This window comes from Cynocephalus volans, chromosome 12 (assembly GCF_027409185.1).
Source record: "Cynocephalus volans isolate mCynVol1 chromosome 12, mCynVol1.pri, whole genome shotgun sequence".
NCBI classification, from domain to species: Eukaryota; Metazoa; Chordata; class Mammalia; order Dermoptera; family Cynocephalidae; genus Cynocephalus; species Cynocephalus volans.
In genome coordinates, this window is record NC_084471.1 from 97,527,379 (window position 1) to 97,583,312 (window position 55,934).

Below are 55,934 nucleotides of genomic sequence, written 5' to 3' on the forward strand. Positions count from 1 at the left end.
TCAGCCATAAGAAAATATATAATTCTGCCATTTGCAACAACATGGATGAGTCTAGAGAAAGTGAAGTGAAATAAGCCAGACAAGAGCTGGCCCCGTGACTCACTTGGGAGAGTGCAGCACTGGTAGCACTGAGGCCGCGGGTTCGGATCCTATATAGGGAATGTAGGGATGGCCGGTGCGCTCACTGGCTGAGCGTGGTGCAGACTACACCGTGCTGAGGGTTGCGATCCCCTTACTGGTAAAAAAAAAAAAAAAAAAAAGAAAGAAGCCAGACAAGGAAAGAGAAATACTGTATGCGCTCACTTATAAGTGGATGCTAAGAAAGGAAGACAGAAAGAGAGAAGAAAGAAAAGGAAGGAAGGAAGGAAAAAGAAGGAAGGAAGGAAAGAAGAAAAGCACAACAATACATTGAACTTTCAGAAAGAGAACAAATCTAAAGACACTAGAGATGGTGGGGAGGGAGAGAAGGGATTTGGGGAGTGATAGGTTGGGTAAAGGGCATAAAGAAAAATTATGATTTGTAATAATAAATATGCTAACAATAAATAATTAAAATTTTAAAAATATGGTTTCCGCCATCATGAAGTTTACACTCTGAAAATGCCACATATTTGTTTGACCTGAACTGCATATTGAACAAGGCTTATAATATGATTGCTCAGGATAATAACCCACAGCATTAGCTTATTAGTAGAAACAAGTAGGTAGATCTGACTTAAAAAAGGAAGTAAAGAGGATGAAGCAATAAGATTGTTTATCACCATTCAGGAAAGAAAACAGCGCAAGAATCACCCTAGCCCTCAGAAACAAAAAGTATACTACTTTTCAATAGGAGGTGGATAAGTAGAATTATATTTGCAAGTGAAAAATAATTTCAAGAACAACAAGCTGAAGAGAAATCCATTAAGCTAACAGGACTAACACAGCAAACCCTTAAAACTCTACCCATTTCCTTCCTCCAGAGCATACGCACATAAAAAAATTATTACTAACTACTAACACTATTAACTGCTGAATGTACGAAGACCTTAGGGATCTCTTGAGATCACCTGGGAAGTTCAAAGTGCTCTTCTAAAATAAAATTTCTTGTGTCTACTCAGCCTCATGGAACCTAAGTTTTAACAATAAAATGATGTCAAATTTTAGAACAAATTAAGTATATTAAAATTTTGGTACTATAATTGCTATATTAATGTAATCCATAGTGATAGCTCCAACATGCATAAGTAAAAGCAACAGGAACCTGAAGAACATTATAGCAGTTTAAGAGCCTAGAAAAGTTTCAGGAAGACCAAAGAGAAATTAATCAAACATGTGGCATAAGAAGCCAGAGAATATGTAAATCAGGAGATACCCAATATGTCAAGTGACCTGGAAGGTAGAAAGAAGAAAAGGTAGAAGCAATGACAATCAAATCAACAAATGTTTTAAGACATGTATAGAATATTTGAGGTGTGCCTGTACCAAATGGTGAGGAAAATTAGAGAATTAAGCAAACAAACAAGATGAATAGCATGAAGAAATTTAAGTTAATAGATATCATAGACTGGGTTCTAATGAAGTAGGTTTCAAGAAGTTCAAAAAGAAAATGAACACAACTGTTCAATCCTTGTACTGGCCAGCGACCAAAAAAATAAATAAATAAAACCTATATTTTAGGAAAACATTTGACAAACTTTCATTAAGCCTTCAATCTATTAATCATAGTTTTTTTTACTGAAACATAATTGATTATATGTATTTGTGGGGTACAGAGTGGACTATCAGGACTTGTGTACCATATGTGATGATCAAATCAGATTGTTGGCATTCATCACTACAGAATGTTCTCCTTCTTTGTGTCCATTAACCAATTTCTCCCTAACCCCCTCCCTTCCAATAACCACAGTTCTGTTCTCTCCTGAAAGTTCAAAAGTTCAACATGTTATTGTTTGTTGTTTCTTTTCTTCTCTCTCTCTCTCTCTCTCTCTCTCTCTCTCTCTCTCTCTCTCTCTCTCTCTCTCTCTCTCTCTCTCTCTCATGAGTGGGGACATGCAGTATTTCTCTTTCTGTGCCTGGCTAATTTCACTTAACAGAATTTTCTCCAAGCTCATCCACATTGCTGCAAATGGCAGAATTTCAGTGTTTTTCATGGCTGAGTAGTATTCCATTGTGTATATATACCACAATTTCCTTATTCAGTTGTTCATTGATGGACATTTAGGTTGGTTCTGTCTCTTGGCTACTGTAAATAGAGCTGCAATAAACGTGAGAATACAGGTTTCCCTTCATCATGATGATTTCCATTTCTTTGGGTATATACCCAGCAGTGGGATTATTGGATCATATGGTAGTTCTATCTGTAGTTATTCGAGAAACCTCCATAGTGTTTTCCGTAAAGACTGTACTAATTTACAGTCCCACCAACAGTGTAGAAGGGTTCTCCTTTCTCTGGGAGCATTTGATATTTTCTGTCTTTTTTATAATAGCCTGTCTAACTGTGGTAAGGTGATATCTCAGTGTGGTTTTGATTTGCACTTCCCTGATGATTAGTGATGTTGAACACTTCTCAGGTACCTATTGGTCATTTGTATGTCTTCCTTTGAGAAATGTCTGTTCATCTCCTTTGCCCATTTTTAATCAGATTATTTGGGGTTTTTTCCTGTTAAGTTTTTTGAGTTCCTCGTATATTCTGGATATTAATACCTTGTCATATGAATAGTTCACAAATATTCTCTCTCATTCTGTTGGTTGTCTTTTCACTCTATTGATTGTTACCTTTACTGTACAGAGCTTTTTAATTCGATATAATCCCATTTGTTTGTTTTTTCTATTGTTGTCTGTGTTTTGCGAGTCTTATTCTTAAAGTCTTTGCCCAGTCCTACATCCTGAAGTGTTTCCCCTAATTCATGGTGATTTTAAAATCCCTGTCTAATAGCTCTAATGTCTGGATCATCTCTGAGTATTGTTCTGTGGATTGCTTTACCTCTTGAGAGTGGATCATTTTTCTTGCTTTTGTATGTGTGTCATAATTTTTGACTGAATGCCGGATGTAGAAAAACAGTAAAGACTGAGGTAAGTGGTATTTATGCCCTTCACTAGATGCACGTCTTCTCCTATCAGGCAAATAGTGTTGGGAGTTGAGTCAATCTGGTCAGTAGTTGAATGGGGTTTGGGTTTTGTTCTGCTCTACTTGCCTTCAGTACACCACACCTTCAAGCTTCTCCAGCCATAAGCCGCTTGTGCCTCAAGTGAGGTCTGAGGTGCCTGAGGGCGTTTCCCAGTGTTTCTGTTCTACTCTCAGCTTTCAGTGGGCCCTGCATGCCTGCTCTACAGAAGTGAGGTTTTGGGGGTAAGGAGTATCTCTCTCCATAATCTTGCTCTTCCCTCTATAGTAGTCTGGTGTTGCTTGCTAGTTCCTTGCTGCTATGCTTGTAACATTCTTTGTTCTCCTGGTATAGCCTCAAACTGAAGAAGGACTCTTATGCCTGGGCTTTGGCTATGGGGCTATCTCAGCACTCCTCCTCCCACCCCCATCTTCCCTTCTCATCCCCCTACCAAACTCTGCCTTGTACCTAAGAGGATCTTGTGTGAAGAGTTTCCTGCCTCATCCCCAGTGGTAGTAGACCTCTATTTGCAGCATTGAAGACTCCTGAACCAAAGTAATGTCCCTGCCCCTGCCCCAGAGCACATAGCTTTTGCTTTCAATGAGAGCAGAGTCCGAGAGCGCAGGGTGGGGCTATGTACCTGTTTTCATGTCCAAGGGGGAATCTCTAGTCTCCTGTCCTGTCCCCAGTTTTTCTCGTGAATACTCAGTAGATGCTCATGAAAAAGAGTCTGAGTTTCTATTCTGCTTGGCTCTGGGTCTCTAGAAGATTCTAAACTGTCTCACTGGCTAACACTTGACCTTCAAGAATCTGTTAAAATTTTGGCTGTTTACTTTTTACCCACATTTATGGCAGCTGCCTCTTTATCCTCTACTTCCCAGAAGACGAAGCATCCATGTGCCCCATCTTTCTTCAGAGAGCCTGTCCCCCTTTGATATGCAGTTCACCTGGTTATCTTGTGACCCCAGCTCTTCGTGGATTGAAGAAAATTTATGATTTGTAGATTATCTGGCTTCTTTTTCTCATTTTGGGGGTGGGAGTGAAATGCTCTTAAGGTTTCTACATCCTAAGTAGAATGATTCAAATAAGGCTGGCAAACTTGACTGCCTAAAGAGTCCAGGAAGAGAATGGACATTATGAAACCAGTCTAAGAGTAAAAGATTGAATTACGGCTAAAGAAAGAATACATGACAATTTTTTTTTTAATATCATTCATGCTAAACCAAAAAGTCTTTTGAATTCAACTAAGTTGTGATCCTTAGATAAAATGTTAGATTATGTGTCCAACTCAGGTTGAGCAGCTGTATGATACATAACTAAAGAGAACTTTAAAATGCACATTTTCAAACTAAAAGAAAATTCCTGCTGTCATTCCCAGGAATCTCGATTTACTGTGCTATTTTTAATATTTTAATAAATGTTTTGAATAAAGATATAAAAATAGTATTTCAGTTTTTTATATAAAACTAAACCAAGAGTTATTGCTAATATACTTCACATCAAGGTTCATGAAGTCTTTGACAGGTTAAAATAAAGAGGCTTAATATGCATAAAAGTAAGGTTCTAAAATTGGGCTTCATAAATCTACTTCGAATTCATAGGTGCATAGCATTGGGTGAGACCTGACTTAATAATAGAAGTTCATGTGGGAATGACTTATAATTTCTAATTGATGCAAATTCAGTGAGTCAAAGAATGACATAATTGCCAAAAAAAAAAGCTGCTTCACCTTACATTGAATCAGTTGAAGGAGCGTGCTCAGAACAAAGGAAGCCTTTAGTTCTACAGATTAGACACATGTGTAGCATCTTGTTGCTGCATTTTAAAGCGTCATTGACTTTCTGGAATTCAGAAAGAGGAAAATGGCCAGGACGGTAGAGAGCCTGGACATCATGCCCCCTGTGGAATGAATGGCTGAGTCAGAATGTTGAGTCTGGAAAGAGAAAACTTGAACGAACCGAACAGCATCTTCAAATAATTAGAAAAGAGTAGTGGAGGGAGATTTGGCCACCACAGATCGGTAGTTATTCTAAATAGTAGTGAATGAATTGGGATTAGATGAAGCTGATGTAATAAGAGTTATTTTGGTATGTAATTACTTTGGGGTAAGGTGGATTGAAATAATTTCCCCTCTGGTCAGTGAAAAAAAAAATGTAGTAATTAGAGAAATGTGATTTATGTTTGTACCATTCATTGTTGGTCAGTGCAAGATTTCTAATGTGTTTCAAAGCAAGGACAGAGCAAAATCTCTTCTAGCATAAGGCCAGGCTACTAATTTTTTAAGAATAAGAATGTTTACAGGTAGAATATTAGTTTCTCAAGTTGATGAGAGCTTTTGAAAGAAAGTTTAAATTGGTGGAATCAATTTGACTTCAGATACTCATAGAACCTAAGAGGAAAACAACTGTAGTGGGAATTTAGAACCTTTCATTATTCTCTATCCCCACCCCATCCATGAAAACATAGCTCACCACTCTCCTCCTTCCCCCAGGACAGTGAAACCAGACTTCACCTTCCTTCACAGAGAAGCGATACCTGGGTGGAGGAAAAGGGCTCTTGGTTTTTAGTAGTACACAGAAGCTACCAATTGTTCAAGACACAGTCAGAACTGGGACTGCTTTGTGATCCTAGGGAAGTAGGAGATGGGGTAAGAGCCATTATCTCTGGCAGGATAATAAGTTAAAAGAAAGCTTCAAGAGACAGACTTCTGAGCCACTGAAGCATTTTCTCATGATGATCCGTCAGGTGAAAAGTAAGATCCGTCCTCCCTGAGTCACACCGCTCTGACCAGAGTAGCAGAAACATATGTAGAAATAAAAGGAAGGGGCTGACTACACAGGGTGCAGGTATAAATCTGGTAAAAAGGCCTCCTGTTCACTGCATCTTAATGAATAAAATGAAAATGTGTAAAGAAAGAATTATTGACTATAAAATCATTATACCAAAACAGAATTATCTTCATTTCACATTAAATCTGGGAGCTAACATAAGTACAAAACTGAATTTACAACCACTAATTCAGGGAACACAGAGAATTGCTATTGCTGGTGGGAAATCTTGGTCTACTTAGCAAGCTCAGCATGTATGAGAAACAACCAGGCCTTCAAGCAAAATAAATGGCATGTCAAAGCGCAAAGCGCAGAAATACTGAAAATACAGGAAGACAGTGCAGTAGAAAACCCTTGTGCAGCAATACTTGCCCCCCAAATAATATATTCTCATTCTCTCTCTCTCTCTCTCTCTCTCTCTCTCTTTCTGTCTCCCTCACACACACACACACACACACACACACACATTTTAAATCCCAAAAATAGAAATTATGAAACCTCCCTAGAATGAGACCACAGTGGTACTCACGTGATAATGATGCTCTCCCTTTCTTCCTCTCCTCATTTCTGCCATCCTGTTTCCCACCTCTAAAAAGCTCAGTTCTACCCTGCATCCAGACTGCCTGCATGCAGCCTCCCATGACTTTACTGCCTCAGAGAGACCCACACCCAATGCCCTGGTACTGGATGCTGGGTACTCTCAGTTGCTGTTCTCTCCATCCAGGAACTTGGTGTGTGAGGAGGGGGTAAAAGCATAAAGCCCTACAAAATGAGAAGGTACCTTGAAACTGGAGAAGGTACTTTGAGATAGAAGAAGGAAGTGGGCAGGTCCAGTCTGTAATAAGAGGTATTTATTAATCAGGGTGATTTACAGACAGGAATGCTGGATGCTGTGAAGAATCATTAATCAGCAGTGAGAGCTCTGACTCTGAAGTTAGACAATGTTTATACAGCAAAGCCCCTGTTACTAAGAATAACTTCAAGGAGACATCTTTTAAAAAATAAGGTAAAAACATCATTCAACAGGTGTCTTGTGATCCATGAGGTAGGGGTCTTGTGATGTCTGTGCTCAGACCACTGATACCACCTGAAATAATAAATCACTTACTCCCTGAAACCTATGTTCCCTTTACAGTTGACCTAAGGAGAAGGAATAACTGGCCAGTGAAGCAAAAAAATAAGGTTGAGCAGGGGTTAACATGGCAAGCAGGCACAAAATGGCACTGGTTTTGTTTACCCTCTGTTTTAGTCTGTTTTGTGTTGCTATAACAGAAATACCTGAGACTGGGTAATTTATAAAGAAAAGAGGTTTATTTGGCTTACGATTCTGGGACAGCTATGTCTGGCATGGGCCTCAGGCTGCTTCTACTCATGGCAGAAAGTGGCAGGCAGTTGGCAGGTACAAGCAGATCACATGGCGAAAGAGGAAGCAAGAGAGAGAGAGAGAAGGTTCCAGGGTCTTTTTAAGCAATGAGCTCTCACAGGAACTAGTTGAGCAAGAACTCACTCATTAATCCCTCTTCCCCAGGGAGAGCATTAATCCACTCATGAGGGATCCGCCCCCAACAACACATCCAAACTGCATCACCCTCTAACATCTCCATCCCCTCAAAAGCTTTTTGTGGCCCACACAATCTTATCCACCAATCTTCCGTGATGTCCCTAGGGCCAGATGTTGGGTGGTGGCTTGTATTTTTACCCGGGACCAGCACAAGAAACAACAGTAGCATAATATGGCAATTAAGCAGAGAAAGATGCTGAGAATTGCAGTTTTCCATTTCCCAGGAAGAGAAGTAAGCCATCTAGTAAAAGTGTCTGCAAAAGAAAGATGATCTATGTGATTAATAGTTTGTTTCATATGAGAAAGCAAATCAGTTATATTAGCCTCATTTGAAGACATATAAATATAGCATCCTAGTCCAATCGAATCACAGGTTCCTTCCTTGACAGCAGTCTGCAAACCCAGCAGTCAGAGTAGTTGCAAGTCTTGGCATATGTAGCAGCCCAGGAAAGGAAGGCAATTCCCTGATGTCACTCATAAGAGTCCAGTGAGGAAGAAACTATGGGTGATGTGATAAAATGTTTCAAAGGTACTACATAAAGCAAATCTTCATAGAACAATAACACAGTTGCATTTGATCACTATGTGCCAATACCACCCTGGCTTTGGCACTTTCCCTGGTGGGCTATATCATATATTTTGGCCCTTGATGCCATTAATAGGTGCAAGTGTGTTATACACAGGGCTTCTGTTGTCACTCATAACAACAGACCCACTTCTGTTCCCTGTTTTAGAGGATATGGGGATGTCACATGGGTTAAGATAAGGCCTTCCTTTAAATAAAAAGGAGGACTAAGTGTAATGCTAGAGGTAAAAGCCATCCCCCCATGGCATAAGGATACCCAGCCACCTGGGAGGAGTATACCATTTTAATTTTCAATCTACTAAAGTTTTCCCAGGTTGGAGGTCCTGTGGCACCCACAGAACAAGCCCCTCATCCCCCCAGAGTGGCCTCAAGCCTCCCTTTTGTATTTGCACTTTTAAAGCTCTAGTGATCAGCGTATGCTCAGCCAATCAGCCATAAGCAGATGTGTTCCACATCTGGTGCAGCATTTATCAGTCTGATGGCTTCCATCAAGCAAGAAGCCCATCCCCTTCAGGGTCCCATCTGGTGACAAAGTTTGCAGGCTGGTTTTAATGATGCTGTTCATGCTCTAAATGAGACCCGCAGCTGTAGGATCATAAAGCAGATGAAAAGTCCACAGTATTTTGTGAGCCTCATCCCACTCTTGCACAACATATCCAGTGAAGTGAGCTTCTTGATCACTGTCAATTTGGGACAGGGTCCCATACATATTCTCTAATTTGGAGAGTCCCTTTATAGTGGCAGCTGACTCATCCTTGTACAGGCAAAGGCTTGCACATGTCTAGTTGTGGCGTGTGCACATGTTAAAATATATTTATGCGCTTTAGATGTCAGCAGAGGCCCAATGTAATCTACCTGCCATCTGGTGACTGGGTAGGTAGATCATCTGATTTGTCCTGGTGCATGTTTTAATGGGCATTACTGCAGTTGGCGTTGCAGACAGACCTTAACAGCAGCCTGTAAATCTGAATATTTAATTGGTAAATGAAACTTTTTTACTATCTCCCAAGTTGTCTTCAGTCCTTGATAGCCAGACTTATGATGAACTCAATCTGCCCCATCAGAGAGGGTCATCAGATCCTCTAGCAGAATGGCTCGGGCCTTGGCAAGGGCATCAGTCTCATGGTTGCTTGGCAGGGTGGCTGGGGAGTGAGCAGACACATGCCATTCAGATACCTGAACTGTTGGCCGTGTACACACTTTCTACATGTCTCTCCATAGCATGGATCCCCATAACAGTTTTCCAAACAGTTCAGTTTGCATGGTGCCACTGTGATATACATGTAGTCAAGCCTTTCCAAATAGCCCAGCTGTCAGTAACTACACTGAGCAGCATCAGCTCACGGGTCAGTACGATCCATACCACTTGTAGCTTGGCCCACTGGCTAATTGTCTTAGTTCCTTCTTTAAACCTGATAACATCAGAGTCCAACCACACAACAAAGGAATGACAGGTGGGTGGATTTCTTCATCTTCTACTATCAGTTTACCAGATATGGAGGGGGGGAGGGACTGCCTATCCCCTCCCGTACTTGTGGGATAGGTGGAGCAATGTCCATGATCTTTGGAATGGGATCTGGGTCCACATATGTGACCAGCCCCAATAAAGCATGCAGCTCCTGAGACAATGGTCTGGTGTTATATGTGTCTCTCTGCTGTAAATATGCATGGCATTTCTGAAGAGAACTTATCTGTGTGCATGCACTGTTTGGTTTTAAGAACCTGTCCTTAATCCGTCCTCCTACTGGCAGGGAGGTATGCATCTCCCCTGGCAGGTCAGTTGTTAAGCCTTCTGCTTGCTGCAAGGCAAAACATCCAAAAGTTCCTTTTCAATAAAACTATATCTGATCTCTGTACCTTTTCACAGCTGTGATCAAAATCCTAAGGGAATGCATATCCCATTTTGTCTTTACCACAGGGTCCACCCAAATCCCTCTGGGTAGAAACCAGCATCCAATTCACATCCCACCTCACTCTGGCATCAGCAATCCTAACACTTGCACCTATTTAACTGCTATCTTAGCCTTAACAAATGCTTCTTGTTGGGATATGGCCCAATCCCACCTAGTCCCCCTTTTGAGCACAGCATAAAGGGGTCTCAGAATTGGAAATAAAAGGGCACCAATAACCCAATAGTCCCATGAAAGTTTGTAAGTCTGCAGTAGATTGAATGCCACCCCAAAGCCATTGAGGCTTAATCCCCTCTGTAACTGTTGAGGGTGGGAAAAAATTCTATTATGATAACTGAAAGGTGGGGCCTTGAAGTGGTAATTAGATTGTAAGAACCATGCCCTAGTTCAGGGGCATCGTTCTGAGGGCTTTAAAAAGGAGAATACATGAAAGTCCCTCTCTGCTTACCATTCTCTCCATGTGACACCTGCATTGCTATACAGTCACCTCACCAGATGTGCTCCCTGGACTGTGGACTTCCCAGCCTCCAAAACTGTAAGCAATAAATTTCATTTTCTTACAAATTACCCAGTTCCAAGTATTTTGTTATAAGCAACGGAAATGGACTAATACAAGGTCTTTCACAGTTTGAGGAATGGGGATATCCTCTATTTTAGCGATGACTGCCTCCAGCAAAACTTTGTCTTACCGGACCAAATAACTCCCAGGAATTTTACCAATAGTGCCAGCTTCACATCTCTTGGTATTTATTTTTTCCATCCTCTTTTTTTAGCTGTGCCTATAAAGATACTGCAGCTTTGGAGAGAGACAGCAAATCATCACTCATTAGCATAATATCTTCGATATAGTGATGCAATTTGAGAGGCACATTTGTTTTCCACCTTTCTCGGTCCCTTGATACTTGGCCATGACAGATGGTAGGGCTATGTAAGTAGCCTTGGGGTAGTACCTGAAAAGTCCGTTGCCTCCTGTCCCAGGTGAAGGCAAACTGATCTTGTGATGATTCATCTAAAGGAATTCTAAAGAAGTCATTTGCTAAATCCAGCACACAGTAGTATGTCCTAAGGGAGGTAGATACCTGTTCCAGCAAAGAAGCTATGTGAGACATAGCAGCACACATGGGTGGAGTTATCTTGTTCAGTTCTTGGTAATCTACTGTCATGTGCCATGTGCCCTTGGGCCTAAGGGCCAAACAGGGCTGTTAAGTGGACTTTGTGCTGACCGTATTATTCCTGCTTTCTCTAATTTCAGATGAGCTGTAATCTCATCATGCCCTCCAGGCAGTTTGTGCTGCTTAATGGTAACTGACCAGCCCTCAAGGCTTGAGTAATTTTGCCTAGTCCCAGTTTGCATCCCCCACCCATACAGTCTGACTACTTAAATGCATTGCCTGAATTCTCCCAAGTGGTCATCAGATCCAAGCCCTGTGACACTTAAAATAAAAGGCCACAAAAATGATTACATTGTGCATTGTTGAATATACTAATTATCCTGATTTGAGCATCACATATTGCACACAGGTATTGATATTTAAAGTGATACCCTGCAGATATGTATAATCAACTTTATATAAACATCCATATATGTATTCATATATATATCCATATATATTCATATATATACACACACACACACACACATTCATATTCCAGAATTGGGGAAATACACACCAGGAAGAGACAGGGGGCAGGGGGGCGGTCACCTAATTTGTAAGTGCAGATTTGTCTGTTTAACTCTGATTGTTTGGCCCCCATATCCATCCACGGCTCGAATCTTACCTCTAAATTTAGCTAGATTGCCATAAATCAAAGTACACTTGGCCCCTGTGTCAATTAAAGTCAATACTGTCTCTTTATTACTGCAGGACCAATAAATGGTTAATTTACATGGAGCCTCCAGTCACCCTCTATGGCATGCCCCAGAGGACAATGTCGGCCCAACCCCTAATCCCTAGGGGTTGGGGGCATCCACCTCTCAAAGTTCTTCTGGAAGGAAGAGGCATTGTTAAACCTCTGGTTCTTCTGTGGTTGGTCTAAGAGGAGTAAATCATGTGTCCTTTGGGAGAGCTTTCCATAAGGTTAGAAGGACCAAATTTGGCTTCTTATCAATGTCCTCTTTTGGGGTGCCTGCTAATACCAGATCCTGCCATAATTGTTTACAGGAGACCCTTCTTAGAGTCTTTGATATTATCAACCTTTCTATTTCCTTTATGGCAAATTCTGTTTCATTTAAATCAGCAATTATCGATTCTACTGTTGAATTAGTCGGCCTACCATTGGGGCATGCTAAGACTAGAGTCCTATATCAGGCCCCAGGAGCCGATTGCAGAACTCTGTCTTTCATTCCCACTATAAACAATTTTTCATCTGGACCCCTAAAATGTGGGGCAGAGAAAGCATGTTTCATTTCTAACTCTCTTACTACATCCTGCAGTTCTTCCTAGTGGTCCATCTTAATGGGGGAGACAGCACATCCCCTTTGTTTCTCCAAGTTAATTTAAAGCCTGCCTAGACCCATTCTATCAGATTTGCCAGGTAGCCTCATTTTCTCTGGGCCCAGCAGTATCTAGCAGCAACCATATCTGGCAGGTTACTGCTGAATCCCAGGGTCTCACACAGAGCTCATGTTCAGCAAGTGTTACAAAAAATGCATGAATGGATGGCTACTCACTTTCCTGGGATTCTCAATCACTCTGCTCCACTCAAGGATTGAGATGGTCCCAGAATTATGTTGGATCTTCTGCTGCCCATGTGTCCTCAGAACTGTGGACAGATTCAGCCACAGTCCTTGGACATATGCCTTGGTTGTGAGTCTGGGCCTAAAAACCTCTTACGGGCTACTAGGAATTCTGTCCTATCTGTCCCAGAATGAATGGACTTCCTGGGTAGTAGGGAATGCCCAGTTACTGAAATTTGGAAGTATTCATTCATTCAACAAACACTTTCTGAATGCTGACTGTTGGGTGTGAGACACATGCAGCAGAAGTTGTTCTGTCAACAAAGTTGAGAAGAAGATTCACAGTGGGTGGAAAATGATGAAAACAAAGCTCTTTCCCAACGCTAAGATCCTAAGATCCTATACTTAAAAAAAAAAAGTAAAAATGGGAAAGGTGAAATAACATGATGTGAGATCAGTACATATCCAAGCAACCGGATACCATAATGAAGCAATAGATCTAACATCTACTGTCACAAAATTTATTGAAGCAATGGATGTGAGTGTCTCCTGAGAATGGTACAACAGATGTTGTTTCCCTGCCAAAACTGCATAATCTGAATCTAATCATCGGGAAATAATAGACAGGCCCCAATTGAGAGACATTCCACAAAATAACTGACCGATACTTTTTAAACATGTCAGGGTCAAAAAGCAAAATAAACACTGAGGAAAGATTAAAGAGATTAAAAAGTTTAAAGAGACAGAGAGACTTGACAACTAAATGTGAATTGTGATCCTGAAAAAGAGATGTAAAGGACAGCACAGGGACAGTTGATGAAATTTGAGTATAGACTATGGATTAGATAATAGTATTATATAAATGATGTTGGTAAATGTACTGTGCCTATGTAAGAGAATGCCCTTGTCTCTATGAAATAATTACTGAGGTATTTAAGGATAAAGGGGCATGTTGTCTGCAACTTACTCTCAAGTAGTTTAGAAAAAGAGAGAGAATGATAGAGAAATTGGGGCAAAATATAAACAATTGATGAATATGGATAGGGCATATGGAAACTCCTTGTAACTTTTCTGTAAGCATACAATTGTATCTAAATAAAAAATGTGAAATAACTGAGGGAGATTTGCTCACTGTGTAAGGGCGTTGAGGGTAAAAGAGAATTGACAAGTTAAAATGTAGATCACTCAAAACTGTTCTACCACATTGTAGGGTCTCCAACAAACTGCGTTCCTGTGTATAACAAGGATTTCTGGCAGTAAAATACCCTATTAAATTGACACAGACCTGAAGGAGTTCAAGAAGATCCAAACAAGAACTCCCAAGAGCCACTGCCAAATCTTGAGGCTAGTAGCAAAAGACACAGTTCCTTCCTGGACAAGGCTCTCTGTGACTACTTCAATCCATACCCTCAAAGTGGCTTTAGAAAACCAGTCTAGAATGTCTAGAATTTATTCTAGAAAACAAGTCTAGAAAATTAGCAAAACCTCTTCTTAAACAGATGCTCATACAAATTAGTAAAAATTAACTTTCACTGCTGAGCACCCTAGGTGGTGCTGGTCTTCAAATACCTGAGTAGAGGGTAAAGAGAGCCAACATGCATAGAGCAACTGCTGTCAGTGGCATTTGGAAACTTAGGAAACTGAGGAACAGAGAGGTCCAAGATCACACACTGAGGAAGTGGGAGAGCCAAGAAGAGAGAGCTGAGCAAGAGTCCATGTCCTATTCACTAATCAATCTGCTCCTGAGACAGTACAGTCCATGGATCCACCCACGATATTTCACAAAGTATCTCAATTTCACTGTCAACACAGCCCTGCAAGATTGGTATTATCTCCACTTTGCACATGGAGAAAACGAGACTGAGAATTCCAACACGGGTCTGTGCTACTTCAAAACTTATATCCCTATACCCATCAAGATAGCACAAATAGATTGCATTTTAAAGAACTGGGTATCATCAAATAAATGATAACCGGTGCACCCCAAACTCTAAATTAATTAAGATTAAATTATCACATGTGAACTTTAATAAGACAGCCCTCAAGGCAAAAGATGATTTTTGACTCTAAACATTGTCAGAAAACGTTTTTTTTCCCCCCTTTTTAATCCAAACATATACACATACACACCAGACCTCGCTCCTTTCCCTACTCCAGTTATTGTTATTGGTGTTTCTCTCTTTCTGTCTCTGTCTGTCTGTCCTCTCTCACCCTTCCTCCCTCTATCTCTTCCTTTTTCTATGCTTGCTCTCCTGCTCCTATTAGACCAAAAAAAAAAAAAAAAAGGTTACAAAGATTCCTGCTGCCCTCTAGTGGTCTTACTCTGGAAGTGACAGTCACGTTAGGAAAATTGTAAAACCTTTAGAATACTAACGAAATGACACACTCCTTCAGAGTTTTTGTAGACAGTGGGCTGCAGGGGAGATAAAAGTGCTTGTGATCACTTAAAAGTAGTTTAACTTCACAGGTCCTGAGCATCCATATCGGCAGAATGTAGGATAAAATATCTCCTTCTCATGGTTGTCTTGTGGGTTCAGATAACATACAAAGGGTCTTGAAACACAGTACCCTCTCAATAAAAGGAAATTATTACCTTATTTAATTTTGACAACTCTATAAGGTTAAGGAAATGGAAGCTCACATATTACTCATTTTTTTAAGTTGACTCAGCCAGCATTATGGATAGAACTAGACCCATAATACAAATTTTCAGACTCTAATTCTAGTTGTCTTCAGAATATCTCAATATCCCAAAGTAACAATTGATAATAAGGAATTTTAAGAATTTTTTTTAAAGCCTTAAAGGTATATTTTTACACACTGTCAGTGGTTGACACTAAATCTGGAAAACACTCATTCCACCAATCAGCGGTCACAGCTCTAGAACTCTTAAAAATTGCAAGAAACACACAAAGATTTATGTACAAAACATGTTCACAAGTTAATTATAATAGTACAAAGTTGAAAGCAAGCTAAATATAAAATATTTATTAACTAAACTTTGATACAAATAATGATAATTGTTTTTACTCGTTGAACCATTTCTAGGTGCCAGATGCTATTCTAATGGTTATGAACATATCAGCACTTCAGTGAGGTGGGGACTATTATTATCTCCATTATACACATGAGGAAACTGAACAACAGAGAGACTGAGTAGCTTGTCCAAGGTCACATTCAGGAAGTGAGAGAGCCATAAACTGAACTGAGGTGTCTTTCTTGAGTCCACATTCTATTCACTAATCAATATGATCCTAAGACAGTACAGTCCATGATCCACCAAGCTACGTCATTGTGTGGTAGCAGCTCTATGATGAAATATTGTGCAACCATAAAGAAATTACATATCCATGAGTATTAAGTTATATGGAGACATGATTACATACAAATGTTGAGGGAAAGAACAGTATGCAAAACTACATACAATACTGTTTCAGTTCTGGAATGTGTGCGTGTGCGTGTGCGTGTGCGTGTGTGTGTGTGTGTGTGTGTGTGTGTGTGTGTAAAACCACAGTCCAAATCTAGTGGCTTTTCTAAGGTGATGTGTTATGGGTAATTTTATTTCTTCCTTTATGCTTTTCTAGATATTCTGAACTTTTGTTAATGAGAAAGAACTGCTGTGATCATCAGAAAATTTAGATTAAAAAATATTTAGGGTGCCAAAAAAAAAAAATGCCAGAATTTCCAGAAACAGGATTTAGTTTCCCTGAACAGTTAAATATTCAATCAGGAAGTATAAATGGGAAATATTTGCAAGAAAAACAATTATCCCAAGGGTTGGGCATAGAGGAAGGATGTTCAGACTAGAAAGGGAAGTGCCTGAGAGTGTTTCATAGAACACCTGTGCCGAATTAGCTGAGCACACTGGATCTTACTTTTGGGTTATGTCTGCTGTACATCGGCAGTTTTCTGACAGTCTGAAACAGTGTCATAGAGGAACTGATGTCTTCAGAAGAGAAAATGGAGAAGAACTCTGAACCCATAGGTGCAATGTCTGATTTGGAGAGTTTCAGAGGTACTGCGGAAAAGCAACAAAAAGGTCTTCTTTCTGGCAACAACACTGAAAGGTTGTTGCTTGGTGATAGGCCATTTGGGCAGGGCCTATCAGCAGCACCAGATGAGCCTGACAGAGGTCCACCTTGAGGTGGCATTGTCCCAGCTGCCGTAAACACGTCAATTTTATCACTCGCGGTGGGAGCCTGGGACACAAGATAATGCCACTTGGCCCCAAACCCTGTACAAAGCATGCTTTTTCCTGCCTTGCTGGGAAAGTCAGGGCTGAACTGTTGAGCCTGACCCTTAATAGGCCTTTGGCATTCCCCTGAATACTGACTAGACCAGGGATTTTTTTTTTTTTTTTTAACTGGAGATTAACTTAGGTTCACTTTAAAAACCCTTATCTGGCTATTTCACAGGGACTTCAGCTTTGCAAAGAAGTAGAATTTGATTTCTCCCATCGGAAAAGCTGTTGGCTGTTGATTGTCAACAGAAGTCTCAGCACAGACGGGAGCAAAGGTTCCTGCTGAGACACACTCAAAAGAAAAGAGAATTCTGAGAACTCATTTTAGGATGAAGCTGCAAGGACAAAGGAGAAGAACCGATAACACAAACAGATGCTGTCCGTTGATCAGCAGATGCGAGAGGATTCTTCTCCCAGCTATTGCAGCTCCTGCGACGAGCAGGTGGCTCCTCAGAGGGCAGCTGCCGCTCCTGCTGCTACTCTGTGGCCTGCAGAGACCTGCGGGGAGTTCTGAGGTAGGGAGCTGCTGAGTGGGCCATCTGCCTAAGATCAACGCCCCAACAGAGCACTCACCTGGTGACAACCTTTAAATGACTCAAACCTGAGGCACTTGGGATCCAATTTCATTCAGACATTTTAACAAATAATGTTCGTAAAGAGTATTGAAAACAATCACTAAAAATTGTAGGATTTTTTCATAGTTTATAAATGCAGCATTATGGAGGCTAGAGGCATATAGTTATTTTCTTGATTCTCGATACAATTTAAGTAAAATACTGCTTCCCTAGGACAAATGATGCAAAATAAACCCAAACTGTATCATACAGATCAACTCAAGTTACAAGTATTCTAATTTACAGTTCTACATAATGAAAAATAACCTAATGTTATGAGATGGCAGTACGTATTTGAGATCTAGTAATATATTTACAAAGTTTTGGAGTTCATCATGGGATTTGACAGAGCATGGTATTATTGGTTCGGTTTGCTTTGCTTTAAATAGATTTTGAAGGCCTGTTTTTAAAACTTCTGTAAAGAGTTATTGATTAAAATCACTTAATCAGTCTTAAAAATCTGTTCTAGTTTATACACAATTAGATGACACCTTGTCATAAACAACATAAATAAAAATACCAAGTGACATGTTTTTTGAGTTCCAGTACTGACATCCTTGACATTGACTGGATTGAGTCTTATCCTTTAAGATTTCCCTTAATGAGTACTGTTTAATCAGGGAAACACCATTTCTTTGCCGAGAAAGAACTGTTTTAGAATTTAGATAATTCTAGTAGGGCTCTAAATGAGGGGACTGATAATACTTAGTGAGCTTCTATTTAAATCTCTAACTTCAGTTTAGCATGCACTAGATGTCAATAAATAATATTCCATTGGCTACCCATCAGAAAAGGATGTCTTTTTCCAACAGGAAGGACTTTCCTAGGCACATTCCTGAACACTGTCCAGCCTTTTAATCACTCCACTGTCCTGGGCAAACAAATATACTTGACTGGTAATATCGGGAAGAAAAACTGGATAGCTGCATTTGCTTTGTTCTGATTCCTCCTGGGAGTTAGCCTGATGGCAAAGAACATCAGATCTCTCTTCCTCCACTACAAGAATCATACCTGGGCAGGCCCCAGTCCAGTACTGCCTTCAACTGAGTGGGCAAGTCTGCCTTACTCTGGAATTTACTCTTCACAAGGCCACTTGCCTTCAGACCTAAAGATGTGCACCCCAACGTGGCCACATTCAGTTAGAAAAATGATATCTGATATCACATAGTACCCCATAAAAATGTATCATTACAATGTATCCATTAAAAAAATTTTTTTAAAGAAAAATGATATTTTGGCCTTCATATTTGTTCCTTTTTTTTCTCAATTTTTTTCAGAATCTGAGTAGACAAGAGGGTTGTTATTTACTGGAAGCCCCGTTAGAGAACCCAACACTACTCATCAGAAGGCTTTTCTTAAATAAAGTTCAAAGATTCAGTGTAGGTTTTAGACATTTATAAAAGAGATATTTATCAAAACTTCTATGACAGAATATGAAGGGGGAAGAAAGTAGAGGAAACAAAAAGTATAATTAAACTATAAGATTATTATTTTCTTCAAAACACTCAGTATGCAAAAACACTGTGATTTCAGTGTGTTAAAGTAAAGCAAAATTAAAATGAAGACCAGGTCTGAAAAATTCCTGAGCAAACAAAACCAGAGTCCTTAGAAATAGCCATAATCTTGTTTAAATTGCAAATATGTAAGTTTCACTCACATTTGCAAACTTAACTTGGGTCATTTATGGTAAATGCTTATATTAGACAGAAATAAAACTTAACTCCTGCCAATCATAAGCAACCACCTTACATATGATTATGTGACTAAGGACTTTCCCACAAGGTACCTAAAAAAGGCAATTTTGTAATTGTAAACCAGTCAAATAATTTCTTTATTTTGCTTCCACATTTTCCCCATACATCTTGCCTCTGACCTATTTCCATTGTGACACTAAACCTCTTTAGGTCTAGCGTTCCCTAAGTCATGAATTGCTTCTTACTCAAACTCTAAAACTGTATTGTGCCCTAGATTTTTCTTTAACAAGTGATGTAAAGAGGGTTACTTCCTCCCTGGAGTGATGAGTTTTTTCAGCTTTCAGTAATATTTATCAAACCAAATTCAATCTCTAGCACAGGTCACGGATACAGGAAGGACTGGAGCAGTTTAATGATTCTGACCGAAATTTATTTCAGCAAATATTGGTTCTGAGGAGAAGACATGGTGTTATAGACTATAGCAAATCTGCGATCACATTCACTATCTGATCTGAAAAATTAAAATAAAGATTTTTCTTTCTTTATAGGTTGCAAATAAAATTGACTTTGACTTGGCACCAGGTTCCTTTGACGATCAGTACCAAGGCTGTAGCAAACAGGTCATGGAAGAGCTAAATCAAGGGGATTATTTTCCAAAAGAAATCCATCATAATTACTCCAGGGTGTGGCAGAAAGCCCACTTAACCTGGCTGAACCAAGCGAAAGCTCTCCCCGAGGACATGACGACGACCCACGCTGTGGCTGTCTTGGTGTACACATCGAACCACAACGTTCGCTCGGACTTGGCTAGCGCCATGGCCAGCACTGCCGGGTCTCCACAGCGATATAAACATTCATTCCATTTCAAATATCTGCATTACTACCTGACCTCAGCGATCCAGATGCTAAGGAAAGAGAGTGCCACGAAAAACAACATTCTGTGTTATGAGGTGCACTATGGCATGAAGGATGTCCACCTGCAGGCCTCCCCAGGAGCCACCATTCGGTTTGGCCAATTCCTCTCCACCTCCCTCCTAAGAGAAGAGGCACAGAAATTTGCGAACCAAGCACTATTTACCATATTTACCTGCCTGGGTGCACCTGTTCAAGACTTCTCCCTCAAGGAGGAAATCCTGATCCCTCCCTATGAGTTGTTTGAAGTGGTAAATATGAGCTACCACCCAAGAGGAAATTGGCTACAGTTGCAGTCAGCCGGGAACCTGAGCACATACAACTGCCAGCTGCTAAAAGGTATTCTTGATCGAAGGTGAATCCAGTCTTATCAGAATCACAGACCACTACTCTTTCATAAAGGTTATTTTTTTCTGAATGGGCTTGGGGAGAAAAGGTCAAAAACATGGGAACTGGCCTTCAGTAATTTTGGAACTGACAGATTAGAGGAAACTCACTTTAATTCTTGGTTTCCCCTCTCTTCTGTTTCCTCAACTACCTCTAGAAAAATGAGTTTCTGCAATGGCACTGTTATTTGGGGAATTCTAGACAGAGTAAACCTCTACTGGAAAAGATAGCACATAAAATACAGCATTTTACCTTCTCCCTCAATTTTTTTTTTTTTTTTTTTTTTTTTGGTCAGGGTAATAATGTGGATAAGGATTTCTAAAAGTAAAGCAGGAGGCAAGATTTACTCATTAATTTTCCATTTATTAACCAACTTCTATTGTGATAGGAGGCCCTGGCAATACAGAATAAATAAAGCAAAATCATTATCCTGGGAGGATTTTTAGTCCGAAGAGACGTGGAATCATGAACAAATGTATGCATTCAAAAGTACTAAGTGATACACCAGAAGTTTAAGCAATGGGTTGTAGCTGCCCAATGCAGGGAGCTACTCATTCTTTCCAGGGGAAAGTGAGGAAGGCTTCAATTGTGAGGGCTTGAAGTAGGAATGAGGGCTTTCGGTGAAAGAAGAGAGGAAAGGTCATTTCAAGCAGGGAATAGCATATGCTAAATCACAGGAAATTCAAACAGCCTGGTGTTTTCAGGGAATCTTGGAAATTCTGAGTGTAGAATGTGTAGGATATAGAAAGAGGATAGAAGCAGGAAGGGGATTTACCTGGGTGGGAGAGTTCTGACGGGGCCTGATTGTAAAAGGTCTTGTATTCCATGCTAAGAATGTCAGAACTTCATGCAGTAGGTAATGAGAAGTCATTAGAAGTTTTTAAGGAATATTTTAGAAAAAGCTCTGATGATATCGTGAAAAATGAACTGAAGCAGGAGAAATTAGAGATATCACAATACAAAAAAAATTAAGCTCTTTTTTACAAAAACATGTGAATGAAGCAATTTTACCCTCGTATGTTGCCACCTGTAGTCATTTTACAGAGGGGTGGTTCTATAGCAAATGTGGTGCCCTGTTTGATTCAAAAGGAAGACTGTCCTTATCCACATGGGCCCTCACTCACATTTGTAGTTAACTGCAACCCAGCTACAGGGTCTCCCTTTGAAACATCCCTGAATCCATCTCCCCTTCATCATTATTGCTACTGTCTATAATTCAGACTCAGCATTTCTCAACAATTCAGGACTGTGATATTGCAAAGGTCTTCAAATTGGTGTCCACTCTGAGGTCTAAAGGCTGATCATCCTGGACTATTTGTAAATACACATCAGGGAGAGGTGACCTATCAATACTTTTATCTCCTCCCTCCTCTTCTTCTTGGCATGGCAGCAGTATGAGTGAAATGAGTATCTGCCCCACAGACCCAAGAAAGCAGTGTTTGGAGAAGATGAAAAACTATAGCAGAATATGAAGAAAACACACATAATGAGAGTTTGATACTACATGAGAACATTCATAGCCATATTCCAGGATTCTTTGGAACTACACTTGACTAGGACACTATTACTTCATTTGGGACATATAATTTCTCTATTAGGATGATGAGGACAGTAAAATATATTCAATGAAAAATCACAGAACATTTATGTCAAGAACTGAGTGGGAAACTGAGGGAGAGGAGTAAATAATAGAAACTATAATGTTCTGCCACTATGCAAACCTCAAAGAAAAAAATTTCAGGACACATGCCCCCGAACTAATGATCTTTGCTTTCCTGTGGTAAAATCACTTAAACACCACTTTAACTCAGTTTTGAGTTAAGGCTTAGCTGGAGTAGCTACGTATATCACTAGATTCTGGAAGTTTGGTTAGTCGTGATTAGATATTTGAAATCACAAATCACACTTAAGGAAATCAATAATCTTGTATTGCTCTGTAAGCTCTTCATGAGCAGGAACTTGACTACATAGTATTTAAGAGTGAGGCATGGAATCCAGGCAGTTTGACCCCAGATCTATCCCTGTCTGAATTCATATCCAATCTGTACCACTTATTAGCTATGTGTTCTCAGTCAAGTTGCTTAAACTCTTTAAATTTCTTCATCTACATAGTGAGCATCATAATAGAACCCCATGGGACTTTCGTGAAGATAAAATAAAATATTAAATTATTTATACATTCCCTAGCATATAATAAATAGTAAATTCATGTTAGCTGTTATCAACTTTAGTGCCCTGGTACATAGAGGTGTACAACCTATTTTTATTGAGTGAGTGAATGAATAATGGTGAATGAATGAGGCATTTGCTTTCACACCTCAGTGATCTGGGCCTTGGGTCAGATGACTGTATAACTCAGTTGGCTAAAAACAGTTCCAGTGTTTGAAGACCTAAAAAGGAAAAATAGTCTAGAAGGTTCAACCCCCAGTCAAGAGTAAGGAGCTGTAGTCACAGTGTGAATGATCTGGAATGTGGACACCTGCTATGTTAGTTTCCATAACTTAATTTTTCCTAGAAATGTATCAATTAGAAGCTTGTGCAGCCTGGGGAAAAGAGCTTGTAAGCGGCAGAATAAAAATACCACTGGTGATATTTTCTCCATAAATTGAAGTGGAGAGAGAAGAGGCAGGTCAGAGGCATCATATGATCAGCCAGGAGCTGGAACTGGAGCATCCTCCAGCCGCCACAGCTATGAAACTATCTGGCAGGGTGCAAGAGGGAGGGGAAGGAGCTCCAGCTGCAGGGATGCCTTTCTTCCTTTGTCTCAGATTTGCACAGAAGGCTGGTCCACCCTCTGATTCCACCTCAGCTACCTAAGCCTCCTCTGCCATTGGCTGGTTGTTAGCACAGTGAATTTAGTTAAGGACACAACAGCTATATAGTTGTGGATTGGCCACAATCAGTATCCACTTAAATCTTCTGATTAAAAATAAAGGTTTGATTGGCTTCAGTTCGTCACTGAGTGTTTTTTACCCTCAGTCAGTAAGCTAAGGAATGCTGAAACATTATTGAAGTTATTTCTGTTAATTGATAAGTGACATACTCTGCTTACCTCAACATCCTGGAGCAGCAATGGACAAATCTAGACTTGGACAATGGGAGGAGAAAGGTGATGTGCCTTTCTGGTCTGAGGGTGCTTCACTGAAAGGCAGTGGATTCTCTCCAGACCTGATTTTCTAGATACTGCTATTGCTCACTTCTCCCACTAACCCCAGCCTAGGGAATTTACATATGGTGTTCTGGAGCACTGATATCTAATTCCTCAAGAAACTCAAATCTTCTCATGAGACTGTCTCATCCTTTCTATTTTTTTTTTTTTCCTTCATTAGCAGAATCCACAAACTATTCTACGCTCCAAAAAGTCCCTATGAGCTGGGTGAATTATGTTTCCTCTCCTGTTCCTTCTTAATCTGACAGACATAATACTTGAAGGGCAACATGAAGGCCTTTATAATTAGCCAGCCAGGATATTGTAATTCCCCTACTGAAGAGACAGTATTAAAGAGCATTTCCCAGTCCTTCACCTTATGTCAAGATGGGTCTTGTTGACTTTTAACTCAAGTTCAAAGAGTTCCCAGGAATCTGTTAACTTCAGAGAGACAAGAGGTCAAATTGGTAGAATAATACATTTAAAGGAATGACTGGCAAAAAGAAAAATTGTTTAAGTCATTCTAAACTAACAGCCTTCCCCTCTAATTCTTCCATAACCCCTCACATGACCTATACTGGTTGCCATAGAAACAGATGTCTTTATGCCTATTGGAAGACTCAAAATATGTTAACAGAATGTTAATTAGTTACTTGCTCTTAAATGTTGCTTCTTTCAGCAAAATAATCTGTGCCAAAAATCTGTAGACACACAAATACATGTTCTGTTTTATATCACTGGAATCACAAGGAAGGAGGATTTATTTGTTAAAATGTTTGACATAATCAAAATTCTTAACATGCTTCCAGAAAAATACAGCCGTTTGTTTGTAGAAAGCCTGGTTTTACATGTAAATTTTGCTGCTTAGTAGTAGTGATAACAGGAGCAAATGGCTTAGTCTCTCTGCCTTAGTTTCTTTATATGTAAAATAGGAATTTTTTTTAAACCCTACCTTATAAGATTCTGGTGAGGAGGAAATAAATTAATGCATGTGAAAGCACTTAGAACAGCATCTGACACATGTAAGTACTCACAGCTTGTTAACTAATATTACTATTACCATTATTATTATCTATTTTATTAACTTCCTATCTCCTGTTTTCCTCTACTCTGGACATCAATTATCTAAAATTAGTGTTCCCTGTTTGTGGCATCACACTGACCTTGCAGTGCCTGTCTCAGATGAATGGTGAAAGAATGATTGATTGAATGAATCTAGGAAACCACAGGGTGTGGTGGAAAGATAACAGACTTCAGAGCTGGAAAGACCTGGGCCTATGCTAGTAGCTATGTGGCCTTGTGTGAATGACTTAATCTCTGAGCCTGTTTCTTCATGTATAAAATGGAAGCAATACTTGCCTTGTGGGAATGTTGGGATAGCACTTGGTGTCTGTCCACCCTCTCAAACACAACTGAAAAACTCTGGGAAAGCGGTTTGCACATATAAGTGGGGTAATGGTTTAATGGCACAAATGTGTGCCTCAGTGAGATTGACAGAGACAAAGGAAGAGACAGAAGAAATAATGCTTACTATATTTTAAGTGCCAACATTTTGCTAGGTAATATTCTAAAACACTAACACCTAGTTCTCTCTGCATTTTTAAAGAAAGAAGCAATAGACAGCATTAGCCTTCAAACATTAAATTAATTAGATATTAATGTCTGTGTTACCTTTTTCTGCTTTTTTTCAAGTGATTGAATATTTCTTTCTGAAGTCAGATATAATTCACAGATTCAGACTTTATAAAAGTTGCAATAATTATTTCTCCCAGACTCTAGATCATAAGGCAGAGATGACCAAAATTAGGTTATAATACACCAACAAAATATTTGTGTAGATATTTAGTTTACAAAATGCTTTCACAACCACTATCTGTTTAATTCTTACAACCACCCTGTAAATTGGATTATTGACCCTACTGTACTAATGTGAATACTGAGGCTCAGAAAGGTTAGGTGGTTTGTGTAAAAGTAGTCATACAGTTAATGCCAACTCCAATAACAGGATCAATCTCATAAGGTTGTTCTGGGGATTACATTGATTAGTGTGTATATTACTGTATATGACACATAGCAAGATCTATATGAGTGTTAATTAGAAGTGGTGGTGGTAGTAGTATTAACTGTAGTAGTGGCAGTGATAATAGTATTTCCAAAATCCCTGAGATGAGAATTTTCTCATTTTACATACAAGAAAACTGAGGCTCAATCAAAGCAATTAACACATTCAAGGTCAAACAGCTAGAGTTTCAACACCAAAGCTAGTCACCTCCCAAACCCATAATCTCTCTGTTATATTGCTGCACTGTCAATCCATGTTTTCTGATAGCAATCTTCAGTAGAACCTTATCTCATTAAAAAGTGGGAAAGGTTGGGGTTGCGGGGGTCCTTGTCATCTCTAGCCTCAATGAAGAATAAACAAAATGAAAAACATTTGAGAACCATTCTAATGATTGACCTGCTAAAGTGATGTTAATGGTCCTAAGTCTCTGTGGGGATTCAAATAACACAATTTTAACACTGACTTTGACAAAAGTTTAGAAAGATGTATGCTCTATTAATTTTTCTTGCCTACTATATTGGTGAACACTAGGGTTTTGAAAATTACTGTTGATGTATATGTATAATGAAATAGAATTTCCATAAAACTCAAAGGATTTTTTTTAATGTATGAAAATAATGGAAATATATTTCTCCCTCATCTGGTCATCCTATCAGATGATATGGGCAAATGTTGGGGCAATCAGAGTTGAATCTCTTCCTATCCCAAACATCTTTTCTACCCTAACAACCAGTAAAGACTGGTTGAAAAGGAGTTTCCAGTCTTTACGTAGACCATTTTTAGAAGGTTTCCATCTTCTGTCTCACTCTATTCCCCATTCCATTGTATTCCCAGTTAGCAGTTATACCAGACAATAATATTTTGTTTTGCAGTTTTGCTTCTATTAGCCACACCTAACTGGCTGCAAACCTTTCCCATACTTTGTGAAAGGTGTATATGTGTAGGCATCACACACACACACACACACACACACACACACACACAAAAGCAGGACTGTGTGACTACTTCTTGCCCACATTGTAATAAAAAAGATTCTGTGAATGGACATGCAATATATGGACACACAGTAGGGATTAAGGCCACAGAGTTAGCAAGTCAGACTGCCTGAGGTTGAACGCTGCTTACAGTACTTACTAGATGTGTGACATTTGGCAAGTTTCTTCACTTCTCTGTGTCACAGTATCATCAACTAAGAAATGAGAATAATGAGACTAAATGCCTCATAGGTTTGTTGTGAGGATTAAATAAATTAATATATGGCAAGATTTCAAAACAGATCCTAGCACAGCATGAGTACATCATCAATATTAGTTTTCATAATGGGAATGAAGACGATGATAATAATTAAGATGGTAATAATGCTGCTGCTGCTGCAGATAAAGACAGAAAATCAGGAGCTCTCTACCACCAACTGGCTGTGAAAATGAAGTGAATCTCTTAACTTCTTGGTGCCTGTTTCACCTTCTACAAAATAAGCAAGTTGAATTCTGTTAGAAAAGTCCAAGAGTACTTTTTTTTAAGTAGCTAACTTCAAAAGTTTTTATTAGAAATTTTCTAGATTAAATAAGTGGATCAAAGAAGAAATGAGGTAGCTTTTTTTAAAAGCAACAAAACTCTGCTACATAAACATCTCTAATTCTTGTTTTATTGTTTGTTTTTTACAGATTCCAGTGACAAGTGCATCCCTGCTCCTGTAGTTATTGCTTCTCTCTCCTTTTTGACCAGTGTCGTCATCTCTTCCAAAAATGGAGTATAAATGAATCTTATGGCTTTTTTTTTTCAATATTTAAATTAAAACTTGTTATTGGCTAGAACTGGGAATTTATTTGCCAGGAAGGATGATCCTATCATACTTCTGCTGAAACCACTGCATGGCCTCCTCTTTGCTAATCTTGTTTTTCCTTCCTGGGACCCCTTTGCCTTAATCAGGTTAGAGCGCCCTGAATACCCTTGGGGAATCACTCTGCGCACCTATCAACTGACCCAGAGCTGGCTCAGCCCACTGCTTGTGAGTTGGCCTGCAACTCAGGCCTTAGTCGATCAATGTATTTCCTCTCCATGGACTCAGATATCCATGCCGAAAAAGAAAATGACTCCATCAGAGCCTTTGAGATACGATCGGGGTACTTTTTTGAAACTGGGATTGGGGTATGATGGGAACCTCTTTTTTGAGTGGGGATTATGAAAGCGGGGTATGAGCTTATAACTGCTAGCAGCTATCTTGCAATCAGGAGAGGGGGCCCTATCTCCCTGAGAAAGGAGCTAATGCACTGAAGGAAGAGATGAGAAATGAAAAGAAACTGAATCCCAATAAGAGTGTATGAGCCTCAAGATCCAACTGTGCCTGAAGCTGAATACTCCTGAGCTTTTTCATTTCATAAATCAATAAATTGTTTTTGCTTACATAATTTAGATGTTCTGTCTCAAGTGCTGAATGTGTTTCTGACGAATACAAGGACTCTCCCTTATTTTTTTATCTAGTGATTCTAAATAGGAACAAATCAGAGAAGATCAAATTAGAAAGCAAAGGACAAATTCTTCATCAAATGGAAAAGCTTTGAGACCCAGAGACTTAACCAAGGTGTGACTTTTCTACAGAGATTTTTATCAACATTCTAGATCAAACTAGTATGGTCTCAGATGGGAAGAAACATGGACACCTAAGAAATAAAAGGGCAAGTTAATGAAAGATGTTAGTAAAATCTCATTCACTGCTAGTAATGGGATGCTGCATACATGATCCTAAGGTATTATAGAAGTTAAAATTTAAACTCATGTGTTAATTTACAGAGGACTTGATGGCAAATTTGATTTTACGCCTTCATAGCAAATTTAAGTACACTTATTAGAAAAAAGGTGGATGTGTGTGGAGGAAGAGCGAATATGGGGGGGATAACTAATTACCCAGCAAATATCAAGATATTTTGAGCTCTCTTCACGTGTAAAGTGTGAGATGCAAAGAAGTACAAGTAACTGAATTCCAGAGCTGGAAATATTCTCCGACTCTTTCTGTGGGTAGTACACAATTTAGGTGGGACATAGGGGATTATTTTACCTGATTTTCAAAGACCCTAGTATGGGGCTAAATGGGGTAAAGATGAGAATAAATTATCTGCTCTGGTCTTAATCACAAGAAAATTATGTTATTGCCCATTCATTATTCTTATTTACTTTTTGATAATCATATCAAAAAAATCTAGTGATCGTTTATGACAGTCAAGTCACTGACTTGAAATATATACCCTATGTTGGTACATAAGTGGCAATAATGCAGTTGTTTCCCAGGCCCAAAGAGTGTCTCTGTCACACTGTCTAATGATACCACCTACATTTACCTGGACTTCTCACCATAGTGACTGGAAATAAAATCACTAAGACTAGAAATCAATTTAGCATTGTTTTAATTATGCTTTAAAATGAAATATGTTTATAAACATCCTCAACATATTGTTGAATATATTTTTCAACCATATGTTCTTTTTAGTAAGTGCCATTTCAAGCAGGCTTTCTTTGATTATTTCTTTTTATTTTAATAAAGCAAAACTACAGGTAAATGGTTTGCTTGATGACTACTCTCTGCACTTATATTCTAACATACCCCATGTCTAGTGTCAAAGGATCTTAGTGGTATGAAAAGTCATAGAATTTAAATCTATTTTCTGACAGAAAGGAACACTTCTGTTGCACCCCTACTTGTCACTGACTTTCCTAAACATAGTAATATCAGTTCCCATAGTCCTTATGGCTTTTTGGAGGATCTCTATAAACTGATCTCATAGCATTGACACTTTGTTCCAACAGATCTGCTGCTGACTCTGTGGGATTGTTCACAGTTTTTAGTGCATCCTGCAACTTTTTCAAGATGTCTACTTTAGCATTTTTGGAAGGACCTGGGCCCATAGCTTTCTCAGATGTGGTGGCATCTGATTGCTCTTTGGTGTTTTCTCTATGAAAGTCACTTAGTTGAAGATTCATGATGGGGGATTTCATTAAGAGTGAAAGATAAGATGCCTCACTCCCAAAGATGTTACCATTACTCAGTACAGAGACAACGGCTGGTGTGTGGATGTTTCTTAACACTTCTTTAGCTGACTGATGCAACTCCTTTACATTGGTACTCTTCTCAACCACAGAGCATATAGCCATTGCAACCTTGGAACACAAAGGCTCCTTCTGCATTTTGCTGTGCATTTCCTCTGCTGCAGATTGCATCTCCTTAAAAATTTTGAATATTTGTTCAAAGAAATCCTTAATGTTACTATCTTCTTTCACAGCCATCAAGAGTATCTGAGTATTCATATTGCGGTTAAATAATTCAGTAAGTGTGTTTGTGAAGGAAGCAAGATCTTGAGCATGAAAGAAGAACATTTTGACAGTTTGAACCAGCCTCCCTTTATTCTTTTGAAGACATTTCTCCAATGAAGAAGTTTCAGCACTGCAAAGCAAAGTAGTAATCCTAATTAAAACTAAAATTGGCTTTGGCAACCATAAAGAGACTGAAAATATAGTCTAGACAAGCAGATAACTCCTGTCAAAAGCAAAAAGCTATATAAACTCTTAAGCAGAAACAATTCTGTGCTTTAATAAAAATAGAGTAGAATAGGAGTGAGTTGTTGAGTTTTACCACATATCAAATATTGTGTGCTGGATCCTGAATATACCAATATGCTCCTATATGGAATAACACTACTTTCAAGGACATTACCCTCAATAATCAATGTGGTGGAGAAGATTAGATAAAGCATTAAAAATTATATAGAGGGACTCTGATTCCAGTTAAGGTAGAGTAAGCAACTCCAGCTGATCTTTCCTACTAACTACAACTAAAAATCCTGGACAGAACATGTGAATTAACTGAGATAATTCTGAAAACAGCAGGCCAAGGAGATAGAGTACAGCATTTAAAAGACAATACAGCAATTAAATTCTCTGGTTTTTCATTTTGGATTTTGGTTTTTGTTTTTTTGTCTTTTCCAGCTTCATATCTATCCCACCTTGGGTTCTAGAAAAGCCTAAAACTAGAACTTATGAACAAGCCCCAACAGGAAAAGTTCTAAAAGAAGCCCTCTCTAACTTGAAAATCAGGAGCAGGGGTCCCTGCTGGGCAGATCCTTTTCAACTCAAGCACCAGCAACAAAATGGCAGCCCCTTTCCTCCCCCATCCCAGTTCCCATGAGTAGAGGCAGCCCTAAACCCTTTGGAGTGCTAGCCAAAAACAGCAGTGCCACCCACCCCTTGTCCTTACTCCCCCCTTCCCCCCTACCCCCCCCCCACACATATCATCAGCACAGAAGAGGTAAGTTCTCTGGACTCACAAGTGCCAGCCATGAAGCAAAGCCCCAACTCACCAACTGCACCGACAGGCTGTCCCTGTGAGGTGGAGCCCTTTATCTCTCTTCCCGCTTTTTATTACTCTTTCCTGGGCAGAAGCAACAGTGTACAGGGATGGTGGTAGTGCAGTTGCAGGGTCCTTTCTCTCACTGCTTTGCCCTGATGTGAGACCCAATTGCAGGAAGTGTACAATAATGGGAAGAGCTAAAACCCTTGTTTTCTAGCCAGAACACCAGGAAAGAAGACCTCTGGGAATCAAATAGTGCATGGCAGACCACAGAGAGAAGCAAACATTATAGGAAAAAAAAAAAAAAAAAACACTGATGGGATTTTCAATATATGTAGACTTAATATACATGACAACTACATCATAAAGAAAAGAGGGTAAGGAAACCCAGGTAGTTGTGAGTTTTCTTTACTTGAAGTGATAAAATATTGATTCTAAGTAGATTGTGCGAAGTATGAAAGTATACTGTCACTCTCTCTCTGCCTCCACCATCTTGCAATGTCAGACCCCTGGGTCATGGTCACCACGACCATATGGACTTTGGACTTCTCAGCCTCAGGAACCATAAGCAATAGAGGCTTCCAGTCAAGGTGGCAGAATAGACAGTTCCCAGCATCCCACCAAAACAAAAGCATAATTTGTGAAAGAAAAAAATTGGTAATTAGACTTCACCAAAATTAAGAATTTTGGCTCTTCAAAAGAAACAATTAAAGCTTCCGATTAAGGTGGTAGAATAGACGGTCCCCAGCATCACAGTCTCCCACAAATCAACCAATTTACAATTATTAAAAAGCAATGACAGCCAAACTGGGGCCACTAGAGCGCAAGGAAAGAGAAGGAGAGACTTACAGTGTGCATAAAGGCAGGAGAAGCCATGATGAGAGAAAGAAAGGATCGCTCCCAACATTTTGAGCCCTGGCCACTTCAAGGCTGGAGCTGATGAGCACATGGAGCAGGAGCTGGCAAAAGCTGCAGGTGTGCCCTTCATATGAAGTTTCTTGGAGGCAGCAGGGGAGAAGTGGGTCTTGGTGGCCCCCAAAACCACTAACAGGGTTCCTGTGGACCCTCATAGGAGTGAGGAGCCAGAACAACTGAAGAGAAGGAGTCACTCAGAGGCTGGTGAGTCATCGTAGGGGACCAGCGCATGGCCCATCCCATGGGAAGCATTTGGAGAGTGGGCAGCGGGGGAGATGTGCCCACTGGGGAGCACTGGGGTGCATCATGGACAGCTGATTCACCCTCCAGTCAGCACAGGCCCACTCAGTGGAGACTGGTCAGGAATATACAACTGCAGGAGGTGCAGTTTGCTGAAAATTCTCAGGCCCAGACTAGAGTTTCCACACAACCCAGGTGTACCATACATCGCAGGACCTGGAAGTGTTTACAAGGTCAAAAATTAAATACTGAGCTGTACATAAAGCCTTCCCCAGAGAATCAGCAGCAAAGCAGCAATTTAGCTCAACCACAGGGTTCAAGTGCTCATCCCCATAGGAAGTTCCTCCATTTTAGAAGTAAGCAAAGGACAACAAATTAGTTCCAGTGCAGAGTTTAAGTGGTGGAAAAAGCAAGTAATTCAACAGAGAATTGAAGAAAAAACAAAACACCCAAAGATCAGAGAAAAAGTTTGATATCGACCAATCAAGGTCTAGCACCAGCAAAGAACACCAATAAATCCTAGAAGGACTAGAAGCCTCCTGGGCTCCTAAGCTCCATGGGCCTCAGTCACATACCCCTGACATCTGCAACCAGGCCAGCAATGACCACCGACCTGCTGCCAGAAGCTCCCCAGGCCCCCAAGCCAGGGGAGGGGGCGGCAGCCGAGGGCCTCAGTCATGCCCCCCCCCCAACATCCCCAACCAGCCCAGGGACAACCATGGAGCCACAGCTGGATGGACCCCAGGCTCCCGAGCTGGGGTGGTGGGGGACTGAGAGCTTCAGCCACACACCCCCAACATCTGCAACCAGCCCAGACATAAGCACCAAACCACCACCAGAAACACCCTGGAGTCCTGAACTGGGGCAGTGAGGGGCCGAGGGCCTCAGCCACACACCCCTGACATCTGCATCCAGCTCAGCAACAAGTGAGGCACCACTGGAAGCCCTCTGGTATCCCCTGCCAGAAAGAGGAGGGTGCCATGGACCTCAAACATGCCCCCCCTCCTTCCTCCCACCGTATTTCCTTCCCCCTTCTCCTCCTCCTCAACTGCTCTGCAACATCTTAGAATGCAAGAAAATAATATTAATAAATAAAATTTTTTAAAAAGGAAACTATAAGCAATATATTCGGTTTTCTTTATTAAAAGAAGAAAGCATATTGTCATCTCTAGGGTAACCATTAAAAAAGAGTAGGAGGCAATGAGACCACGGAAGCAGCAATTGCAGTGATACTGCCAACAAGTTAAAGAATGCTGACAGCCACCAGCGCTCGAAGAGGCGATGAATGGATTCTCCCTGAAAGCTCCCAGAGGGAGAAAGATCCTGCTTTACTTCAAATGTCTAGCCTCCAGATCTGAGAGAATAAATTTCTGTTGTTTTAAGTCACCGAGTTTGTGGTAATGTGTGATAGCAGCCCTAGGAAACTAATGTAGATTTTGGTCAATAGAAAAATTAAAATGAAATTTCAAGAATTATTTAAATAGCTATTTTAATTCTCAAAAGATGGCAGAAAAAGGACAACAGAGGAATGAGAAACAAAAGGTACAAACAGAAAATGAATAATAAATGTTAGACTTAATCTAAACATATAACTAAATTTAGGAAAGTTGAAAAATGCAAGATCAAATACACAAAAATCAACTGTACTTTTATATACTAGCAACAAAAAATATCACAAATTGAAATCAAAATGACACATTATCATTAATAATGACATTTACGATACCATTAAAAAATACAAAATACTTAGAGATAAATCTCACAAACAATATGAAAGACCCTCACACTTACAACTAAAAAACATTGCTGAGAGAAATTAAGGAAGACATAAATAAACAGAAAGATATTGTTAATAGATTGAAGGACTCAATATTACTAAGATGTCAGTACTCCTCATATTGATTTATAAGTTCAACACAATCCCAATCAAAGTTCTAGCAGTTTTTCTGATATATGTAATAGACAAAAAATATTCTCTTTAACATTATAGAATTAAAATAGAAGTTAATATAGAAGGATGGATGGAAAATTTCAATACATTTGTAAATTAAACAACATGCTATTAGACAATCTGTGGGTCAAAAAAGAAATCACAAGGTAAATTAGAAAATATTTTGAACTGAATGAAAATAAGAACATATCAAAATCTGTGGGATAAAATTGAAACAGTGTTTAGAGGGAAATCCACAGATTAAATGCTTATATTAGAAAAGGAGGTCTAAATAATTTATGCTTTTATTTTAAAAAATTAGAAAAAAGAAGAGCAATGAACGAGGTTTCTAGATGGCGGTGGCTGTGGAGGCTGGCGCGGAGTAGCTGAGGTGGAAAAGGTGGCCACTGGGCCTCAGGCAGCCGGGAAACTTGTGGACCTTCCTCTCGCCATCTCTTAAGGGAGGACCGCTGCTGCTGGCCGGTCATGGGGGGTGACCGCCACTTTGCCCACAGCAGGAGAGGCTGCCTCATTTACAGGCAACAGCTTTGAAGTGTGGAGCAGGAAAAGAACTGTTTCTTAGCTGCAAAAGCGAGTCTCGAAACAGGGAACACGGCGCCAGGGCTGCTGTGGATGCAGCCAGGATCCCGGAGGCCGGGGCCGCGCTGAAGGCAGCCAGCTGCCCTATTCAGGATTTGAGGTTTCAGGCCGGCATTAAAGAAGATTCCTGGGAGTACCCGAGCTGTGCTGCGACTGAACAGCCCGAGGCGGCAGCGGCCGAGAACGGGGAAGGCGGCAAACCAGAGACAGAGAGTGAGCACCTGACCTGGCACAACCCTGTGAGTGACCCCTGGACCAGTCCTGTGGGCGGCAGACGCCCACCCGACTCCCGCCTGCATCACCAGGCCACTCACCGCCCCGGGGCTCCCTCCATTTTCCCAGGTCCGGGCAGCTTCGCCCAGCTCGGCCCTCACTGAGCCCTCCCACTTGCTTGCCCCGGCGCAGGGCTTTCCAGAGCCTGCGGGCCGGCCTCCCCTCTCACCCCCTCCACGGTTCTCTGGCGGGGCTGGTGGCGGGGGGCGTCCCTAGCCAGTGTTGGGAGGGCAAGGAAGTATGGGCAGGCCGACTGTCACTCCACCGCACCCTGGACTCTGCCCCCGGTAAACTTCCTGTTACTGGGAGGCAGATTCCAGCTCTGCGGCCACCACTTCGGAAAAAAGCCTAACCAATTTCTGGTTGGGAATAGTGTGGTAGGAGAGTTCCCAGGTCCGCTTGAACCTGCCGGAGAGGTGGCTGCAGGCGGGCGCTAGACTCAGTTTATACCGGGGGGATACAAAGGTGAACAAGTCCCGAGAAAGATCTACACAGTGCTACAAAGGCACCCAGAGCGACCAGTCGTCTGTGCCTAGCAGAAACCTGGTAGACTTCCTGGGCGAGGCGGTGCCGAGCAGGGTCTTGAAGGCCCAGCTGATAGACGAGGGTTGCAGAAGACACGCCCCAGCCCAGCACAGTGCGCACAGAGTGGGGAGACGTGCAGCCAGGGAGGCGGAGACTTGACAGAAACCACACACCCTGTGGGGTCGCCACTGCACAATCCAACAGCCTGGGCCAGAGCACAAGGAACAGGGAGAAGTCCTGCACAGGAAGTGAAAGCTCAACAGCGATCACACACCCTGTGGTACGTGATCCACCAGCCCAGCAGAGTCCAAACTGACCAGAAAGGTGCTTCCCGGAGAAGCCCAAGACCCGAGGCAACCACACACACAAGGCACTAGAGGCCAACTGAGCAGCCACGGAGGTAGCCATACGAAATTGGCAACCACAGCAAGATCCTAGTTATTCATCAGTCTCAAACTGGTGGACTGTGAAACCCCCTGCCACAATGAATAAACATCAAAAAAAAGATACCATAAATACAAAAAATCAAGAAAGTACACCACCAAAAGTTAATAAATCTCAAACTCTAGATCCTATAGAACAAGAAGCCCTTGAAATGACTGACAAGGAATTTCGAGTGATAATTCTAAGGAAACTGAATGAGATACAAGAAAACACAGCTAGACATCATGATGAAATGAGGAAAATTATACAGGATCTGAAAGAGGAAATGTACAAAGAAATCAATGTCCTGAAAAAAAATGTAGCAGAACTTGCTGAACTGAAGAAGTTATTCAGCGAAATAAAAAACACAACGGAGAGTTTAACCAGCAGGCTTGTCGAAGTGGAAGAGAGAACCTTTGAACTTGAAGTTGGGCTGTTTGAAATAACACAAGCAGACAAAAAGAAAAAGAATCAAGGACATGGAAGAAAATCTGAGAGAGATATCAGACAACCTCAAGCGCTCAAATATCCGAGTCATGGGTATTCCAGAAGGGGAGGAAAATGGAGATTCCATTGAAAACATATTCAAAAAAATAGTGGCAGAAAACTTCCCAGGTATAGGAAAAGTCACAGATCTTCAGATCCAGGAAGCTCAACGATCTCCAAATGTATTCAACCCAAAAAGGCCTTCTCCAGGACATGTCATAGTCAAATTGGCAAAACTCAGAGACAAAGAGAGAATCTTAAAAGCTGCAAGGGAGAAGCGTCAAACCACCTATAAGGGAGCACCAATCAGGCTAACATCAGACTTTTCATCACAAACCCTAAAAGCTAGAAAGGAATGGGATGATATTTTCAAAATACTAAAAGACAAAGATTGCCAGCCAAGAATACTTTACCCTGCAAGGCTGTCCTTCCTAAATGAAGGGCAAATAGTATATTTCTCAGACAAACAAAAACTGCAGGGGAGTTCACTACCACACGACCACCCTTAAAAGAAATCCTCAAGGGAGTACTGGGTTTGGTTCCTGAAAAATAACTACCACTGCACTAAAAACCCAAGAAAAATCAAAACCCACTACTATAATAAAAGTGGCATTCATGAAGAGAAAACAAGCAAACAAAAACGTTATCTACAACCTAAGGAACCAACAAACACAGAAACCAAACAGTAAATCAGAAAGCAAGGAACAAAAGACACCTAAGACAACCAAACAACCAACAAAATGCTAGGAATAAATCAACAGCTTTCAATAACAACTCTTAATGTAAAAGGCTTAAATTCCCCAATCAAAAGACACAGACTGGCTGACTGGATCAAAAAGGAGGACCCAACTATATGCTGCCTACAAGAGACCCACCTCACCCATAAAGACTCACACAGACTAAGAGTGAAAGGATGGAAAAAGATTTACCATGCAAACAGAAAAGAAAAACGAGCTGGAGTAGCTATTCTTATATCTGACAAAATAGACTTTAAACTAAAAACCATAAAAAGAGACAATGAGGGACACGACTTAATGATAAAAGGACTGATCCATCAAGAAGACATAAGAATCATAAATATGTACGCACCCAATGTTGGAGCAGCCAGATTTATAAAACAAACTCTATTAGACCTAAAGAAGGAAATAGACACTAATACCATAATAGCGGGGGACCTGAACACCCCACTGTCAATATTAGACAGATCATCTAGGCAAAGACTCAGTAGAGAAACACAAGATCTAAACAAGACTCTAGACCAATTGGAATTGGCAGATATCTGCAGAACATTCCACCCAACAACCTCAGAATATTCATTCTTCTCATCAGCACATGGATCATTCTCCAGGATAGATCACATATTAGGTCACAAATCAAGTCTCAATAAATTCAAAACGATTGGAATTATCCCATGTATCTTCTCAGACCACAATGGATTAAAACTAGAAATTAATAACAAACGAAACTCTAGAAACTATACAAACACATGGAAATTAAACAGCATTCCACTCAATGACATATGGGTCAAAGAAGAAATCAAGCAGGAAATCAAAAAATTTATTGAAACTAATGAAAACAATGATACATCATACCAAAACCTGTGGGATACTGCAAAAGCAGTACTGAGGGGGAAATTTATTGCATTAAATGCTCACTTCAGAAGAATGGAAAGATGGCAAGTGAACAACCTAACACTTCACCTTAAAGAACTAGAAAAACAAGAACAATCCAAACCTAAAGTTAGCAGACGGAAAGAAATCATTAAGATCAGAGCAGAACTAAATGAAATTGAAAACCAAAAAACAATTCAAAAGATCAACGAATCAAAAAGTTGGTTTTTTGAAAAGATAAATAAAATTGACAAACCATTAGCATGGCTAACAAAAAAAAGAAGAGAGAAGACTCAAATAACAAAAATTAGAAATGAAAAAGGCGATATTACAACTGATTCATCTGAAATACAAGGAATCATTTGAGACTACTATAAACAACTATACGCCAACAAATTTGAAAATCTGGAGGAAATGGATAAATTTCTGGACACACACAAGCTCCCAAAACTGAACCGTGAAGACGTAGAAAATTTGAACAGACCAATAACAATAAAGGAGATTGAAGCTGTTATCAGAAGGCTCCCAACAAAGAAAAGCCCAGGACCAGATGGATTCACAGCAGAATTTTACCAAACATTCAAAGAGGAATTGACACCAATTCTTTACAAACTATTCCAAAAGATTGAAACGGACGCAAATCTCCCAAACTCATTCTATGAAGCAAACATCATCCTGATACCAAAACCAGGTAAAGATATAACCAAAAAAGAAAACTACAGGCCGATATCCTTGATGAATATAGATGCAAAAATCCTCACTAAAATACTAGCAAACAGAATACCGCAACACATACGAAAAATTATTCATCACGATCAAGTGGGATTCATTCCAGGGATGCAAGGTTGGTTCAACATACGCAAATCAATAAATGTGATACACCATATTAATAAACTCAAACACAAGGACCATATGATCATCTCTATAGATGCTGAGAAAGCATTTGATAAAGTTCAGCACTCATTCTTGACAAAGACCCTCTATAAGTTAGGTATAGATGGAAAGTATCTCAACATAATTAAAGCCATATATGCCAAACCCACTGCCAATATCATCCTGAATGGGGAAAAGCTGAAAGCTTTTCCTTTAAGAACAGGAACTAGACAAGGATGCCCACTCTCACCACTCCTATTTAACATAGTGTTGGAAGTACTAGCCAGAGCAATCAGAGAAGAGAAGGAAATAAAGGGCATCCAGATTGGAAAAGAGGAAGTCAAACTGTCCCTGTTTGCAGATGACATGATCCTATATATCGAACAGCCTAAAACCTCTACAAAAAAACTGCTAGAATTGATAAGTGATTTCAGCACAGTAGCAGGATACAAAATCAACACACAAAAATCAGTAGCATTTCTTTTCTCCAATAGTCAACATTCAGAACGAGAAATCAAGAAGGCCTGCCCATTTACAATAGCCACCAAAAAAATAAAATACTTAGGAATTGAGTTAACCAAGGAGGTGAAAAATCTCTATAATGAGAACTACAAACCACTGCTGAGAGAAATTAGAGAGGATACAAGAAGATGGAAAGATATTCCATGCTCTTGGATTGGAAGAATCAACATAGTGAAAATGTCCATACTACCCAAAGTGATATACAAATTCAATGCAATCCCCATCAAAATTCCAAAGACATCTTTCTCAGAAATGGAAAAAACTATCCAGTCATTTATATGGAACAATAAAAGACCACACATAGCCAAAGCAATGCTGAGCAAAAAAAATATAGCTGGAGGCATAACACTACCTGACTTTAAGCAATACTACAAAGCTATAATAACCAAAACAGTATGGTACTGGCATAAAAACAGACACACTGACCAATGGAATAGAATAGAGAATCCAGAAATCAACCCACACACTTACTGCCATCTGATCTTTGACAAAGGCACCAAGCCTATTCACTGGCGAAGGGACTGCCTCTTCAGCAAATGGTGCTGGGATAACTGGATATCCATATGCAGGAGAATGAAACTAGATCCATACCTCTCACCGTATACTAAAATCAACTCAAAATGGATTAAGGGATTTAAATATACACCCTGAAACAATAAAACTTCTTAAAGAAAACATAGGAGAAACACTTCAGGAAATAGGACTGGACACAGACTTCATGAACACGACCCCAAAAGCACAGGCAACCAAAGGAAAAATAAACAAATGGGATTATATCAAACTAAAAAGCTACTGCACAGCAAAAGAAACAATTAACAGAGTTAAAAGACAACCAACAGAGTGGGAGAAAATATTTGCAAAATATACATCTGACAAAGGATTAATATCCAGAATATACAAGGAACTCAAACAACTTTACAAGAAGAAAACAAGCAACCCAATTAAAAAATGGGCAAAAGAGCTAAGCAGGCATTTCTCTAAGGAAGATATACAAATGGCCAACAGACATATGAAAAAATGCTCAACATCACTCAGCATCCGGGAAATGCAAATCAAAACCACACTGAGATACCATCTCACCCCAGTTAGGATGGCTAAAATCCAAAAGACTCTGAACAATAAATGCTGGAGAGGTTGCAGAGAAAAAGGAACTCTCATACATTGTTGGTGGGACTGCAAAATGGTGCAGCCTCTATGGAAAATGGTATGGAGGTTCCTCAAACAACTGCAGATAGATCTACCATACGACCCAGCTATCCCACTGTTGGGAATATACCCAGAGGAATGGAAATCATCAAGTCGAAGGTATACCTGTTCCCCAATGTTCATCGCAGCACTCTTTACAATAGCCAAGAGTTGGAACCAGCCAAAATGTCCATCATCAGATGAGTGGATACGGAAAATGTGGTACATCTACACAATGGAATACTACTCAGCTATAAAAACGAATGAAATACTGCCATTTGCAACAACATGGATGGACCTTGAGAGAATTATATTAAGTGAAACAAGTCAGGCACAGAAAGAGAAATACCACATGTTCTCACTTATTGGTGGGAGCTAAAAATTAATATATAAATCACACACACACACACACACACACACACACACACACAAAACCGGGGGGGGGAAAGAAGATATAACAACCACAATTACTTGAAGTTGATACGACAAGCAAACAGAAAGGACATTGTTGGGGGGGAGGGGGGGAGGGAGAAGGGAGGGAGGTTTTGGTGATGGGGAGCAATAATCAGCCACAATGTATATCGAGAAAATAAAATTTTAAAAAAAAATTTTTTTTTAAATAATAAAAAAAAAGAAGAGCAAATTAAACCCAAGGCAAGCAGAAGGAAGGAAATAATAAAGAGCAGAAATCAATAAAATTGAAAACAGAAAAAATAGGTAAAAATCAATAAAACCAAAAGATGGCTCTTCAAAAAAGAAAATCAATAAAGTTGCTAAACTTTAAGCCATATTGATCAAGAAAAAAGAGAACACAAATTAGCAACATCACAAATGAAAGAAATGTCATTACTGACCCCACAGACATTAAAAGAATAATGAAATATTATGAACAACTCTATGCACATAAATTCAACAACCTAAATGAAAAGGATCTATTCCTTGAAAGACACAAAGTACAATAACTCATCCAAGAAGAAGTAAAAAACTTGAATAAACCTGTACCTTTTAAAGAAATTCCATCTCTAGTTAAATAGTTTCTGAAAAAGAAAATTCAAGACCCAGATGTTTTTTATAAACAAAAACATTTATTTTAAAAATTAATAACAATTCTACAAAATATCTTCCAGAAAATAGAAGAGAGAGTAATTCTCAACTCATTTTATGATGCCATCATTGTAAAAAATACAGGAAAACTACAAATAGCCCTCAAGAACACAGATACAAAAATTCCCAACAAAATATTAGCAAATTTAATCTAGCAACATATAAAAAGAATACTACATTACAACCAATTTGAGAAGTTCATCTCAAAAGTGCAAGGCTGGTTCAACATTTAAAAATCAGACCAAACAAGAAAAACCACATGTTCATTTCAGTAGAGTCAGAAAAAGCATTTTTTAAAATTCAACATCTATTAATGATAAAAACTCTCAGCAAACTAGAAATATAAAAAAACTTTCTCAATAGAGGGCTCTTACCAAAAACTACAGCTAACGTTATAAGAGACTAAATGCTTCCCACTTCAGATCATAAACTAGGCTGGGATGTACACTCTGTTTTGTTTTGGGTTTTTTTGTCTACCAGTTTATTATAAAGGATGTGCCAAAGGAGGCCATTCCTGGTGCGCCACCCTCCAGGAACCTTCATGTATTCAGCCACCCGAAAGCTCTCTGAACCCAGTCATATTGGGTTTATATGGAAGCTTCATTATGTAGGCATGATTGTCTAAATCACTGGCCACTGGTGATCAACATTATATTTAGCCCATTCCCCTCCCCAGATGTTGGGTGAAGGGGCTCAAAGCCCCCACCCTCTAATCGTGTCTTGGTCATTCAGGTGGCCAGCCCCCATTCTGATTCTTCATAGGGGCTGACATCCACCAGTCAGCTCATTAGCATACAAAAAGACATCACTTTGTAGATTCTAAGGATTTTAGGAGTTGTATGCCAAGAAATGGGAATGAAGACCAAATATATATTTCGTATCATCACAGTCTACCCCCAGTCTTCGAACATGGATCCCTAATATCAAAATGACATACGACTCAAAAGATAACTGGCAAGTTACTGGAATCTCATTTAGTCATTCATAATGAGTTCAGTTCATCATATTGCATGAACATGTCTCTCAGTATGAGGCCACACAGGTTTGCAGGCTTCCATTCATTTTGTCAGCTTCTGAAAGCAGGGGTGTTCTAGGCAAAAATACAGCTTCACCCTTTTAGATATCTGGCATAATTGAGCTAAGAGATAATTTTATGTCTTGTTCTGAGCCTCTTTTGAGGTATTAATGTAATATTGGATTTCCCTCACCTCATAACCCATTCACTTCTTTACCCTCATCTACTATTGCTCCTTCTCTCCATTAATACCCAAACTTTTTCACTTTTGGGAGGGACATTAGAATCAGCCACTGTGCTGGTCTAGATTGCAGGCAGCAATACTAGTCTAGCAAGTACCTCCTCCTCAGTCTACTTCCTCTTACATATGGTAAGGTTGTATAACTGCAGAACTCATGGGTTATTTTTACCACCAGGCAATGGAGCTGCATTTACTGTTAACCCCAATTTTGCAAGATGGGCAAAGGCACAACCCACCCACATCAGGCCTTCAGGAGTTCTGAAATAAGGTGTAAAAGCATAATTACAGCTTCTTGCTTAGGAATCATCCCTGCTTTCAGCACTTGTAGTTGCAGCCCTGGTCCTGTGACCACTACATCAGATAGAGGAAAAGAAAAAACAAGTTGAGGTAATGTGGGGAAGAAAGAAAAAGTTATAGTTGTTATACCAGTGTACTTTTCCCTTGGCAAGAATTGCATAGTCATACTAGCAAGGAATGTCCACTTTCACTAGTCCTATTCAATTCAATACTGGAAATCCTAGAAAGTGACATAGGACAAGAAAAAAAAAAGTATTCAAATTGAGAAGAAGGAAATAAAACTACTTCTGTTTGCATACAATATAATTATCTACATACAAAATCCCAAGGAATCTACACAAAAGCTCTTAGAACTATATGTAAGTTTAGCAGATACAAGGTAGACAGACCCATATCAATTGAATTTCTATTCACTAGGAACAAACAAGGGAAAACCAATCATTTCTATAAGTACCATTTATAATATTCTTTATGAAATACTTAGGTATGATCTAAGAAAATATGTGCACAATCTGTACACTAAAATTCAAAATATCTATAAAATTCTGAAGCAAAAAAAAAATTTAAAGAACCCTAAATAAATGGAGAGACAAACTCTGTCCATTGATTTAAAAACTCCATATAGTTAAGATGTCAATTCAAACCCTTTCCATAGATTGGAAGATTCCATGTAGTTATCAATTGTTTCCAGATTGTTTTATAGATTTAATGAAATCACAATCAAAATGCCATCAAGTTTCTTTATAGATGTAGAAAAGTAAAGTCTAAGATATGTTTGGAAATGTAAAGGAACAAAAATAGACAGTTTTTAAAAAGAAGAACAAAGTTGGAGGACTGTACTCTAATATCAAGATTACTATAAAATGACAGTAATGTAGAGAGTGTTGTATTGGTGACATGTAGACCAACATAACAGAATGAAAAGTTTAGAAATAGACCCACCAATGTGGTCAATTGAATTTTAACAAAGATACAAAGGCAATTCAATAGAGAAAGGATTTTTTCAACAAATGGTGCTGTAACAACTGGACATTCACGTGCAAAAATATAAATCGTGATTTATACCTCATACCATATACAAAAATTAACTCCAAATGGAACTTAGATATAATCATAAAAATATAAAACCATAAAATTCTTAGATGAAAATAGAGGAGAAACTCTGGCAACTTTCAGTTAGCCAATTATTGTTTGATATAATACCAACAGCACACCCATTAAAAAATTGATAAACTGAACTTCACCCAAATTAGAAACTTTTCCTCTGCAAAGATACCATAAACAAAATGAAAATACGACCCATAGCCTGGGAGAGAATATTTGCAAAACATACTTCTGACAAAAAACTTGCATCCAGGGATCCCTGTGGTGGTAGAATGTTCAGCAACTTGACTGTGGTAGTGGAAACATAAGCTTACATAGGTGACAAAACTGTACAGAATTTAATACATACACAAATGAGTACAAGTAAATCTGGGGAAATCTAAATAGATTGGTGGATTGCATCAAAGTCAATATTCTAGGTGTGATATTATACTGTAGATCTGCAAGATGTTACCATCAGGAGAATCTAGAAATAGTGCACAAGGAAACTCTCTGTAGTAGTTCTTACAAATATATGTGAAAAGTTGGTTTGGAAAAATTAGGAGATTATGAAGGAATGGATTGGCAGCTCAAAGTAAAATACATTTTATTCATAACTTTTTGAGGTAATATAGGGCATCCACAGAGATATCTAAAAGGCTCGTTAGATATATGTACTTGAAATGCAGGAAAAATTATTGGCTAGCAGCTATATATTTGGGGTATATCAACAAACAAGTGGTAATAGAGCCATGAAATTGAATGGAATCACCCAGGAAAAATACAGAGGGTAAAAATAAGGTAAACAGGGAAACCTAGAGAACAATATTTAAAGTAAACAATCAACAGAGCAAAAAGACATCCAACAGAGTGGGAGAAAATATTTGCAAAATATACATCAGACAAAGGATTAATAACCAGAATATACAAGGAATTCAAACAACTTAACAGTAAAAAAAAAAACAAGTAACACACTTAAAAAACGGGCAAAGGCACTGAATAGGCATTTCTCAAAGGAAGATATACAAATGGCCAACAGACATATGAAAAAATGCTCAACATCACTCAGCATTTGGGAAATACAAATCAAAACCACTTTGAGATACCATCTCACTCCAGTTAGGATGGCTAATATCCAAAAGAGAGAATGACAAATGCTGGTGAGGTTGCAGAGAGAAAGGAACCCTCCTACATTGTTGGTGGGACTGTAAAATGGTGCAGCCCTTATGGAAAATAGTATGGAGGTTCCTCAACAAAACAACTACAGATATATCTACCATGTGACCCAGCTATATCACTGCTGGATATATACCCAGAGGAATCGAAATCATCATGTTGAAAAGATACCTGCACTCCCATGTTTATTGCAGCATTACTAATGACAGCCAAGAGTTGGAACCAGCCTAAATGTCCATCATTGGATGAGTGGATAAGGAAAATGTGGTACATCTACACAATGGAATACTACTCTGCTATAAAAAATAAAGAAATACTACCACTCGCAGCAACATGGATGGACTTAGAGAAAATTATATTAAGTGAAATAAGCCAGGCACACAAAGAGAAATACTGCATGTTCTCACTTATTTGTGGGAGCTAATAAAAATAAAGAAGTAAATAAACAAATGAACGGGGGCAGGAGGGAAGACACAACAATCACAACAACTCCTTGATTTTGTTAAGACATGTGAACAGATATGATGTTGATGGAGGGGAGGAAAGAGGGAGGAAAAGGAGGAATTGATAAAGAGACACAAAAATCAACTATATTGTATATTGATAAATTAAAAATATATATATAACTCTGTACCCCATAAATAGCTATTAAAAAGGGGAAAAAAAGTAACACAAGCATGCTATAATGAAAGCTTTTCTATACACAGAGAACAGCTTCTCATACCCTGGAAGTTTCATCTGATTGTGGGAATGGAGGAGAGTTAATGTCATTTCAATGTATCTTTTTGCAACAAACTGCAAAATGATTGCCCTTGGGTGAAACTGTATCAGATAATGAATGTTTTGGAATAGACTGGGGTAGGGGATAGAGGATAGTTAATGGTAAAGAATATATTGGCGAAATATTAGCACAAAATAAACAAACAAACAAACAAACAAATAAATAAATAAATGACATACAATTGAGAAAGAACCAACAGAATCATATATCTCTAAGAAAAGACAGTTTAAAGGAAGAACTGGTCAACAACTTCAAATGCTGCAAATAGGGTAAATACTGTACATTATTTATTATATTTAGTCATTGCAATGCCATTGGTGACGCTAGGGAGCAATTTTGCACGAGGTGTGAATATGTGCAGAAGCTAGATTACAAATATTGAAAAATTAATGGATAAAATGAAGTAGTGTACACTAACCAATTGGGAAGTCTGACTGTGAAAAGGAAAGATAAAAGAGCCTATAGGTTCAAAAAGGGTTTTAGGTTTGTTCGATTTTGTAAAAACACAGTACTAATAAGTGCTGGCAAGTTATTGAAATGATTATAATTGAAACAGGCAGGTTATTCTGGGAAAGAGTCATGGAATATACAGGTATACCCCATCTTATTGCCCTTTGCTTTACTGTGCTTCACAGATATCGCATTTTTATAAATTGAATAAATTTATAAATTTGTGGCAACCCTGCATCCAACAAGTCTATGGCACCAATTTTCTAGCAGCATGTGCTCACTTCATGTCTCTGTGTCACATTTTGGCAATTATCACAATATTTCAGACTTTATCGTTATTATATCTGTTATGGTGACCTGTGATCAGTGATCTTTGAAGTTACTATTGTAATTATTTTGAGGTGCCATGAACCACACCAATATGTGATGGTGAATTTAATAGAGAAAATGTTGTTTGTGTTCTGACTACTCTACTGACTGGGCATTTCCTGTTTCTCTCCCTCTCCTCAGGCCTTCTTATTCCCTGAGACCCAATAACATTAAAATTAGGCCAATTAATAATCCCACAATGGTCTCCTAAGTGTTTGAGTGAAAGAAAGCCTTATGTCTTTCAAATCAAAAGCTAGAAATGATTAAGCTTAGTGAGGAAGACATGTCAAAAGCCAAGACAGGCAGTAAACTAGGCCTCTTGTGTCAAATAGTTAGCAAGGATGTGACTGCAAAGAAAAAGCTCCTAAAGGAAATTACAAGTGCCATTCCAGAGAACACACGAATGATAAAAAAAAAAGTGAAACAGCCTCATTGCTGAGACAGAGACTATTTTAGTGGTCTGGATAGATGATAAACCAGCCACAACATTCCCTTAAGCCAAAACCTAATCCAGGGTAAGGTTTTACTCTCTTCAATTCTATGAAGGCTGTGGGAGGTGAGGAAGATGTGGAAGAAAAGTTTGAAGCCAGCAGAGGTTGGTGCATGAGGTTTAAGAAGCCACCTCCATAACATAAAAGTCAAGGTGAAGCATCAAGTGCTGATGTAGAAGCTGCAGCAAGTTACCTAGAAGGTCCAGCTAAGATCATTGATGAAGGTGGCCACACTCAACAACAGATTTTCAATATAGACAAAATACTCTCATACCAGATGATGATGACATCTACAGCTTTCATAAATAGAGTCAATACTTGGCTTCAAATATTCACAGGACAGACTGACTTTCTTCTTAGAGGCTCATGTAAGCTAGTGACTTTAAGTTGAAGCCAATGCTTATTTACCATTCCAAAATTCCTAAGGCCCTTAAGAATTATGCTAAATCTACTCCTCCTGTGCTCTATAAGTGGAATAACAAAGCCTGGATGACAGTGAATCTATTCACAGCATCGTTTACTAAATATTTTAAGTCCACTTTTGAGATCTACTACTCAAACATAAAAGATCCTTTCAAAATAAAACTGCTCCTTGGCAATGCATCAGCTCACCCAAGAGCTCTGATGGAGATGCACAAGGAGATTAGTGCTGTTTTCAGGCCTGCTAACACAACATCTATTCTGCAGCCCATGGATCAAGGAGTAATTTCAACTTTCAAGTCTTATTACTTAAAAAATATATTTCATAAGGCTATAGCTGCCATAGATAGTGATTCCTCCAGTGGATCAGGGCAAAGTAAATTGAAAACATTCTACAAAGGATTCACCATTTTATTATTCTTTTTTTCTATATTTATTGTTACACAATGTAATCATTTTTTGTGGCTCTTTACCAATTTCTCACTAACCCTATTCCCCCTCCCACTTTCCCACCTCTGGTGGCCTCAGTTCCATTCTCTCCTTTAAAATGTCCAACAAATTATTGGGATTCACCATTCTAGATGCCATTAAGAACATTTGTGATTCATGAGAGATCAAAATATCAACATTAACAGGAGTTTGGAAGAAGTTGAGTCTAACCTTCATGGATGATATCAAGGGGTTTAAGGCCTCAGTGGAGGAAGTAACTGCAGATGTGGTGGAAATAGCCAGAGAACTAGAATTAGGAGTGGAGCCTGAAGATGGGGCTGAACTGCCACAATTTCATGATAAAACAAATGAGTTGCTTCTTATGGATGAGCAAAGAAAGTGGTTTCTTGAAATGGAATATATTCCTGGTGATGATGCTGTGAACACAGTTGAAATGACAACAAAGGATTTGGAATATTAAATAAACTTAGTTGATAAAGCAGCAGCAGGGTTCGAGAGGATTGACTCCAATTTTGAAAGAAGTTCTACTGTGGATAAAACTCTGTCAAACAGCATCACATGCTACAGAGAAAACTTTCATGAAAGGAAGAGTCAATCAATGGGGCAAACTTCATTGCTGTCTTAAGAAATTGCCCCAGCCACCCCATCCTTCAGCAACCACCACCCTGATCAGTCAGCAGCCATCAACACTGAGGCAAGATCCTCCACCAGCAAAAAGAAAACAACTCACTGAAGGCTCAGATGATTGTCAGCATTTTTTAGCAATAAAGTATGTTTTAAATTAAGATACGTGCATTTTTTTAGATATAATGCTATTTCACACTTAATAGACTACAGTATAGTGTAAACATAACTTTTATATGCACTAGGAAACCTAAAAACTCATGCCCTTTATTGCAATATTGACTTCATTACAGTAGTCTGGAATGAAACCCACAATGTTTCTGAGGTATGCCTGTATAGTTTTTGAGTACAACTTTTTAGGAAAAGGGGTGAGCTTTAAAAGAAAGGATAAAGAAAAGCATTCTAAGTAAAAGAAACTATCAAGAAGCTATATGCAGATCAGTTTAGAGATATAATTGACTTTCCACTCATTCACCGGCACCCTCAACCTGGCAGTCTGTTTCTTCCTTATTCCCTGCCACCACCCTGATTCCAAAACCTATGCTAGGAATATTTTCCTCCTGCTAAGGTTCAGTCCTGACTATTGATTTAATGCCAATCCTGACTTTAGTCAAGGAGGATTTTAAGTTCAAGTTGATTATCTAGGAGGCTTAGTATAAAGTCAATACCACTTCTAGTTTTTCTCTGATCATTATGAAAAAGGGACTAGTATAGCATGTCCAGCTCCGTTGTACTGTTATTATTCATACCTCAAGGATGGCAACTCCAGTCAGGTTGCTATGTGGTAGGAGAGAAAGTGGTCACTGTGTAGAAAATAAATGTTAAGAAGTTGATAAGGACTGAATTGTGTCCCCCAAGTTTTATGTATTAGAATCTTAATTCCCACTTTAACTGTTGGGGGTAAGAAATTGTATTATGCTAATTAAAAGGTGGAGCCTTGAAGAGTTGATTAAGTTGATGGATTAATAATGGTAGTCATGGGCATGGTTCTCAGGGCTTTAAAGAAAGAGTGCATGAGAGTCTCTTTCTCTCTCTCTGCTCGGCCATTTTCTGCCATGTGTGACCCCTGCATTGCTGTAAAGCCACCACCAAAGAAGACCCTCACCAGATGTTTCCCCTGGACATTGGACTTCCCAGCCTCCAAAACTGTAAGCAATATATATCATTTTCTTATAAATTACCCAGTTCCAAGTATTTTGTTATAAGCAACAGAAACGGACTAATACAGGATAGAAACAGAAGAGAAACAACACTTTAGGAGCAAGTGGGTTAAATACTCAACACTATTTTAAGACAGGGTAAGTGACTGACATATCTTATCCAACTACTGTAATCATTGGGGTTGGTACCTCATGCTTTATTGTCCATACCCACTCATCTACTTTATAGAAAGCGACATTCCTGAAATCCAAACCTTCAAATATTATGCCATAATAAAAAACCTTCAATATTGCTTAGAGAATAAAACATAATTTCCTAGCATGGCATTTAAGGCCATCTACAATCTGTTCTCAATTTTCTACTACTAACCTGTCCTTAACTGTTCTCGTATGTACCCTGTACCACCAGCAAACTGGATTCATTTGTTCCCTGAAAATGCTCTACAAATTTTTGTTCAACTCCTTTGCTCTCAGGGTTCTCTCCATCTATATTTTCTCCTCTGTACCACTCTCCCTCCCAACCCCACTGCCCTATCTGCTGAAATTCTACTTATCATCTGTACCTAATTCAGCTACACTGGCCACAGGTACTTTTTTCCTCCTTCTCCCATGCCCCTACATGGTGGGGCCTAGGATACATCAAGGGTAAAATGAACCACTGGGATGAAAATAAAATTTTTTAAAAAAACCCTACTTAGTCCTTCTCTAGGACCAAAGGGCAGCACTTTTAGATTTTAAAAGTCTCCTGTCCAGCATCTTGGTGCCATATCCTCTAACACCACCTCCCCTCCCCCACCACAAGATACTGTTGTTTATATAAGAGGAATAGCTACTACTTAGTTCTTGCCATATATCAGCCACTCTGCCAAGTGCCTTCTATGCATTATTATCTCATTGAGCACTTATGACAATCCATAAGTTATAAACTAATACTTACATTCCACCAATGAAAAAACTTGGAAAGGTTAAGTGATTTCCTCAGGGTTACATGACTAGTAAGTGGTACTGCGGGTACACAAAACCAGGGCTGTCTGATTCTAAAGTCTGCAGTCTTTCCACTAAGTTATATGGGGCTGAGGGATTACCCTGCTTTTGAGGTGTCTTTGTTGTAGAGCAATCAGTGGGGATTAGGACAGAATCCAGAGGAAAAAGCATGGAAAACTCTGATCTAAGCTTTAAGAGATAGGAGTCAAGTGGTCTTTAAGGTTTTTATATTGTCAAGACAATTCACCAAGATAAGAAAAGAGATCGTGATAAGAAGCAGAACTCCTAGCTGGAAAGAACACAACACCCACACATGCACACACGCACGCACACACATATTTGGCTGGAAATATCTGGATTTATATCTCCTGAGAACCTAAACAAAGCAGTCAGTAATAGAGTTACAAATGCAACAGAAGCTAACAAAAACTTAATATCTGCAATAGTTGACAAGATGAAATCTCAAAATCTGAGAGGAGCAAAGAGCCATCTTCTCTACTGACTTGAACTAATTCAGCTGTATGGCACTTTCAACAATAGAAAGTCCATTAAAGAACAAAAAATTAAAAAATAAGTTTTGCCACTTTATTAGTCTTTCAAGTTATATTACTTAATAAGTACTAAATTTATGTTAATATAGGAAATAGAAGACTTCTGGGAACTAAGCAATGCAGAAATAGCCTATAAACCAGACTGACAGAGGGACCCAGCAGAGACTAGCAAAGCCTGTAAGTCATCACATTCCACAGAAACATCCAGATGAAACCAGATGAAAAAGCCCTTCAATTATACTAAACAACTGCTGGGACAACGCACTCAGAAACAGAGCAAGGTAAGCAATATGACATCTATATTTTTTTAAATGTAATAGTCTTTTTCTCAATATTAAAGTCAATTTGAAATAAAAGGTCAGTCTTGAATCCTAGCCATAAATAAAATAAAGTAAAAAAACAGCTGGGTTATAAGAGGATCCCATTACATGATCATTGTAATTATTTCTCTGAAGATACCAGTGAAGGAAGAAAAATAACTTCTAGGACTGATTAAAAGGAAAGGAAAGACATTAATTTTAGAAAAGATTCAGGATGAAATGACACCTGTGTCAATGTATATTATTTACATGGATGATAACTTTTCCTTCTATGTCATTGACATTGATATGGGCATTCAGTATCTCCTGTGAAAGAATGAATATGGAATCTAATATTGGTTCATGTGTAGTGCCTATACTTCATAAGTTATATTAAATTTAAACATCACTGGGCATTTGCTATGTGTCTCCAAATAGAATTAGCTTCTTGAAGGCAAGGAACATTATTTTTTTTTCAAATGCCTCAAGGCATAGAGTAGAGGGTTCACAAGTAAGCATTTGATAAGTGCTAATGAATGACATTCTGCTTTCTGGTCGGGATAGTCTCTTAAAAAATTTGCATCAGAATGATTGTCATCACATTATGATCAACTTTTTTTTCTTTAATTAAAGGCCATGGTTTTGACTTGAATTAGAGAAAGCAGAGAATTAATTAGTAGCCCTGTTGTCTTCTCCTGAAAGGCTTCTGACTTTACCTATACCTTATTACCACACTCCCAAATAACTTCGAATGATAGCAGGACAATGTGGACAGTGAGGAAAAGTGACAGCACCAGAGTGAAACATAAAGCCTCACAGGGCACTAATGACTGAACATCGGAGACTCAGGGTCATATTTGTCTTTTTCTTTCTTTCTCTTTTAAATTGTTATTATGGGAAATGTTCAAATATATACAGAAGTAAAGACAATAATATAATAAACTCCCCTGTACCCATAACCTAGCTTCAAAAATTATCAAAACAAGGCCAATCTTATTTCCTCTCTAACCCCACCCTACTATCCTTTCCAGATAATTTGAAAGCAAACCTCAGAGACCATATCATTTCATCTTCAACATTTTCAGTATGTATTCCTAAAAGGCAAGAACTACTCTTTTAGAAATTTAAACCTATGCTCCCCAAATCAACAATTTTTAAACTGGACCATCTTCGACTCTGAAAGAAACCCAGCATCCTACTGTAAAAATTTATTTTCGTGGTACTGTAAAAGCTTTTGGAATGCAGTTTGCAATACATGTCAAAAGTAATAAAATCCTTAATTCCCATTAATTATGTATTATGAATTTAAAGAGAGAAATTAATATCGAGGTGATCAGAGGAGAAGTCAACATGTGATTTGTGCTTTGACAGATGGTAGAATTATAACATGGAGAAATTAAAAGTGAAGGTTTTGATAAGTTCTTTTAGCTATTTATCCTGAGGAAATAATACAGGATGACAGAGGAGGAAAAAATCCTATATGTATCAAAATGCGCATTAGGACATTATTTGTCATAGTGAAACAATATTAAATTATGGTAAAGATATGGAATAATTTATGTAACAAATAAAATGTTTATAAAACTAGAAATATGGGAAAATGTTTAAGTGAATTCATATAAAATGAATTTTATTTGCACTATTATCACAACGTATAAAGACATTTATGCATATAAACCAGTTTGGAAAGAAATAACAAAAAACAATTAAGATGGTAGGTTTATGGGTGTTTTTCCTCCTGTACTTTAAAAAGTTTATATGCTAGTGATTAGGACTTTAAATTTTAAAACACTTTCTTTCATCAAAACCTCCACTTTTAATTTCTCCATGTTATAATTCTACCATCTATCAAAGCACAAATCACATGTTGATTTCTCTGTGAAGTTTCCTCAGATCACCTTGATAATAATTTCTCTCTTTAAATTCGTATAGCACTTGACAGTCAATGAACTACTGTTGTTCACAAAATGTTCTGAAAAGTTTTATTTGAATATGTGACTATCGATACATTTTCATTTTGTTAGGTGGTTCCCTTCCTGAAAAAGTAACAACTGTATAAAATCACTAAATAAATCTTAACTTTTAGATAAAATCATCAATATATTTCTTACATGCTCTTTAATCTTGAGTGTTTACTTCTCAGTTCAACAAAACTGATGAGGTTAAGTCCAATAAGCATCCATCTCAAGCTAATTCTGTTGCCATTTTAATTTCCTAAGGTGTGCTGATCACTGGTATCTGCACTTCCAATTTTGTTTTCTTCTCGTTTTTATGAAATAAAATGTCTAAGATTTCCAAATTTTGTTTTAGCGAGAGAACTCTCTCGTCAAATAAGATTTTACCCACCCAGAGCCTGAACGTATAAAGCAAGAGAAAGCACTGCTGCTTCAGCAAAGGCTCAGGTGAAATAAGAGTCCCAGAGACCACGAGCTCCACCTGCTGACTAGCAATTCCCCAGCAGGCTGTGCCAGGGCTCTTCAGAACCTATTTCACGGACCACTTACAATAAAATATTCAAATAACAGTATGGAAGTGGATGGTAACTCTCCAAATAGAATTTTCACTAATAGGAGGCACCATCATATGATAACTCAAATTATGTAAAAGTTCAAATTTGCCATGCAAAAAGTATAATTAATTAGAGCTGGATTTAGCTACCTGCTGGTGCCACAATCTTTAAAAGTTACAAAGTCATCACTGATCATATAACGTGATAGGGAAAGTGTATGGTCCAGAACTCCCCTCAAGTACAATACTATATATCGTTTGTAAAACAACACTGCAGCTTGCCTAACAACTATGATCGTTAAGAAGGGTGATTCTAATTAATTGCAGGAGGTTTGTTTCATTGAGTGACTAATTGGGGAGTCAGAACTAAATTAAGGGCAGTAATAGAAACACCGCACATTGCCAACTATGGTTCTCCATGTGGTGTTTAAGCTCTCCTTAATTATCAAGAACATATTTAAGAGTATCAGTTTGAAAAGTTATGAATTGTTAACCTTCCCTGGATGACCAAATGTCTCCATATGGTCACAGTGTCAATATGTGCTCATATTAAAGGGTGGGTTGTTTAAATTTTGAATTTACACACATCAAATACCGACTGAATCTATAATTTTGTATGACATATTACTTCCAACTTGGCATTGTAGTTGTAAATCTGTCTTAACTTCCTACTACATTAGAAACTCCAAGAAAGCAGGGACCATGTCTTTTTCATCTTTACATGCTTTGAATGCTTTACAGAGCCTAGCATACCACCTTATACATACTAAAGTACTCTATTAGATAAATTGTTACTGAAGTAATAAATTGCTTTCTTCACCAGGCTCTTCAGACTTCACCTGTGCAAATCATAATTCAATGGTTTTACCTTCAATCCCTACCTCTCCTTTTCCTAATTCTCTAGCACTTCTTATTTCATTTTCTTTCATTTTCGGGGTGGAAATAACCTTGAGCTGTATTCAGTGCTAGAGCTCATACATACCTGAGCAGGTAAGGTGGCAGGTCTGCTCGAGATCTATTTGCATAATAAACCCTCCCCTCTCCCCATCCTAAGGAAAAAGGAGATAGAAAGGTAAACCTGACTCAGACAAATAAGTCCTTTTTAGAAAAAGTTTCCCCTTTTCCATTTCCAATTCATACCTTTATGACTTACAGGATAGGTTATATTCATGTTTACTTTCTTAAAAGAAAAACATCTTCATTCCTTCATTTAATGCTTCTGAGGTTCCCCATATCCAGACTAAGAATCATGGTGCTAGAACAGATAGGGCCCAAACTAATCAGGACATCATTTAGACAAAAAGAG

The 55,934-nt window shown here is 38.9% G+C and overlaps 2 protein-coding genes across 2 annotated transcripts; one reads left to right on the forward strand and one right to left on the reverse strand.

Annotated features, from left to right (window-relative positions):
• Window positions 1–17,217: 17,217 nt before the first annotated feature.
• Window positions 17,218–27,461, forward strand: ART4 (ADP-ribosyltransferase 4 (inactive) (Dombrock blood group)). Its single transcript, XM_063076252.1, has 3 exons — window positions 17,218–17,403; window positions 19,745–20,447; window positions 27,370–27,461. The coding sequence occupies exons 1-3, from the start codon at window positions 17,218–17,220 to the stop codon at window positions 27,459–27,461; spliced, it is 981 nt and encodes a 326-aa protein (XP_062932322.1).
• A 1,967-nt stretch (window positions 27,462–29,428) lies between these two features.
• Window positions 29,429–30,073, reverse strand: C12H12orf60 (chromosome 12 C12orf60 homolog). The gene has a single exon (XM_063074617.1). The coding sequence runs from the start codon at window positions 30,071–30,073 to the stop codon at window positions 29,429–29,431; it is 645 nt and encodes a 214-aa protein (XP_062930687.1).
• Between the last annotated feature and the right edge of the window lie 25,861 nt (window positions 30,074–55,934).

Coding starts and splice junctions, on each gene's coding strand:
- ART4 (XM_063076252.1), top strand. CDS start 17,218: ATGAAGCTGCAAGGACAAAGGAGAAGAACCGATAACACAAACAGATGC. Junction 17,404..19,744: donor GACCTGCGGGGAGTTCTGAG/GTAGGGAGCTGC, acceptor CTTTCTTTATAG/GTTGCAAATAAAATTGACTT. Junction 20,448..27,369: donor CAACTGCCAGCTGCTAAAAG/GTATTCTTGATC, acceptor TGTTTTTTACAG/ATTCCAGTGACAAGTGCATC.
- C12H12orf60 (XM_063074617.1), bottom strand. CDS start 30,073: ATGTTCTTCTTTCATGCTCAAGATCTTGCTTCCTTCACAAACACACTT.